Genomic DNA, 72,089 nt, shown 5'->3' on the forward strand with positions numbered 1-72,089 from the left:
GAGAAATTAGGAATAAGGGATGGCATTTTTACAGGAGGTAGGGTGGGAGCAGGTGAAGTCTAGGTAGCTGTGGGAGTCGGTGGGCTTGTAGTAAATGTCTGTGGCTAGTTGGTTGCCAGAGACAGTGATGGGGAGGTGCAGGAAGGGGAGGGACAATGCTGAGGTGGTCCAGGTGAATTCGAGGTCGAGGTGGAAGGTGTTGGTAAAGTTGATGAACTGGCCAACCCCCTCATGGGAGTATGAGGCGGTGCCGATACAGTCATCGATGTAGTGGAGGAACCGGTGGGGGGTGGTGCCGGTGTAATTGCGGAGGATGGACTGTTCCACATATTCGATAAACAGGCAGGCATAGCTGAGTCCCATGCAGGTGCCCATGGCTACCCCTTTGGTTTGGAGGAAGTGGGAAGATTGGAAGGAGAAGTTATTGAGGGTGAGGACCAGTTCAGCCAGGTGGATGAGGGTGTCGGTGGAAGGGTACTGGTTGGGATGGCATGAGAGGAAGAAACGGAGGGCTTGGAGATCTTCATCGTGGCAGATTGATGTGTACAGGGACTGGCTGTTCATAGTAAAGATGGGGCCAGGGAAATGAAAATCTTGGAGGAGGTGAACGGCATGGGTGGTAATCCCATGTTGAAATCCCAGATGACCTTTAAAGTCTCACTGGTCAGCACATTTTTGAATGACAACCCAAGGTCTCATCAGCTGTATAAGGGCTCAAAGCTGATTTCCACCATCTTGAGTTATAGGTATTTGACAGCATGTTCTCATATGTGATGCTCCCTGTCCTGGGTGATAAGAGGTATGTGATGCTCCCTGTCCTGGGTGATAAGGGGGTATGGGTGTGGACAAACTTTCAGAAATCTGACTGCAATTAAAATCAAGCATGTGTTTGCATGATATGGCTTGTGTTGAATACATCTGAATAAATCAAGGGTCCATGTGCAGACATTCTATTACCCTCCTTGTCAGAGTTCCCTATCTCCCATTGTAGTGTGAATAGTGCTAAACTGTAATTTGTACATGATTCAATTCCTGACTGTTCTCACTGCAGAAAGACCTGTTCTTGTTTCTGAAATACTCGATGTAGGATTATTGGAACTGTGACCAATGGATCCATCCCAGCAGGACCTATCATCACAGTGGCTGTGGTACAATGAAATGCAGAGCAATTGAGGAGGCACTGATGCACCAGTAAGTCCACAATCAGCAGCAATCTCCAGCAGCTGCCCAGCAGCCTCTTGTAAATGCCATCTCATTTTATTTTCGGTATCTTGGATTGTCGATTAAAATGATAAAAAAGGACTTTTAAAATAGGGGATTATGAAAGGAATTTTGCATGTCACTGAAACTCATTGTGTCTGATGTTAACACTACCACTTTGTTCCGTCAGTGGGAAAAGTTGTTTGTCGATGACCCAGCACCAGGATTTGTGCCAAGTGATCGAAGAACAGAAAGGTCAGTCAAAAAAGGATCATTTCAGTGAACCCTGGGAATTGGTGTTATTGAACTGTGTTTCCCTTTCCACATAAAAACATTTTTTTTTTGTTTATCTGTCTGCCTGTATGGGTGTTTTGAGATTTTAATTGGGGATTAGAGTTGAATTAACTTTATTGTCACTTTTTAAAAATGGATTCATGGGTTGAGGACGGTGCTGGCTAGGCCAGCATTTATTGTCCAGAGGGCAGTTAAGAGTCAACCACATTGCTGGGGGTCTGAAGTCATATGTATGCAAACCAGGTAAGGATGGCAGTTCCCTTCCCTGAAAGGCATTAGCGAATCAGTTGGGATTTTGCAACAATTGACAATGGATTCATAGTCATCAGATTTTTATTGAATTCAAATTCCACCAAATGCAATGGCAGGATTTGAGCCCAGGTCCCCAGAACACGACCTAGTGATAATACCACTAGGCCATCACCTCACAAGTACAGTGGAAAGTTTACAAGTCTCCACATATGATGCTATCTTAAGTACAAAGGTACCTAGCTACAGATTCTTGAGTAAAAATTCTTAGGAAAAAATATTTAGAGAAGTCAACAAATTAAAAGTCCAGCATTACAGACTTCAATGTACAAAATCATAATAATAAACAAGAAAAATAAAGAAATAGGCATTTCAGATTAACAGTCTATGATAATACAATAAAGAAAAAGAATTTTTTTAAAAAAAAAAGAGAATTTAAGACAAAGTCCATTTCATCCATTTCATGGCTCTGGGCTCAAGGACCCTTCAGGCCCCCAATTAGAATCCCAGGCTGGAAATACCACAATACCAATGAAAATGCTGTTATGGGTTCGGATTGACTAAAACAGCCACAAGGAGACCCAACGCAAACCAATGAAAACAGCCACTGAAGCTGCTGAACGGAGTTGAAAGAGCAATGTGTTGATGTTTAAGTGAATAGGGAGGCAATAGCCTAGTGGTTTAATTATTGTTGGACTGTTAATCCAGAGACCCAGATCATGTTCTGGGAGTCTAGGTTTGAAACCCACCACAGCAGATGTTAGATGTTTAACTCAATAAAGTTTCTGGAATTAAGAATCTAGTGATGACCATGAATCAATTGTTGGAAAAACCCCATCTAGTTCACTAATGTCCTTATATGGAAGGAAATAGCCATCCTTGGCAAGTCTGGCCTACATGTGACTCCAGACCCACAGCATTGTGGTTGACTCTTAACTGCCCTCTGGGCAATTAGGGTTGGGCAACAAATACAAGGCTAGCCAGCAATACCCTCATCCTGTTGATGAATAAAGGGAAAAAAAGCTGTTTGCTTGTGATTAGAATTTACTTATGTGTAATAAACTGTAATCCATGTTGCATACAGGAACTTGATCACTGTTTTTTGTTGAATTGATTCTATCAGACAGGCAAATCAAGGAGAAAAACAGAAATTGTTGGCAGAACTTCAGAAAGGTCATGAGACTTGAAACTTTAACTCTGTTTTGTCTCCACAGATGCTGCCAGACCTACTGAGTTCTTCCAGCAATTTTTCTTTTTATTTCAGATTTACAGCATCCATATTTTAAGTAATTCAGCTTGCTTCATCTAAATCGTTTACTTTTATGGTAAATGCAGGATTTAGTGGGGTTGAGGGTCAGGTCACTTTGCCAACTGGGTGGTAAAACCCCACATGAAGAACTTGCAGCTGTAGCTACTTTCAGAATGTATGGAAGGTCCAGAGTCTATTGGCCTCAAAGCTATTTTCTTATTATGCGTGTGGTACTATGTCACCACAGGTTGACGCTATCATAGAAGTAAGCAAAAGTGAGGACTGCAGATGCTGGAGATCAGAGTGTAGATTAGAGTGGTGCTGGAAAAGTGCCGGTCAGAGTGCCTCGGATGCTGCCTGACCAGCTGTGCTTTTCCAGCACCATCTGTCCAAGTGGAACCTGTGACTTGGGGGGGAATGAAGGATGACCATCATATTCTCATCGTTATAAAGGTGACAGCTGCACTAAATTTTTATTTTCCAAGGATCCACTGGAGACTTGTGTGGTATTTCTCAATCCTCAACCCTCAAATATATCAAGGCTGTTACCGATATAGTTTGTAACATTTAGAGCTTTTCAACTCATTTCCTTGTGGTAAGGTCAGCGTGGCAGGCTGGGGAGGAGACTTTGCCATAACAGCTGGCATCCTTCAAGTACTGGATGCTATAGATTGCACACACATTGCACAATGCCACAATGCAACTGAGCTCATCAATAGAAAACAGTTCTATTGGACCAACGTACAAAGCATCTGTGATCATCAGCTCTATATCATAGAGCCTGTCTTATGATGTCTATATCCTTGAGAACTCTCATGTTCCTGCTTCATTTCAACGCATGATGCCTTACTACATTGGCAACTGGGTGGCAAGGGCTACACTCTGCAACAATGGCTGATGATTCTACTCCACGGTGGCACGGTGGCACCGTGGTTAGCACTGCTGCCTCATAGCACCAGAGACCTGGGTTCAATTCCTGCCTCAGGCGACTGACTGTGTGGAGTTTGCACATTCTCCCCGTGTCTACGTGGGTTTCCTCCGGGTGCTCCGGTTTCCTCCCACAGTCCAAAGATGTGCAGGTCAGGTGAATTGGCCATGCTAAATTGCCCGTAGTGTGAGGTAAGGGGTAGATGTAGGGGTATGGGTGGGTTGCGCTTCGGCGGGGCGGTGTGGACTTGTTGGGCCGAAGGGCCTGTTTCCACACTGTAAGTAATCTAAAACCCTCCAACTGAGGTTGGGCATATATACAATGCAGTCCATTCTTCCATGAGGGCTTTGAGGAGTAAAGATAGATCTCCTAAAGATGAGGTTCTGGTACTCGGATCAGTCCTGTGCCCTGCACTACATACCACAGTGTGCTGTTAAACATCAGCATGCTGCGCTCTGCAAAACTGGAGCTGCGAGGAAGAAATGTGATGGACACTGAAGATCTGGGAGAGCGGCAGCAGTCTTTTGAGGAAGAGGCTATTGAGCAGGATAGAGTGATGCATTTGTGGGTCCAACAGGCCACACAGGACTTAATTGATACCCACTTCCAATAAATCTGAGCAGCTTGCAATGATTATATAGTAATTGTAAATTTGGAGTTATTCAAAAGGCAAGCAACTCCTGTTTGTTCCCCGAAACAGGTGCACCTTTGTTTTTGTTTTTTTCATTATTATCCCTGTTGTTCAATAAAAGTTTACATTTTCAAATGTTTGAAGGCTTTCCAACATGACACAATATTATGCAACATGGGGTATTAGGGAAAACGATAGCAGTCCTTTCGTCAGGATTCTACAAGAGCCCAGTCAGTTCTGCTGTAACGGGGTAGTTGTGTTCTCGTGCAATCCCTTGTTATAAGAAAATTATGTAATAGCAGCACCATTTCAACTAATGGGGCTGGAATTGTGTTATAGCCAATATACACTTTAAAACTTCACATTTCAGAAATAGTATCCCCAATTCGTCAATCGTGTTATAGCGAAGTCGTGTTAATAAAATGCATGTTATAGCAGAACAACCTGTATGTCGCAAAGGATGGGTTCCCTCTGTAGCTGCAGTTGTACCTTCAATTTACAGCTGCAGTTACAAAGACAGTTGATCAGAAAGGTGATGATTTAAAGATTTAAATATTCTACAAATGGGATCTTTAGTTTTATTGAAATGTTCCTCATAGAATCATAACGGTGTGAAAATTAGCCATTCAGCCCATCAGGTCCACACCAATCCTCTAAGACACTCCACCGAGACCCCTTATCCCCATAAACCTGCACTTCCCATGGCTAATCCACCGAGCCTACACATCCTTGGACACCATGGGAAATTTGGCATGGCCAATCCACCTTATATACATTCAATGATTTGGCCTCCACAGTCTTCTACAGCAATGAGTTCCACAGATTCACCACCCTCTGTCTGAAATATTTCTTCCTCATCTCAGTTCTAAAGGGTCGTCCCTTCAATCTGAGGCTGTGCCCTTGGGTCCTGGTCTCTCCTTACTAGTGGAAGCATCTTTACTCCATCCACCCTACCCAGGCCTCTCTGTATTCTCTAAATTTTAATGAGATTCTCCCTTATCTTTCAATCTGAGTATAGACCCAGAGTCCTCAACCGCTTCTCCTATGACAACCCTTTCATCCCCAGGTTCATTCTCGTAAATGTGGAAATGAAAATGGCAATATTCTCAGAGTCCAGCAACATCTGTGGAGGACACTGAAATGTTAGTTCTGTTTCTCTATCTGCAGATATTACCTGGCCTGCTTACTATTCTCAGCAGCGTCTGTTTTATACCTTTCTGCATCTTGTATGTGTCGATGAGATCAGTTCTTATTTTCCTAGACTCTAGAGAGTAGGCACAATTTACCCTGCCCCAAAGGACAATCATCTCATCACAGGCACTAATCTGGTAACTCTTCACTATGCCATTCTAAAGGCAAGTATATTCTTCCATAAATATGGAGACTGAAACTGCATGCAATATTCCAAGTAAGATTTTGCCAACACCCTGCTCAATTGTAGCTAGACATCCTCACTCTCATATTCCAAAAACCTTGCAATAAAGGTCAATGTCTAATTATTTTTTCTAATTGCTTGCTGTGCTTGGTACCATAATGTCTTGTGTTTCTTATGTGAGTAAAGCCTCTTTACACAGATATTTATCCAAGTTTCAAGCCCTTTTATAAAAATTCTTATTTTCTATTCTTCCTGCTACAAAGAATAATTTCACACTTCCCCAGATTATACTCTGCTCTACTTAAGGTTAGAACTTTGTTGGCAGAACAGGAGTCCCAATGTCAGCCCAGAAAGCAGGGGACACATTCTCTTCTTGTGTCTGGGGGATTCGGCTGCCATTTCTTGATCTTCAGACAATGGACGGCTTGGTTCCAGAGCTCCAGATAGGAATTTGTCTCTTGGAGCTGCTTGCCACTCAGAAGGCTGGGAGTTCTTCAGTCTCTGCAGCATCTGCCAGTGTGGTGGCTACTGCCGAGACCACAGCTGTCATCAATGGATGCCAACTATCTCCACAAGTCACGTTCTGCCAATGTCACTGGAGTCGGTCGGACATGCTCCAGCAAGAGATGGGGTTATGTGGCTGAAAAAGTGCTGGGTGATTCTGCAGGGCAGTTCCTGCCAGCAGGCCAAGTAGAGTTATAATTACCCAATCATAAAGGCTCTTCAACAATACCAGATATTATTCCTCATGTGGCAGGGTGGTCAACTGCTGCTGATATGCCAGTAGCAGTGGGAAGAGGCTCTTCAGTGGTTGTTAGTTACCCCCGCTCCCCCCAACCCTGACTCACCCCCCGGGCCCCAGCCCACCAAAGGGCTTTGATTGGCTTCAGGGAAGAAGGCCACCTTCCATCTTCCTCATATTGTATGGCAACTGGAAGACAAAGAGTCCCTCAAATCCTTACCTTCTGTTAGGATTTTACTACGCACTCTGTTACACATGTACCAAGCCTGTCCAAAGTAAATTCAGACTTTGGAGTGCAAACAAAATGTTTCCACTCTCCAAGTACATGTGATTGAATGCTGTATGAGACATAAAATGTCAATCCACGCAGGCCATAAAGGACAGATGTCATAATCTTGGAATTGAACCCAGGTTTGATTAGGGTCTCGTTCGAGCCCAGTAACCGTCTGTTTAAAGTAGGTGGTTTGGGAATCCTGAATGCAAATCGAATTAAGTTACAAGATTCCAAGGGTTTGAACAGGGACTAGTACCGTGTGAGAACCTGGTCAGCATTGACAAGCTGGACTGAAAGCTGTTTCTATGCTGTTTGACTTTCTATGACACTACAAACATTATTATACCAAATTGAGAAAACAAAATTACTAACAATTTCCATCTTATGCTTTTATATCTAAAATTAGCATAAAGTAAAAATTGGTTAACAGGGGATATAATTTTAGATGCTAACATTTAACAGCAATCTGAGGCAAATATAAGTTAACCAGCAAATGATCGTCAATACCCTGCATATTAAATATTAACCTCTGCACCAACCCCATGGTGGCACATTACTCATGACATCTTGCCAGTCTGAAAAAGAACCATTTTTTCCCACTCTTTGTTTCCTGTTAGCCGGCCAATCTCTTCTCTCACTAAAATGTCAGAAATACAGGCAGATAGCTTGGCACAGCCATTTCCTGTTGAATGTAGAACGGTGGCTGGTGACCGTTGGTGGATTTGTGCTGAAAGTTCCAGCTATTTAATTGGACTTGTTCTGTCAGTTTTATGTTATAATCCTGTAACTTGAGAAAGGTTGAAACTATGAGATCACAACTCAAAGGACTCCCATCAGAATTCCCAGATATTCTGGCTGATCCACAGTGTGAATGGCGTAATAGATATTAAAGTTAATGGACAGCGAAGAAGGTTACCTCAGAGTACAACAGGATCTTGATCAGATGGGTCAACGGGCGAAGGGGTGGCAGTTAGAGTTTAATTTAGGTAAATGTGAGGTGCTGCATTTTGGAAAGGCAAATCAGGGCTGGACATATATACCCAATGGTAAGATCTTGGGAAGTGTGGCTGAACAAAGAGACCTTGGAGTGCAGATTCATAGTTCCTTGAAAGTGGAGCCGCAGGATAGTGAAGAAAGCGTTTGGTATGCTTTCCTTCTTTGGTCAGAGCATTGAGTATAGGTGTTGGGAAATCATGTTGTGGCTGTACAGGACATTGATTAGGCAACTTTTTGAATACTTTGTACAATTCTGGTCTCCCTCCTATCAGAAGGATACTATGAAACTTGAAAGGGTCCAGAAAATATTTACAAGGATTATGCCATGGTTTGAGGGTTTGAGTTATCAGGAAAGGCTGAATAGGCCAGTATTTTCCCTGGAGCGTCAGAGGCTGAGGGGTGACCTTATAGAGATTTATACAATCACGAGGGGCAAGGATAGGATAAATAGAGAAGACTTTGGAATGAGGGAGTTTGGAACTAGAGGGCGTGGGTTTAGGGTGAGAAGGTGAATGATTTAAACAAGACATAAGGGACAACTTTTTCACACAGAGGGTGGTGTGTATATGGAATGAGCTGCGAAAAGAAATAGTGGAGCCTGATAAAGTTACAAAATTGAAAAGGCATCTGGATGGGTAGATGAGTCAGAACGGATTAGAGGGATATGGGCCAAATGTTGGCAAATGGGATTAGATTAATTTAGGATATCTGGTCGGCATGGACCAAAGTGTCTGTTTCTGTTCTGTACATTTCTTTGACCCTGTGACTCAAGTATGTATGATAAACCATTAAACTACCACTCCGAATTTTCCTAGGACTTTTCTGCTGGAAAGTTAGAATGTAATTATCATGGTTTTGCCTTCATAAAAATAAAGGACAATTCAATCTTTTGCATTTAAGGCAGTTTTTACTCCACTGCCAATTAGAATTAAAACAAAATGACATAGGAGAATTGACAGCAGAGATATTACTGGTAATTGACTTTGAATGCATTCTCTGATTGCATTTACATGAAGTACTAATTGGGACATCGCTGTGTTTGCTAATCAAGATGTGATATGATATCATCGTCGCCCAAATCTACTAATGCAATAATAACAAGATTAATGCCTCTAATCGTTATTAATGTATAAATCATCCAGCAATTTATGGGCAAGAAGAGATGCATCATGAATTGTGAATTGTCACAAACTGCTGGATGAGTTGAATGGCTGTGCCATTAGCCTCACAAAAAAGTACACTGTTAATGTTGTGAGCATTGTTAATATAATACTGACCAACCTCTCCACTAGACAATTCACAGTTCAACTCTTCGATTTTGCCATTTCAGGAAATTATGGGTCATAATTACTAAACAATGATCAACCACATGGAAAAATGAACAGTGTCAGTCAGGGTTATTATAAACCCAATACTAATTAGTTTTTCCCCCTCTGTGAGATTTTCTTGATGTTCATTAACCTTTCTCTTCTGAAAATTGGCATGACTGCTGCTTCTTTTTCCATGGTATAAAATGTGGAAGCATTTGAAGATATATTGAGTCACTAAGGAATGGTAACAGAATATTTCAAGTTTGGAGATTTCAAATTTATATTAAGTGTGGACATGAATACCTTGAGAAAGCTCTTACTCTCAACAGTGTGGAAACACTAGCTTCTGAGAAATTTTCCCTTCCTACACCCCCTTACCAGAAAGCTGTGATTTATGCTGGAATACAGTTTCAATGCTCCCATTACATCTTCCAAATATTAAGAAGTTAAGAAATGGGGTCCTCAGGTGAATGGAGGAACATCTGAGTGTTAACAAGACTTTTGCAACACACAATAATTACCATATGGTTTCATGAATTACGTTCAAAGGGTTGAGTCATCTACTTTTGCTCTTTGTTCATATGTTTGCAAGAGCAGTTGCTATAAAGGCTTACTAGACTATTCCCACTGATGCAGTTTCCAACACAACTGCATTGTATACGGAAAACTAAGGAACTTCAGGATTCCACTCCCGATTACTCATTCTTGAGTGCGTATGATAATTTGCATTGGTCATTGTTAGGGCAAAAGTGGGTACTGCAGTTGCTGGAGATTAGAGTCAAGATTAGAGTGGTGCTGGAAAAGCACAGCAGGTCAGGCAGCATCTGAGGAGCAGGAAAATCGATGTTTCGGGCAAATGACTGATGAAGGGCTTTTGCCCGAAACATTGATTTTCCTGCTCCTCGGATGCTGCCTGACCTGCTGTGCCTTTCCAGCACCACTCTAATCCTGACTCTAATCTCCAGCATCTGCAGTACCCACTTTCGCCATTGTTTTGGGTAAATCAACTTATTCATATGTTTCTACAGAGAAGCTCAAGTACATTATTGAACGAAAAATTGTTTGTGAGCAAAGCTCTGCTTTAAGTTGTTTTACTTCTGAGGAATAATGCTTTAACTAGGAGGTATTTAATTTAAAGCACCCTTTTCCAAATCATTGGAGTTTTATATTTATCAATTGATGCAGCAAATGTTGGATGCAGCAAATGAAAGATCCTCTGTAAGAGATTAGTTCAGCTCACATTGTATTGATGAATGGGATATAGCTGTTTTGAAAATTACAGATCACATTTCTTCAAGAAACATTATTCATCTACATTCTATTAGCTTTCTACAGTACTATCCAAAAATGATAAAATCCATTAGTTATTGTTATCTTGTTTTTATAGTAACCTTTACTGATTGTTTCTCTGCTATTACTTAAACCATTCAACGTGGATGAATTTTAAATGATCCTGACTTTTTTTTCCAGTCAATACCTTTGATTCCCTGTCAACTGTGAGCTTGAATTTTGTACAATTACTAAACGTACTCAATTGTTCCAAAAAATGTAACCTATTTTTCTAATGAACCTGTTCAGAGATGTTATTTATATATCTCTGGTATAGGTGGTACTTGAACCCAGGCCTCCGGGTAGGTGCTCCGTCCCTCTGGCACAAGAGGCCCTTTTGCTAGTTGGTCTCCGGATGTATTTCCCATCAGGAGTGGTGACGGGAGATGTGAGAGAAGAGGGAAGTGGTGAGAGCTAACAAAGGAAGTGTTGTGACAGACTCCCCGACATAACAGTGGGTGAAATGAGCCACTGACATAAGAATGCAGGGCCTCTGGGTTCTGGAATGGTGTGATTACCTTCTAAGCTTCAGTCCTATCCCAGCAGATGAGAGAGGTCGGTGATGTTGACCGAGTACTAGGTTTCTGAGAGCTGTAGAAAGTGATAGCGAATTCTGTGGATCTGGAATAGGCTGATTGTCCTCCACCTCTTTGAGGGGAATTCATTCACTGCTTTTCCCTGGGAAGGCTGTACAGCAACTTCTGAATGTTTATGTTCTGACTGGGTTTGGTGACAAAGTTATAATTTCTCCTTTAAAGTTGATCTTGACTGGGTAGCATGGCCTCAAGGACTCCAGGAGCTGTTCTGAAGGTGGGCCACTGGAGCCGAAATGTTAACTGTGCTTTCTCATCACAGATGCTGTCAGACTGGCCGAGTTTCTCCAGGAATTTCCATTCTTTAGTGTCTATGTCAGTTACATCTGATAATTCGATAGTCTATGAGGAATGTCAGAACAAGTTCAGCATCTCAGCATAGGTACTCCTGATTCCTCCCATCAATCACAGTGGTCCATCAGGTTATACACTGACATAGTGTGCTATGGAGACTTTGCAAAGACGTCGTGATAAGGAGCTGTGAGGTATATAACCGTATCTAAATGTATGTACAGAGGCAAAGTGCAAATGCTACATTGGAGAAATGAAATTCTAGCATGTCTCCACCATCACAGCACTCATCCCTAAATAAAGCCACCCCTGAACATTATATGCCCTTGCATAATTACAGTTCAGTGTGAGAAGGTATTAGCTCCAAAGCATTGCTTTCTTGTTTCCGGTATGAAATGTGATTGAGAAATGGCAAACTCAGATAAGATTTTTAAGTTAGTATCTGAATAAATTTACATATCTGACATAACAAGAAGGCTATTAGTGCAAACTATATAATGGCCATGCTGCTATATAATTTTCCATTAACTTCTTGGAAAAAGAATGACCAGCCAATGAATTGCAATTTGATGTCTAATGGGTGAAACTGCAGTATCAGGGGATGCATGATTAATGCAATCCTCCCAAACAGGGCCACAAATTGAAAGAATCATAGTCCATCCTCCAGTGCCCCTTGTTTGTGAACCTTTATTACTATCATGTTAAGAAGAATTGTATGACATGAATACATCAAGGTATGGAGTGTAGACCCTGGACCATCTGTCATTGGACACTAATCTATGAACTGAAGAGCTAATCTTGTGGTATGATGTGAGGTTAAATAATTTCTGTGCACTCTAAACATGCAGCAAACGGCAAGCTCAGAAATCATTGGTTTAGGAAAGGGAGAAAGCATTTCAAGATATATTTGCTGACATGTTCAAAGCAGCAATGAAGGGAAGATGACAAGTAGCAGGGCCAAAGCAACTCAGTGTTGACAACTAAGTGCATTGTGCAGAAAATAATGGAGCATGTAATGTCACTACAGCACAGTAATAGACCCCCAATCAGTCCATGCTGACCATAATCCCAAACTATACCCGTCTCACCTGCCTGTGCTTGGCCCATATCCTTCCAAACATTTCTTATTCATGTACCTATCTAAATATATTTTAAACATTGTAACTGTACCTGCATTGACCTCTTCCTCAAGACGTTCACTCCACACAAGAATCACTCTGTGTAAAAAAATGCCTCTCATGTCTTTTTTAAGGCTTTCTCCTCTCACCTTAAAAGTGTGCCCCATCATCTGGAAATCCTCCACCCGAGGGAAAAGACACCTGCCATTCACCTTATCTATACCCCTCATTATTTTATAAACCTCTATAGGGTCACCTCTAACCTCCTACACTCTAATGAAAATGGTCCCAGCCGACCCAGCCTTTCCTTATAACTCAAACCCTCCATTCCCAGCAGCATACTGGTAAAACCCTTCTGAACCCTCTCCAACAACGTCCTTCCTATTACAGGGAGACCAGAATTGGACACTGTATTTCAGAAGAGTCCTCACCAACATTCTGTACAACCTCAACTTAATGTCTCAACTGTACTCAAAGGTCTGCGCAATGAACGCAGAGCCTTCTTAACCACCCTGTCAATATGTGATGTAAACTTCAAAGTAATTATGTACCTGAAGCCCTAGGTTCTTTGTTCTACAACATTGCCCAAGTCCTTACTTTCAATTGCATGAGTTTTGTCTTTGTTTGTTTTACCAAAATGCAATACATTCTTGAATTGATTTGAATGTCTCTGGTTGAAGTGTACACGAGATTGTCCTTCTTAAATGGCAGTATTGCATTGTGTTTGGCAGGAGTTGGTCACTGGCCATGTATTGCATCTGCAGAATTTGTGAATTCACCTGGAACAAAGTGGCACACAGTGGGCAACCTGGCACTATCCTCAGATGATAAAAGGTTTCAGGATATGCTCTCTGTTCCTACATTCCAACAGTGACTACTTAATTTGGTGTAAAGTGCCATGAGGTGTTCCGAGATCATCTAGGAGCCATAGGAAATGGTCATTTTTCAGACAAGATGATGGTTGACAGTGGTTGAATTCATGAAGGTCTAGTGCTAGAACCACAACTTTTGTATATATAAATGATTTAGATGTTGGAATACAGAGTGCAGTTTTAAAATGTCCAATGATACCAAACTTGGTGGTGCAGGAATCAATGAAGATGATACCCAAGAAGGGCACAGCAGAATGGGCAGCTAAATGGCAGATGAAATTTAACATTGAAAAGTATGGGGTGATACAGTTTGGCAGCTGGGATGAGGAGAGGAAAAATATTCTTCGTGTACAGTTCTCAAGAGTGTGCAGCGCCAGAAGCATCTGGGGATTGATGTGCACACATCCTTGAAGGTGGAAAGATAGAGTGATAAACAAAGCGTATGGGATCATGGGCTTCTTAAATAGAAATATTGAGTACACAACCAGGGAAGTTCTGTTGAACCTTTGTGAAGTTTTATTTAATTGCGTGTTGGACTTAGTACTGGTCGCTGCACTTGACTGCTGCAGTTAGTTAAATAGTTACACAGGAAAAGTTAGACTATTAAAAATCTCGTCTAACTCCAGAATACTGTTAAGCTCACATCCTGTAGGGGAGGGGCTGAAGGGCTAAAATTGTTGATAATATTCGAAAGTTGCATGACTTTGAATGAATCCTATGAACAGAAGGCACAATCAAAACGTGCTATCTGTCCTTGCAAGCAGCTTGTTTTCTGTTTCTGCTTTTTTGTGCTGGCTGTTTGTTTTTCTGTATAAGAGAAAGAGAGAGAGAGAGTTTTATTCCAAGCTTTTAGACCTTATCTCAGACTGGGATTGCTAACAGTGCCAGGAACCAACCCAAAGCCTCAGACCAACCGTCGATCGAGGGGTCCCCGATGGGCAGGAGGGCATGAGACTTGCTTTTTTCACCCTTTCTTTTCCAGTGATGATTATCATTATTATTATAACCTAATAAACATCCACATTTAAACAAATTGCTGTTGTTGAGTCTTCTTTTATCCACACTTAACCAAATCCAATTGAGCCGCTTGGATGCACTCTATGATCCAAAACACACTTCAATCGCAGTCACACACGCCCCCTCCCCACAACTATACCTCCCCAGACTACTTACACCCCTGGACCTCTGACTCGACATCCACTTTTCCCGTCAGTATCCAACATACCCCGTACCACCATCACGACTCAACACAGACCCTTGTTTTCCCAGGACTCAAAGCCTCTCTCTTCCCCGGACCCCGAGACCCCACTTTCTGCCTGTCGCCCAAACTTCCCTCTCACCCTGGACCTTGCCAATCCCCTCTCACTTGACACACCCCCACCCCACCTCCCCGCCTTTGACACAACAATTCCCCTGGGATCCAACAACATCCCCTCTCCCCCAAGGACCCAAAATTCTCCTTTCGGCTTTGGACCTGAAACCCCCCCTCACCCACCAGCTCGTGGCACGTACTTCCACCTTTAACAAGTCCCTTCTATTCCACCACCAGACCAGGCAATAACACTGCTGCCCACTGGCCTCATAACCAAAGACCTCTCCCACCCCAGTTATGCTCTCTTCCACCCACTGCCATCGTCCAGAAGATACAAAGGTTTGAAAGCACATACCAACAAATTCACAAACAGCTTCTTCCCTGCTGTTATCAGAGTTATGAAAGACCCTCACATATATCAGTGTGGATCTTCTTCTGCACCTTCTCTGTAGCTGTAACATTATATTCTGCATTCTGTTCTATTACCCTGATGTATTTATGTAAGGTATGATTTGTCTGGATAGCACACAAAACAATACTTTTCACTATATCTCAGTACGTGACAATGATAAATCAAATCAAATCAAATCAACATCCTGTCTCATCCAAAACACCCCATCACCCACATTGCCCCTTATCACCTTGTGCCCGGGCACATTACCTACTTAGGACCCTACCAACCTGGCGACTCTACAACCTGGCACCTTACAATCCTGGCATACTAACCTGCCACTTATCTAATGTACTTTATCTTTTCAAATGCCAGGACATTTAAATCACAGAATACACAACAAGAAAGGGGCCCCAACTATCCTGCAATAAGAGGGACCTAGCAAAACTATCTACATTTCTGAAGGAACCCAGAGAAAGGAAAAACTCTCATATGAGGTGGTGGAAACAGAAATTAAAAGTTATTTCAAAATGAAATTTGGTAGTATTTGAGTGAAATAAGCCTACATGGATACAGGGACAGGCTGAGGGAATGAAACTTAAAGCATTGCTTCACTGAGAATCGGCACTGACTTGAATAAATTTAATATCCTGCTTCTGTGTTATTGACTCTATGGAGGTGTTGGGAAGATTCAATAATTCTGTTCAAAATTAGGAGGGGTCTTGCTAAATTAAATAAGAAGAAACTCTGTCCATTCATAGCAATAATTAATAAATATGCTGGGAGATGATGAGATTTGTTCTTGCACAGAATTGTTATTATTTGAAATGCATTGCCTAAAGGTTGGAGGATGTACATTCATTCAGAAGGAAGTTGGATGTGTGCTTGTGAAGAAAATATTAGCACGGCTAAAGGGAAAGAGCAAAAGAGGCGGGTTAATTGGACAATTCTTATAGAATCCAATTGCCAAATTATCTCGTATTGTGCTGTACAGTTCTTATGAACAGTATAAGGTAACCGATTCATGGTGCAAAACTCTGCAAATAAATTTCAGCCTGCCCCATATGCCCCTCTAGTTTATGCCAAGCCTCCTTTCAACACTTTCCAGTTCTTTCATGTGTGGTTGAGCAGGGTGCTCATTTTAATTCAGGTTGTGCGACAGAGTGCTTTGTCACAGATTCAAACATGAAAAATTTTAGTGAATGATGACAATTTATTTATTCTGTTGCACAATTAAATACATTTAAAATGTTTTACAAATAAAAGTAATTTTTTTCTGAAAAAGCCCCCAGAGAAAATTCCGGAAAAAGTTAAAAACTGAATTAGCAAAAAAAAGCAATAAATGAAAAATAACATTATCACACGGAAAAATATCCTGTAACTCTTAAGGAAAAGCTATTGTAATATGAGAAGTCTTTATACTTCTAAAAACAAAGAGAAAAAAGATCATAGTTTCTACAAATACTAAATTAAAGCATGAACTTTGCTTAAGGATTTTTGCATGGAATCTAGGGGCTTCAGAAACAGTGCTCATGACTGCTGCACACTTTCTCAATCCCCCCAAGTGCTTACACACAGCATGACACTGTATGTGCCGTAGAAGCTCAGAAGGCTCCAGGCTACTGCCCAAGATAATTCATTGAGGAACCACTGTAGCATGACCGAGACATTGGAGTGCGATATCACGTGCCAGAAAATTTAATTTGACATTTGCTCCAAATTAGAGGAAAAAATAGGCACAACAGTGTTATGTCTTGTGATTCGAAAAAGAATCACACTTTTGGATTAAAATGGAGAGCTACATTGAATTGTACTTATCAGATCACACCATGTGCTGCAGGCATTGGTTCATACAAATACAGTAGTGCGGTCATGAGTGATGTGGCATCCTGGATACTTATTAAAACATACACATAATAACATAATTTCAAACTCTTTCAAAGAATATAAGAATATAACAGGCAGAAAGCATGTCATAGATGTTGAGAGGATGCAAATTGAATAGTTTCATTGGTGTCAGGGAGAGGAAGATACCTGACTAGTATTAAGGTCTAGACTAACAGAAATTTAAATAAAATCTATATGAAATTTAAGAAAGAATGGAGAACATTTGGACCACAGTAAAAATTTAATTGGATTTAAGCTCCACTGTCGTTACTTGAGCACATGATGCATGTTGATATTTTAGTGTTTTATTCAGATTGCTGAACTGCTACAAATGTTGGCTTTTGGATAAGATGCTAAACCAAGGTCCATTTTCTCTCCTCAAGTGGATGTAAAAGGTCTCACAGCACCATCAGAGTTCAAGGAAATGAATTTGCCCAGTGACTTGTTCATGTTTCCACCTCAGATAACATGCGTCATACAGTTTATCTCGTTGCTGTTTGTGGAAACTGCTGCTTTTCTTGCCTTACACTATACTTCAAATATACTTAATTCACCATGAAACATTTTTGCCTCTACTGAGGGCTTCAAGGATTGTTGAGAAATGGAATCTCTATGCTTCTTCAAAGTGTTTTCTATTGTTAATTGCAAAGTAAGTGTCAACCCCCATCATCCCTGTGCCATGACTATAAAAAAACCCATTCTGCTAATGTCAAGAGTAGAAAGGAAGCCTGGAGTATATAGTGTACTCTAGATATTAAAGAAGCTGAGAGAGTGAAATAGAGCAACCATGATGCATTTCTTCTGTGCTACTTCTGAGATTTCAGCCTAAAGTCATCAACAAATTTAGAGGGGTTACCCAAGCAAGCAAGATAAAAGCTAATCTTGAACTGTTCTATGTAATTCAATGGAACTTACCTCAGCTATACATTCTGCAGTTGCAGGGGATTAATACACAGTGATGTCTTGGTAGCAGGGTTATTGTTTAGTGGATTCTCTTCAATGTGATGCCTGTTTGTTTTGCAGGCAGTGTTTAGGTGGAGTGTTTGTGCAGTCACCATCCGACTGGATCATACAGTGGCAGATATAAAGTCCAGAACCTTTAGAATTTAGGTGACTTGAAATGCAATTATCTTCTTCTATTTTCTCTTGATGTGAGCTGAATTCTTAAGGAATCCGAGAAGTCATATTCAGGATGCTAACACATGGTTTTGCTCAAGGTGCACTCTAGCATTCAATGGAGAGATTCAACTGAGCAAATACAACAGTGGATTGTCACAGATAAACTGAGTCTAGCGTACTAGCTAGCATCAAACCTTCAGGCCCAAGAAACAAAATGTTCTTTCAAAAATAAATACACTCATTAATGCTACTTTGAACAATGCAAGCAGGCAAATTTAGAATATCCAACAGATTTCTCAAAATACACAACACAATGTATTGAATTTTAACCTTCAAATCACCGGTTAGGGAAATACAAGTCATTGCCATCAGCAGAGCTTCAAGACTTACTATCCATGCTGATGTGTTTCCTTTTCCTATTCGAAAAAAGCTGAATACATATTCCAGAGCATTTTCAATTATTCATGTTTTAAACATTTTTCAATCCCTGTCGTGTTCACATGAATGCAGCAAAAATAAAAGACCTTCTTTCAAGAAAAGCCATCTTCTGAATTGCAGTTCTTTTTTTTTCCACTTACTGTATTTTTCTGTGCACTCTGTAAATTATTCTAATAGTGTATCCATAGTGCTGTAACTAAAATACATTTTGTTTCAATATAGTAGTGAGCAATTTCTTCCTTTCCTCTGCTGAAGGTGCTGATGTCTTGTGGAAGTGCAGTTCTTTGGATTCTACGAGCATTTCAGTATCCAATATGCCCTCGTGGTTGGTGGGTATTTGATTATATTTGAACCTGAATGCCTCGACAATTACCTTCTTGGAACACAACCAAGCAGGGGAGTCTATATAACAGGCATCAAAGTTGGGCCCAATCCATATCTGACATTGATTCCTGCTTACACCAATGGAGTGAAAATCCATTCCAATATTTCATTCACAAACCAAGGGATGAGACCAATTATAGTAACCTGTCTGGCACACCTTTAGGTCAATAAGTGGGATCAATATGTGGGATTTTCTGGGTGCTCTGCTTTGGCTAATCAGCTAAGCTATTAGGGCACTGCAAAATATTTTTCAATGGTTTTGAATATTTTGATCCCCACAGAGATAAATGTTGCACATCAGCATCAAGTCATGCATTGCCATCAACCCAGAGCCCTTTGAATGAAATGTGAACAGTTGACATTGCAGTTGTCACCTTGATTTAAGTGGTCTTCATTTCAGATTTAAAATGGAGTATTGCAATAGCAAACTTGGCTTTGAACACTTGCAAACATTACTTAGGATAAGGGGGCAGCAAATTTAAAACAGGGTTGTGGAGAAACTACTTCTCCCGAAAGGTTGTGAATTCGTGGGATTCGCTACCCCCAAAGTGTGGTGTATGCTGGGACAGTGAGTAAACTTAGGGAAGAGATAGACATTTTTAATTGGTAATGGGTTGAAGGGAAATGGGGAGAAGGCAGGAAAATGGTGGTGATCAAATGGCACAGCAGTTGAATGGCCCAATTCTGCTCCTATATCTTATGAACTTATGTGCTGAGGACTGAGGCAATTCATAATAGTCAAGTACCTATCAGGGTGAGTGCCCTTGGACATCATGGAACTTGGCTGAGATGAGGGGTTTTTTTTGCTAATAGAGGAGTAACACTGCATGTTGGCAGTCTGATACAAAAACCTGGTTTTTCAGTCAGCTGTAGTTTAGTGGGAGCACTCGTGCCTTGCATCAGAAAGTTATGGTTCCAGGCCCACACCCAAAATTTGAATACAGAATCTAGGCTGCCATTGCAGTGTGTAATGAGGGGCTGTTGTATTGCCCAAAGTGATGACCTTTGGATGAGCTGTAAAACTGAAGCTTTACCTGCTCTCTCATGTTGTTGTATAAAAGATCCTATGTAACTATTTTGAAGAATAGCAGGTGAATTCTCTCAATTCGGTTTGAAGGAACTTGCTGTGCATAAATTTGCTGCAATGTTTCTGACCTTACATCAATGACAACACTCCAAAAGTACTTCATTGATTATGAAGTGATTTGGGGTGTCATGAAAAGTGTTACTTAAATGAGAGTACTTTATTTCTTTTGCTAATGTTACATTTTAAATCGTGAGCAATAAAGTATTACACCAGGTTATATATTTACGATTTTAGTATAACCACTAGTGAATGCCATGTTTTAATATTATCAGTCCAAATTAAACATAACCTTATTTTGGTTTTGGCAGTACAATCTAACAGAACACATGTAAAGTTACATTTTATACAATACAGATTTATGTGCAACAACAGCACCAGCACAGTACGTGAGTTGTCTGCTCATTTTCCTGATTAAATTCTCCTCATCTCAGCAAACTCAGACAAATCAGAGGAGACACTGCTCAGGTCAGCCTTGTCAAAGTCACTTATCCACCCTAGCAGCTGAAGAAGGGGATGTATTTAAATAATTTCCTATATTACTGCTGAAATTATTGGTCTAACAGTTATAAGTACATACAGCACCAAAAACGCATTTGAATGCATGTCCAATTTAATTAGACCAGAGTCCAGTAAGCTCTTTTGCTTCAGACCCTTGTGCATATTAACAATGTATGGCTATTTCAGGTTGCCTACCCTTTCACCTCTATCTGAAGCACATTGACTTGATTGACACTGGCATGGATGCGGTTGTAGATTTTCTTACCCAGCCCATGGGTCAATGTTTGCATCCAGAATAAATCAGTTTGAATCTGATGCTTTTGGACTTTAATCAAACATGATGTTTCAGCTCGATGACTCCAGGGTGTAGATGGCTTTTTCAGAGTAGACCAAAGGACAAAGACCTGTGACTGTCACTGTTGCCAAGTGAGCTCTTAATGCCTCCAGCATTTTAAGAAACTTGTTCTCAAATAAGGCTGCATGTGCCCCCTTGCACAGAGGTTAAAAGTGTGAAATTCTAAGTAATCTAGCTTCACAGATCCCACCTCATTGTTGATGTGTGGCAGAATAAAGTATAGTCCACACCCCACACAAAGATCATTTTTGAATGTTTTAGCAATTAAACCTGGTCACTCAATTGAAGCTTTATTACTTGAGTTGTCAATAACAATTTCCTCCCACCGTTTGTTTTTCCCCTAATCACATGGCTTCCAGCACCTTAGCTCTCCATAAACTAGCTTTCCTCAAGTTGAATTCACGAAGGTGCTGGGAAACAGGACCCTAGTTGGGGGTGGGATGTTTGTGAAATACAGTTCACAGGTCGGAAGTTTGACTGGGGTGCCTCTGAATTGGTAGGTTCCCAGTCCAATGGGTGGGGTCAGGAAGCTGGAGTGCCAATTAGAATCATCGAATTCCCACAGGATGGAAATAGGCCATTCGCCCCAACAAACCTGCACCGACCCCCCGAAGGGTGTTCCACAGGGATATGTGCTGGGTCCACTTTCGTTTGTCACTTATACAAATGATCTAGATAAGAATATGGAAGGCATGGTTAGTAAGTTTGTGGATGATGAAGAAGGTTATTCGACATTACAAAGAGATCAACTAGGTCAATGGGCTGAGGAGTGGCAGATGGAGTTTAATTTGGATAAATAAGGGTTATTGATAAAACAAACAAGAGCAATAGTTATATAATTAAAAGTTAGGTCTTGGGTAGTGTTGTAGAACAGAGGGTGCTAGGGATGCAGGTACATAATTCTTTGAAGTTTGCATTACGTTAAGAAAAGGTTTAGCATGCTTGCCATCACTGCTCAGACAGTTGAGTATTGAAGTTGGAATGCCACGTTAAGGTTGTGCAGAACATTTGTGAGGCCTCTTCTGGAGTACATTGTTCAGTTCTGGTCACTCTGTTATCAGAAGGATATTGTTAAGTTGATGAGGGTTCAGTAAAAGTTTACCAGGATGTTGCCGAGAATGGAGGGTTTATGTTATAAGAAGAGGCTAGAAAGGTCGGCACTTTTTTTTTAACTGGAAGGTAGGAGATTGAGAGGTTTATAAAATCATGAGGGATATAGATAAAGTAAATGACAGGTGTCTTTTGCCTGAGGTGGGCGATTTCAAGACTAGTGTGCATATTTTTAATGTGAGAAGAGAAAGATTTGAGAAAGTCATGAGGGGCAATTTCTCTTCACACAGATCGGTTCATGTGTGGAATCAAACTTCCAGAGGAAGTAATGGATGCAACTGTAGTCACAAGGTTTAAAAGACATTTATTTAAGTACAAATAAGAAATGTTTAGAGGGATACGGGCCAAGCACAGGCAGGTAGGATTAGTTTAGATTGGGATTATGGTTGACGTGGACTGGTTGGATTGAAGAGTCTGCTTCTGCACTGTGTGACTCTATGAGTCTATGAAGGTGGAAGCTGAGCTGATTGCAGATCTGGGTGCTATTGGAAAGCATTGATGCCTTCTCCATTACACCGTGCCAGGTAGGGACTGTAGTTTGAAAATTGAGATTTTATGCTCCCATTTAGGTCAAGAGGAACAAAAGTGTTTCTTACAGGTTTCACAGGGGAGGTTTATACCTCCCTTCTCTGGGTTAACCCCTTGCCATGATTGGTTGATTGCCCCTTGTGGATCCAGCCAGCTTAAGGTGTGATTCTTATTGAATTTATGGTAAACATACTCATCTCCACCTTCCTCAAGCTCCCTGCATTTTTGTGTGCACTAACCGCCATGCCCCATTTAAAACTAAGGCCAATTCGTAATTGGGAGACCACATCAAAATATTGTTTTGTGGTGGAAATCTGAAATGGAAAGCAAAAATGTCAGACATACTCAGCGGGTCAGGCAGTATCTTTGCAGAGAGAAACAATATAATAAGAGAATAGCCCATGCAATGATTGGAATGAGGCCTAGGTGAATCTCATTGACTATGAGATCTTCGATTGGGTTTGTTAACCTGCAACCAATCACGGAGCCCTGGCTGACAGATATAAACAGGAGATTCACCTTGTGTCTTTCACTGTGTCACACACACAACATGGGTGCTGCGCAAAAATAAGCACTACCACAGTTAGGTAGGAGTGTGGGGGTTGAAAAAAAAACAGGTGTGTCAGAGGTTCTGTTCACTCTGAGAACTGACTCTGAGGAAAAAAACAATAAATAGGAGATTGACCTTGTGTCTTTCACTGTGTCTCAACCTGCACACATACAACATGGGTGCTAGGGAAAAAAATAAGAACTACCGCAATTAGGCGGTAGTGTGGGGGTTTTAAAAGAAAAGTAAAAAAAAACCAGGAGATTCAGAGAGTCTCTTCATTCTTGAGACTGACTCTGAGTCAGAGTCCATGTACTGTATACATATGAATAAAAAGTGACTTGGTGTTGGGAAATCTGCCTTACTGAATTATTTTCACCATGAGAGAGCAAGGTAGGAATTTAGGCCTGCATCCATTCTAATTAGTTTTACTGTTGAAAACATATGAGCCACAGTAGAATTTCTACCTGGATAATTTCAATGAATTAACTTCAGTATTTCATCAATGACTATGATCTTTTAATCATTACAGTCTCATAGACGCTGTTTTGAGATCTGCGTCAGAATTATTGATATGGAATGTGAGTTCCTCTGGGATTTCAGTTAAGGCCTGTCCAAATTCCTATCACCCACTGCAAAATGTTCAATAGTTTGTTTGGGAGCACTGACATGAGATCTGCATCAAGGATTTATGTCAGTCAATGTCACTCTCTCATCTTTAGGTTGACTCCACAGTAAGTGGATCAGAGGTTGCATCCTAAACAATAGGTTCCACCTCACCTTTTTAAATTGCAATCTTTTGGCTGTAAGTTTGCACAAGTACGGAAAGTCTGTAAGTTGACTGCTGCCAGAGGTGAATCGAGAGAGTGGTACTGGAGAAGCGCAGCAGGTCAGGCAACATCCGAGGAGTAGAAGAATCGATGTTTCGGGCATAAGCCCTTCATCAGGAATGTGGCTTGTGGGCAAGGGGGGGTGGGGTGGGGAGGGGGGTGTGGGAGGGGGGGCGGTGGTTAGGAGGAAGGTAGCTGGGAATGTGATAGGTAGATGAAGGTGGGGGTGAAGATGATAGGTCGGAGAGGAGGGTGGAGTGGATAGATGGGAAAGGCCATCTTGACAGGTCAAGAGGGCGCTGCCAAGTCGGAGGGTTGGGACTTGGATAATGTTTGGGGAGGGGAAATGAAGAAACTGGTGAAATCCACATTGATCCCATGTCATTGCAGGGTCGAAGGTGTAAGGTGAGGCGTTCTTCCTCCAGGCGCCGGGTGGTAAGGGTTTGGCGATAGAGAGGGCCTAGGACCTGCATGTCCTTGGTGGTGTGGGAAGGGGAGTTGATGTGACACAGTATTAGTCTGCACAGTTCCTGGGAAGAAGAAAGCACACTTATTGTTTCAAGGAGCTTCCTTTCTAAGTGCTTTAAGCTGTTATCTTTCTTCATTCAACACAGAGATCTCCTGGGAGAGGAGATATTTGATGCCAGCTTTATAAAGAATTCAAAGGTAATTAGATTTTGTAGGCTTCTATTTTAGAAACCTTAGCTTGAAGTAGGGAGCCAGCACTAGTCTCACAACAAAATACAGGCTGTTCACATTCCCACACCCACAAACAAGCCATCGATTCACACACATAGCACAGTAGCACCTTTTTCAATGCTGATCTGTTCAAACTGCATACACAACCATATTATTGATTATACAAGTTTTACATTGAGTAATAAAATGTCAGAACACTTTCAAAAACAAAATAATATGTGTACTTGCGGATTCCAGCTGATTATTGAAAAGGACTACTGGGGTTGAAAATTTGCAGAAATTACTTCCAATTTGTTTTTTCAAATCTCATATTTATTTTGAGACAGGTCCCACCAGTTTTTATTTTATGCTTCATAAAAAAGTGAAATGGTTTAAATCACTCACCTTCCACTCAAGGCTGAATAAATTAATCCTACGAGTAATTGGACATTATAAAGTAGAAAGATCCCAGATTTCAGCCCAGGACTATGCTGTTTGTAAATCTGCCAGCCTGTCTGTTTGGATGCTCAATTACGTACAGACCCATGTCTCTCATTGTCGGTGTTAGGCTCCTTTTTAAATCAAATTGTTGGCTAATTAATGCAGATGTACTGGTTGCATGGATAATGAATGGTGTTAGTTTTCCTCTCATAGAATGCTGCTTAAAGGTGAGGAATTCTTCCTTTGTCAGAACTCAATGTTGTCCAAAGCTGTTGTCGGTTGGTCTTAAATTAGTTTTCCAAATATCTGTCAGCAGGAAAAAACAGAAATTGTTGGAGAAACTCAGCAGATTTGGCAGCATCTATGGAGAGAAAGTAGAGTTAATGTTTCAGGTCCAACAACCCTTCTTCAGAGACATCACCTACCACTTGTCCTGTAAAATTGAATTACAACATTTCAAAAATACAATGCAGTTCGAGCATCGGATGCCAAATCCATACTGCCATCAGTGATTCCAACTTAAAAACGTTCAATTGTACCACCTTATATCAAGTGCCCTGTCTTTATATCAGTCTAGATTAAAATCATCTCCTCCCCTAAGGATATATTTTGCAGCTGCTTTTCTGAGAAACTGTTACTTATGTATAGATGGTCAAAAACCAAGCCCTTCTAGTCTCCTAGTCTTTCAAGTGTTCTAGCCAGTCTGTATTGATCAGGGCTGGCTTGTGTCCCAACTCAAATGTGTAGGTAAGCGATTATAAAATGTGTTTTTCATTTAATTAAGACAATCATACAAATGTATTTAATCTTAAAAGTACTTACATTGAAATAAAAAATAATGTTAGCTCTGTTTCCTTACTGGTTAAGGCTCTATCAACAGATCTGCAGCTGTCCACGTTCACAGAAACTGATGTTGCTTAAAAGTGAGGACGTTTCCCTTTGACCAAATTTTCAATTATCAAAATCCATTGCCTGGTTGATCCCCAGTTAACTTTACAAATATCTGTTCCCAGGGTGTTAATGTCTTTTATACACAGCCATCTCTGTTACCATGGTGAGAGTTTACCACCACTGCAGTGTTTTGCTTGATGCAGCAAGGCTTATGTTATCTCCCATAATAGAAGAAGCTGGTGTGAATAATGGAGCATTGAAGAATCCAACAGACATTTATCAAAATTAACTATTCCACTCAAAACTACATTTATCAGGCACATAAGTGTCTGGGCGAATGTTAAGATGTTATGTTAAAATGGAAGTATTTGCTTCCCGTATAATGTCATGCTTCAAGTGATTCAAGGTTAAGATGGAGCACTATATTTTTATATCCTCAGGTCGTAAAGAGAATAACCTCGATTATCCAGCATTCGATTAACCAAATTTCAGATTGTCTGAATGAGATCGCAACGTCCCAATGCTTGGCTAACTATTTTACCCAGCATTCAATTAACTGAATGAAATACTCACCGCCCGTGTCCTTCAGATAATCAAGGATCCTCTGTAATATGGTGCAATAATGATACCATGAAATAACTCTTAAAAGCATACTGATGCACTAACCAAATTTTAGATGTAGATTTGCTCGCTGAGCTGGAAGGCTCTTTTCCAGATGTTTCGTTACCCTACTAGGTAACATCTTCAGTGGGCCTCAGGCGAAGCAGCTCTGCGAGCAAATCTACATCCAAAACCTCAACCTGAGCTATAAATCTTCTCAAAACTCGCTATACTAACCAAATTACAACACAGGAGGGTAACTATGCTTATTGAACAAAATGCCAACAATTAGTCAATGATTTTAGAAAAAAGAAAGCAAATTAACAGAAGGAAAAAGAATCCCTGATGCTGGACCTGTTTCTGCAATTAGTTTTCAACAGCTTCATAAATATGGTAGGGGAGATGTTCACTCCTGCTTTGGAACTATTCTGCCCAGAGAACAGTTTGGGAGAATGGGGACTCTCAGCTTGTGATTATCAGTCCAAGAAGAGATGTATAAATTCTCAATAATTTCTCCTAGCCTTCATTCTCAGGTTACTAGGGGACAGATAAAGTGCTTCCTTTTCTTCTATTCAGATCTTGCATTCTGACAAAGGAGATTTCTAGTTAGATTCAAATCTGAATAATTTTAGACATCAATACCCTGAAAGTAGTGGGCATTTAGTTTCATGGTAAAATTCTTTATTTGGAGTTAGAAGATGAGACATTCAAGCCCACCCTGCCAAAAAGAGCCGTGGCTCTGGTTTATAGGTACTGGACTGATATCCAACAGGGCACTTATACCCAAACAGAGTAATCCCTGGCTCATATCTGACAGAACACTTACACCCGAACAGGGTAAGCCCTGGCTTAGTGATAGTCACTCTCCTGTGGAGTCAGGACAAACAGCTCTAACATTGGCTTTGATTATCGGATTGGCTTTGCATGGGAATACATGCATTTGTTTGGAATTAGTGGTACCCCATCCTTTGTTAAATGGGTGAGTGGGGTTCTTTAAACTTGATTATATTTCCTGTAAGAAACGGTACTCTTCCCAAGTAGGTGGCTCGAGTCATATGTATCAGCTTTGAGTTTGGATCTACCCTGGTGTAGAACTCAGCTGGCCTTCAAAGCAGATATTACTGAGAATTTCTAGTATTTAATATGGTGTTAATAATGTGTACATTATTTAAATTAGGCAAGGTTGGATTGATGTGCAGTACTAGCCCTAGAAAAATGTTCTGCATTTCACAAACATAATTCTCTGGATAGTATTAATAAATAAAATTTACTAGTAATCTATTTCTCAGTCTATTTCCTGCAATTTAGTTTCCAGCCAAAGACATAAATTATGTTTAAGGTTTATTTACACAATCCTGCATGGTTGCAATGTTGCAGTTTATAGTCCAGTTTATTTAACATTTTAAGAAACCTGTATTTCTATTTTGAAATCAAATTTGTAGTATTTTAATACCATTAAAAGTTGAATTAAATAGCAATGTTTCATAGATTTGCAAGATGAATTGCAAAATATCAAGAGATTTTCTCAGATTGATTGGAATAACAAAGGACGTTATGACCAGCAAGTTTCAGTGGGAATTTATAATGATTTCAGAAAATAGATGAAAGTAAAATGAACAACAAGAAATGGAGATGCAATATCACCCAATTTGTTTGACACACTGTTCTGAATGACTTAAGAATTGGGTTTGCGACCAATAGGAAATTAATGAGGTTTGCTACAGGTACACTATATGATTGGCAATATGGCAAAAAGTACTTTGCTTATTCAATAGTGGAGGTGAACAACATAAAAAATTAGACAACTCAAGGGAGCCAATAGTGAATTAAAAATAAGTTTGGCAGTAAAAGTCATCAGTTAGAATAGCTCCTTATAATTCATCAAAATTAATTAGGAGTCCAGGTTAGAAATGACCAAAGGAAACTCATTTTACTGCAGTAATAGTCAATTGCAGGCCTCTGCACTACTAATTCAGTTGGTGTTCCAGGTTTAGGTCCAAGAAAAGGTGCAGACAATATTAAACTCATACCATAAGACTGGTACCGTGTCTACCATTCACCGTGTATGTGATCCTATTTAATTGCTGTGCTTTTCTCCAGAGCTCCTATCAGCTGATTCTCTGAAAGCAGAACATGATTCTATACTCTTTATTTTCCCTTTTGAACCAGAGTGGAATTTTCTGGTAATTCCTCCAGGGATTTGCTCCATTTTGTGTAACAGAAAAGATGTTGCACATGTTACCTTGTTAGTCCCTTTATCTCTTGAAATAAGATATTCGGGGGAAAAAATAATATGTTAAGAGAGAACACGAACACTGGTAGGCAGCAAGAAATTGAGAATCAAACATCATACTAAATAATGAACAAGTTCAGGGTTTGGGGAGTCAAGGGGAGGAGTGAAAAAATTCATGTCAATGCAAACAAAAATTAATTGTAAATAAATATGAAAGTATATTGTATGGTGCTTGTAGAAAACAATAAATACTTGATTTATATATTGAAAAATCCCCCATTTGTTTTGGACTTAGACTAGGATTAGATTTAGGATTTTTATTTTCTATGTTGTTCAAATTTAGTTTTGTTGATATTCTGATGTTAAGGTTATTTTTGAAAGAGTTTGAAAGGTAAACTCTCTCGAATTGCAGCCACAAAAAAGTAGGCTTCTGCGCTGGAACTGATTTTATCTTGAATTACCAATAACAGACTTCAGTGTGAGACTGTAATTCTGAAAAAAAACATTTTGTTGGAGTTTTTTGTCTTACACTCATTAGGGCATGTGCAAAAAAATAGAAAGGGAAGGCAACAGTTATATTGCATGAGAGGAGAGTGCAGCTTGTTTGGCAAGTAACTCCACGTTAAATATTGCTTGTCCTTTCCTTTAGTGTTTCTCACAAATTATCCTGATGAGGACAAAACAAACAGATATGACAACATTTTTCTTTTTTTAGCAATATTCCAGTAGTTCAGTCCTTCCAAACGTCTAACTATAAAACTTTACTTTTGAGTATCCAAGATGCTCTTCATTTTATTTATCACCTCTATATGTAAAGTCAATGCTATTCACAATCTGAAGGTTAATATTGAACAGACAACTGGATTGAATCTTACTTTTTCTTGACAAAGTGCAATTTGCTTCGAGTTTTAGGGTGTGCTTTTTTTTGTCATGCGGTAAATTTTCTCACTGTTATCTTACCAAACTCACTTCATTAACTACCTACCCGAATCCTTTGGCATCCCTCTCATCTGATTCCAGCCCCTTCTTACCATCTGTCGCTCCCAGAACATCTCACCAGATATCTGCCAAAAGCATGGCAACAACACCTTCACTGTACCAGGGCAAGCATTGGCAATTGGTTTTACCCCTCATCAGCAATGTCATGACACAGTACCCACAAAGCCAAGCTTCTGAATGTCTGCCACGTCAACAAGTCACCGGGTTCCCATGCCAACGTGTCTGTCTCAGGCTGACTGCAATTCTCCAGTGAGACTCAAAGCAAGCTGGAAATACAACCCACCAAATGACATTGGGGGACATTACAGCCTTCAGGACTCAAGATTGAATTTAACAATTCAAGAGCATAAACACCTATTTCCATTTCTATTACACCCCTCCAAACCCTAGGTCCTGTCATGTGTTGCTTAGAACATGACAAGGAAAAAGTGAGGACTGCAAATGCTGGAGATCAGAGTTGAGAGTGTGCTGCTAGAAAAGCACAGCAGGTCAGGTAGCATCTGAGGAGCAGGAGAATCGATGTTTCAGGCATAAGCCCTTTATGCCCAAAATGTTGATTCTCATGCTTCTCAGATGCTGCCTGACGGTGCTTTTCCAGCATCGCACTCTTGACTTAGAACATGACAAACCCATTTCCAACTACTCATAGTCCACGTTACCACCTTATTTAGCTCTTTTTCTTCTGTGGCTTACTATCAGTAATCCCTTTGGCTGCCTACTCCTTTCTCACTCTCTCTCTCTCTCTCAACTCCCTCTCCACATATCTGCTCACTGCTTTCAAGCACACCCTCGGCCTCCACACCAGTATAAATGTCACCTCTTCCTAGGTATGATCTGCTCTGAAGCAGAGTCACTCGACTCAAAACGTTAACTTTGCTTTCTCTTCACAGATGCTGCCAGCTTCCTCAGCAAATTCTGTTTTGCTTGAATCATAAAGCCACACTGCTCATCTCACATATACAACCCCACTCTCTCAGGTTAGTTGCTGTTTAACCACTAGGTCACACAGTTTAACTGTCATTAGCTAAATCCCATCTAAACACCTTCACAACATCACAGCTACTCTGTCCCCACTTGCATCTTGATATTGTCACATATAGGAAAGCAGTAGGACAATTCCAAACATGAGCTATTATTTACAGCCCCCAAAAGGGGCAGTAATAAAACCCAGCAGAGGCTTTAGTTTGCCCCCATGATGCAAAGCAAACATTGGCATGGTGACCAACGACTATTGAACATTCCATGATGGTCTGCTGCATCCAGCTCCTATCTACTGGAGTCAGGTGTCAATCTCTGCCTGGTAGCACCCGATGCAGCTAGGCTCTCTCAAACACAAAGAAGGCTTCCTCTTCCCCAGTTCCTCCTGCTCCTCTGAAGCGTGCTCCTGGTCCCCCAGTTCCTCAGCATATATCACATCACCTCAATTCCTCCTCAAATTGTGCAGTGCACAGCCACCAGGTTGATGCAAGTTGATTCACTACCCAGGCTACACTGGAAGCCAACCACCTAGACTGGTCCCAGCAGTGAAACCATTCTTCAGGTCTATTGTCTGCTCTATCATGGCTATGGTCATCACAGGTTTTAGTGAGTGTAAAAATAAAAAGGTAGGGCAGATAAATCAATGGCTGGGGAGATGGTGTAATGTGGATTCAGACTTTTGGATCATTGGGATCTCTTCTGGGTCAGAAAAGACCTGTTCAAAAGGATGGGTTTAACCTGAACTGAAAAAGTACCAATATCCTGGTGGGAGATTTACTAGTTCTATTTCAGGAGCCTTTAAACAAGTAGAGAGGAGGCTTGACAGGATTCCTAAGTAGCAGTTAAAATGGAAAGGCAGTTGATGATGGTTCTGAATCAAAAAAGAGCAAGTTCATCAGAAAGTCAGAACAAGGTAACTCTAAAGAATTAAACTGCATTTATCTCAAGGTAAGGGGTCTTAAGGTAAGGCTGATGAACTCAGGACATGCATGGGAACATAAGACTGAGACGTCAGAGTTATTACAAAAATTTGGCTGAGGGAAGGATAGGATTGGCAGTTCAATGTTCTGGATTTTAGAAACTATAGGAAGAATAGAAAGAGACGCAAGAGAGCAGGGGGTAACATTTTAATTAAAGAAAACATTACTACTATAATTAGAGAAGATATTTCAGAGGGATCATCCAGTGAAGAATTTAGATTACTTACAGTGTGGAAACAGGCCCTTCGGCCCAACAAGTCCACACCGCCCCGCCGAAGCGCAACCCACCCGTACCCCTACATCTACCCCTTCCCTAACACTACAGGCAATTTAGCATGGCCAATTCACCTTGACCTGCACATCTTTGGACTGTGGGAGGAAACCGGAGCACACCCACGCAGACATGGGGAGAATGTGCAAACTCCACACAGTCAGTTGCCTGAGGCGGGAATTGAACCTGGGTCTCTGGCGCTGTGAGGCAGCAGTGCTAACCACTGTGCCACCGTGCTGCCCAATTTAGAAATGAGAAAGGGATAATCACCTTGATGGGATTATACTTGGGGCCCTCAATAGTTAGAGACAAATTGAGGTACAAATATGTAGAGACTTCTCCGATAAATGTAAGAGTAATAGTGTTGTAATCGCAGGATTTTGCAATTTTTTCAAACACTGACTGGGACTGCTATACTGTTAAGGGTTTCAATGGTGAAGAATTTGTTAAATGGGTTCAAGCTAATTTTCTTTATCAATATGTAAATGAACCTGTACTGGAGAAAATGCAAAACCTAACCTTCTCTTGGGAAATAAAGCAGAGCCAGTGACTGAAGTGTTAGTCGGGGACCACTTTGGAACTAGTGATCATAATTCTATTAATTTTAAAGTAGTTACGGAAAAAGATATGCCTTCCTTAAAAGTTAAAGTTCTTAATTGGAGTAAGGCAAATTTGAATGCTATGACACAGGAACTTTCAGAAGTTGACTGGAGTACAGGTCAGATAGAGACAGGTAAAGGGACAATTAATAAGTGGGAGGCTTTCAAAAATGTGATAATGAGAGTTCAGAGGCATTATGTTTCTGTTAGAGTGAAGGGTAAGGCTGGTAAGAGGAGGGAACAATGAATAAATACAAATATTGAGGTTCTGGTCAAGAATAACAGAGTAACAACTGGGATCACATATATCTTCTCAAGAGTATAAAAGGTGTAGGGGCATCCTTAAGAGGGAAATTAGGAGGGCAAAAAGGGAATATGAGATAGCCTTGATAGATAAGGGGAAAGAGAATCTAAAGAGATTCGAGAAGTGCATTAAGAACAAAAGAACAACTGGGATGGGATAGAACCTCAGGAGATGGCCAAGATATTGCACATCAGTTTTTACTGTGGAGAAAGAAATGGAAGCTAGAGAACTCAGGGAAATAAATATTGATGTTTGAAAACACTTCACATAACAGAAGAGGGAGAACCAGAAGTCTTAGAAAACATAACGGTGGATAAATCTCTGGGACCTGATCAAGTGTATCCCAGGACATTGTGGGAAATTAGGAAAGAAGTTGCTGGGCCCCTAGCAAGGATACTTATAGCATCTATAACCTTAAGCAAGGTGCCAGAGGTCTGAAGGGTGGCTAATGTTGTGCCTTTATTCAAGAAAGGCTGTAAGGAGAAGCCTAGGAACTTTAGATCTGTGAGTCTGACATTGGTGGTGCATAAGTTGTTGGAGGTGATTCTGAAAGATAGAATTTACATGCATTTGGAGAGGCAAGGACTAATTAAGGATAGTTAGCATGGCTTTGTGTGAGGGGCGTTATGTCTCACAAATTTGATTGAGTTTTTTGAGAAAGTAACCAATTGATAAGGAAAGAGCAGTAGATGTTCCTTACATGGAGTTTAGTAAAGCCTTAGACAAAGTTCCACATGGCAGATTAATTAGTAAGGCTAGACGACATGGAATTCAGGGAGAGCTTGCCAATTGGATACAAAATTGACTGTAAGATAGGAGGCAGAAAACGATGCTGGAGGGTTATTTTCAGATTGGAGGCCTGTGAACAGCAGTGTTCCATAGGGACCAGTCCTGGTAATATTCTACCCATCTATTTTTCAGTTCCATAATCCATTTGTGGATTGTGGATCACTAAATATGTCCCTTCATGTGAAGGAAGGTATCACTTTTCTGGCTATGCACCACAAACGCTATAGCTTTTGAAATTAAACATGAAATTATTTGCAATTTTTTGCCTAATTTAGTTCAGACGCAAAGACTTTTCATTAAAGATGATTTTTTTTTCTCGTGGCATAGTATTTAACACATTGACTGAATCATCAGAAAAATGTGTTTCTTTTATCTTTTGGATGTAAATTGTTATAATTCACCACCATCTGTAACTAATTTCATAAAACTGATTGGTTTATCATCCAACCTTGAACAACATTCATTTGTCAGTATAAGCTAGATATTAGGTTTTTTCAGCTTGAGTGTATCATACACAATTAAACTACATACAAGTTAGGAGAACATGAGATCTGAGCACATGATTGTGTTTTGAATATTTATCTGTAGAGATGAAAGAAGTATCCATATTTACTTAAAATTTGCATTGACCAGCACTTAGAAAACTGAGTGAGGTAATCAGATAATTGTAATAAAAACAGAAAATGATGGAATTACTCAGCAGGTTGGATAGCATCACTGGATTGAAACACAGTTAACAAGCCAAAGTTCTTCTGTTTTCAATCATATTTTAAAATGATAGCCAATGGATGAACTAGAAGTTGGAAAAGACTCTTCTCAAAGCTTTTTCAGTGTTGAAACATAACTGTGAAGGAAACCCATTGGGCATTGAAATGATTTGTTCCTCACTTACTCTCCTTATCTCTGAACTATCTTGCAGCCATGCAACCTTCTAAGACCTTTCTGATTGTTCATTTCTGACCTCACGCACGTTACCAATTTCCATCACTTTGTCATTAATAATCCTGTCCCTAAACTCTGAAATTCCCCTCATAACTCCTCTGTTATTCATTTCCCTTCACTTTTAAGAATCTCCTTCAAACTTGCATCTTTGATCAGGCTTTAGGTCGCCTGCCCTTATATCATCTTATCTACTTCAGTACCAAAGTTTGAATTCTGCTGATGAAGCTAATTGGATCATTTCACTGTGATAAATCCTCTACAGAAATAACAGATTTTGTAGCTACTTTCAAAACTTCATCTTGTTTTGTGAAGTCCACACATTTTTCTGGGTAGTTAGGAAACCGTGGTTTTAAACTGTTACTCTTAAACTTAAATTGCAAATGGGCCAAAAATAATAGTTGTTCACTTATATTTCATATGGAAATGAGAGAAATTTCTCAAATGTTCAAAGTATTTGCTGAGTTTATCCAGGGACATTTTAAAGTCTTTGCATGAATTCACAAACTATAAGTTCTCGCGTACAATCCCAAGAGTGTTTCTTTTGCTGCTGTCTTTATCCATTCTTCAGAAGAGAAATTGAAAACTATTCACCAACAAATCTGCAAAGGACAATTCTTTTGTACATGAGATGGTGTGAAGTACCAATACCACAATGAATGTGGTGAATTAGGTACATTATCACCCTGTTCAGTACAATAAGTTGTTGGCAAATGAGAGGTCAAGAGTTAGCATAAGCTACCTATGAGCATCTCAATGAAGATTTGAATTGAATTGATGCACTACCAGTGCTGGATCAAGACTGATAGAACCCAATGCAGTGATAGATTCTGAATGGGGTTCCACTTTAGTCTGGTCTTTTCACGTAAGGTGCACAGCTACAAAGGATTCTCTTTCAGCTGAAAATGTGAGAGTGGATGAAGGTAGGACTCCATTCTCTAAACTTTTTGATTAGGTTTGGTAGATGTACAAAGAGCCAATGAAATTCACCAGATGTCTCTGAGTACTTTGTAGACAACTTTACACATCACTGTAGTGTCACTTCATGTTGTACCAAAGTGTTGAAAGCTCATATTTAGATTAGGCCTCGACAGTTTAGAGCAGAAATCACTCTGCAGGAAGTTTTGATGCTCCACATTTTTCTTAATTTACCATTCTAATTGCCAATGTCAAGGAAACAACATTATGCTGATTAGATGTCTTAAATTAATCTAATCCCATTTGCCAGCAATTGGCCTATGTCCCTCTATATCTTGCCTATTCATACACCCAGCCTTTTGGATGGGTGTATGAATAGGAAGGGTTTAGAGCGATATTTGCCAAATGCTGGCAAATTGGACTAGATTAATACAGGATACCTAGTCGGCATGAACAAGTTGGACTGAAGGTTCTGTTTCCGTGCTGTACATCTCTACAGCTTTTTGAGTCTATGGCTCTTTAGCTCTATGACTTTAGCATCAAGTTTGACAATGTGATTTCACTTTTCTGAAGCTCTGTTGAGAATTCTCAATAAACCCTGTTAGTTCCAAATGCTCATTTATAGCAGTCTTTAAGATCCTTTTTTTCCCTTTTACAGAGGTTGGACTCATCTGTCTGTAGTTTCTCAAGTTTATGTTTAATCCATTTCCTAGAAGCCTTTTAATTCCTCTGACATTGAGCAATTGAAATACATATCAGGGCATCATTCAAATCCTTTTGTGATTTCTTTCCACAGCCTAAAATAAATTAATGCAGTCTTTTTTTATCTTGGGCATCTTTAATATACTGAATTCTTATGAGCTGCCGCAATCTATCTGATCTTAGTCCAACACTAAACAGGGGTCAGATCTAATTTACTTCCAGTTAAAAATAGATGTAAAGTATTGCTTCAATTCTTCCTAGATGCCATTGTCATCATTAATAACTCCAAGTTACACATCAGTGAACTTGTTTATCTAGACTTTGACTCCTAGCATAGAAAATGCATTGTCTTGAACATTATCTACTATATTTTCGAAATTAAATTAATTTTAGAAGTTTTTTTTAGCACCAATGGTGATGTTTATTTGGACCTGTTTCAATCAGTGGGCTAACAGTCCAAGTATTATTCCTAACACAGCTTTTGAAGATCCAATTGCTGAACCAACGAGTCATGCCCTATAACTCTAGGTGTCTTATAGCCAGGTGTCGGTGATGAAAGGCTTATGCCTGAAATGTCGACTCTCCTGCTCCTCAGATGCTGCCTGACCTGCTTTTCTTTTCCAGCACCACCCCTTTCAATGCCAGATGTTAGTGCCTCTTTAGCTCAGTACTGAGGACAGTTGCAAAACGAAGGAATCATCACTGCTGCCAAGTTAATGAACAATTACCTACATGATGGGCATAACCCAGCATGCTGGGTATTTGGACCTTTTTCAGTTCAGGAATTGCATGCAAAGCAATGTGTCTGCAGTCAATGGCATCATGAGATTATCCTTATACACCACGGAGGCTGAACCACTGCACATCCTTTAGAAGGGCAGACAGGATAAAACTTTACTTTTGAGTCGAGAATCTCAGTGACCTCCACTATACTCCCAGCGTAGAGAGATCTCAAAATTTTGCTTATATATGCAGCAACAACTTGGAAGGAACCCGATACTTTATAGTTAAAAACATACAAGGCACTCTCTGATCTTAGATTTCCATTCTTGCTCGACTGGATGCATACATTGTCCCCAGTCTTACCAATTTAAAGAAGCATTGAGTGGTCCTGTCATGTCAGCAACTTTATAGTTGTCTTTCTTCAGAAACCTTAACTCCTATTGAATAATTTCAGTTGTCGCCAGTTGTCAGTAATCTATATCCTCTTTGTCCTTGCTCAGCATTGCAACCATGCATTATTGTATTGTTGTAACTAGGAGAATTTGTCATGATTTGGAAAAAAAAAGCTACACTTTCTTTACCTTTATGTTCTTTCCAGCAAGATTTCAATTGACTGCCACATCCATTCATTAGGCCGCTCCAATTCCAGACACAAGATTCAAAGATGATCTGACTTTTTTCAGATTGGTAATGAGCATCACATAACAAATGTTAAACAAAGCAATGGGGAACACCTGATCATCATTGAGTAGGTCCATGGGATCCATTATATCCATCTGAAACAGCAGATGGGACATGCATCTAATATACCTTGTGAAAGGTGATGCCTCTGATAGTGTAGCACTCCCTCAGTAATGTACCAAATTGTAAATGGGATTTTATGATCAACTTTCTGGAGTGGGACTTGAACCCGATTCAAAAAGCTAAGTGTCAACAAAGCAGCAGACAATTGTCTTACAAACCCTGCCGATATTAGTATTTAATAATGCCTATAGTAATTTGTGGTGCTAATTTTTGAATTGATTTTAACTTTGACATGGTTGTGGAGTCAAAAACCAGAGGACAATTTCAAAATAAAGGGGAAGCCACTTATGACCGAGATGCGGAGATGTTCTTTATTCCAAAGAATTGTGATCATTGGATTTCTCTACCCAACAGGGCTGTGGAAACTCAATCACTAAATACGTGGAGAGATTGACAGATTTCTAAGTACTAATGATATCAAGGGATGTGGGAATAGTGTGTGAGAAAGGCATTAAAGTGAATGGTCAGCCATGATCGTATTGAATGGTGGAGTAGACGCTAAAAGCTGAATGGCTTACTCCTGTTCCTAAATAATCAACTGACTCTTTTCTTAAAATAGAGCACTACCTTTATTTATTGTATGCAGTATATAATAGCTGATTCCAATAGATTATACTCAAGTCGTTTGTCAGTTGTGTAGGAAATATGCACCACTTAAATTATTACTTCAACTACCTGAGATGCTGGCAGAATGAATAACATGGCTGCCTTCGCTAACATACATCACTTTGCATTCAGATTCTAGTTTGCCTAATGGATACCAAGTATCCTGGCCACTTTATATCAAAGAATTGCATGTACAAGAGTAGAGGAACAGAGATGTACTAAATTTGCACAAACCGTTGTGAACCAGTTCTGAGCTTTCATCTGAAGTGTTTTCTGTGGAGAATGTTTAATCCACCTTGCAAAATGTAAACAGAAGGGGTCAAAATAGTAGCTGTGAATGCAACTAAACACTCAAGTGTTTTTATTTCATGTACTGAACTTGACCTGGTTCCAGAAATTTAATATTCTGTTGCCTTCAAGATGCTTTACACTAGTTATTTTGTTGAACATGATATTCCCCCAGGCTTTAAATCCTAATGAAATGGTTTTCGTGACTGTAATCCAGATGGCCTACAGATAATGACACAGCTTATAGTTTTTTTTTCCTAAAATGCTTTGACTATTGAGTCATTATCTTAAAACAGTGCTCAGATGGAGTAATATTCACCAAGATCTGGAATGTTTCTAAAAGAAGTTCTTGCATGATCTGTATATTTTTCCTCTCAGCGGCCCCATTATTCCCAAAGGAAGGTTGTGCCTAAAACCTGCTGCCAGACACAAGGGGCTTCTGCTGGTTGGCAGCTGTGCCAAAGAGAAGATTTGGCATGCTGTCAAAACAAAGAGAGCTTTGACATGTTCATATGTTCTTAGCATTTGTTTACCACGTTACTTTCCAGTGTGTGCTTGGAGACATTGGTAGCCATATTGAGATGTTCACTCTACTTATTTTATACTCTGAATAAATCCTGAATGAAATGGCATTAAGGCAGCCCAAATCCAATCACATCTGGTGTGTTATCTTAATATCCTGTCTATATTATATAAGGAAAGCAAGAAAGACATGAATTTTTGTAGAATACATCCCAAACTGTGTCATGACCAACTAAATAATTTTGAGGCCCACTCACTGTTCTAATCTGGGAAACCAGCTGCCAAATTGCATGCAACAAGAACCCACAAGGAACACAAGAACAAATGGCCAGATAATCAGTTCTGGCAATGGTGATTGGTCAGGACACTGGAGGAATCTTCTTTGATCTTAATTAGTATTTTGGAAAAAGGCACATCACTGACTGAGCCTAGGGTATTTTCTGACTCTGAGGATTGATCTGTTTCTGGCCCCAGGGCAGAGGATGACAGGTGGAACAATCTCACGAAACTGAGATTGTACAGATTCTGGCATGTCAATCTAAGCAGTTCACCACTTTCTGTAAAGCTGGACATTTTATTTCTGTATTGTCTAAAATTTTATAACTAAAGAAGCTGTGCCTAGGTACTTTTGTTTCTAAGTCAATGCTGTAATTGGCAATATATAAACTTTTTACTATACTCATTGAGTATATGTGATAATCAATGCTATTCTTTTATTAGATTATCAGTTGATATGATCATTTGAATCAAACTCTGGCGAAATCAATCACAATTTATAATGTAATGTTGTAATTGATTCAGGCACTAAACTGTAGTATCACTTGAAGAAAAGGATGTGAAACCATGAACAGTTTACATCTTAGGTTTTACTTATACTGTGCATGCTAACTGACACCCGTCTCCATTTTGTGTATACAGCCAATCTTCCCATTTCCAAAACCAGGCCTTAGGCATTGTAACTGACAACGTGATATACAATGAAATCTGAATGTGCCCCAGAAATATGTTGCAAATGAAAATTTATGGGCAATAATTCACTTGAGCTTATAGGATAGTGGTTAAAGAAAAGCAGTATTTTCCAAATGTTGTGGTGCTGACTTGTGCTATTAAATGTGATTCCTTTACCACATGGGCTGCAGTTGTTCAAGAAAGACAGCTTACGGTCACTGTAATAAGGGGAATTCAGAATGGGAAATGAATACTGGCTTTGCAAAGGTTGCCCACATTTAAGAATGAATCGACAATATTGTCTCATGTGCTCAAATAAATTAAAATTTTAATTTTAATGTTTTTCAAAACTTCATTACATCACAAAGTACTTTATAGTCAGTTAACTACCTGTTGGCATCTAGAAGATGCGGCAGCAGTTTTCACAGAATAAAGTCCTACAAACAATAACGTGTGAGATCCTCTACTTTTCAGTCTTTGATGACAGACAGAAATTGACAAAGACACTAGGTAGTTCCTGTTTTATTTTGGCAATGTGCCATGGGATTCATCAGCTTCAGGTTATTTTTATGTCAAAAATATACTTTATTCATTAAAAATCATCTGAAAGTGCATATAAAGGTTCTACATCAGTTCTGCACAGAAACAGAACATTGGGATTTTGACATTTCTCAGTTATTCTACAGTTACAAAAACAAAGGCATTTTCTACTTACACAGGAGACTATTAATGTTTATTTTGAGTCAATGAGAGAGTCTGAGAACTGAATGGATGCTCCTTATACTTTGGCTGGCAGATCTTAGACAGTGGACTTGGTGGCAGGTTTAGTGTGTCCCTCAGCATTTAGTCCCGGATTTTGGAATGTGCCAGTCTGCAACTCTTTGCATTGGAAGGCCAACAAGTTTCAAGCAGACAAAACAGAGTCCATTATTGAGTTGAAAGTCCTCCAGGCACGGTTGATGGTTGTCTCAGTGTGTGTCCCAAGGAACAGAGTCAGAGTCCTGTGTCACAGAGCAGCTCAGGATGAACCTTGACAAAAGCCACTGCAGTTCTCTCCACACTTCCTTTGCAAAGGCACATTTCAGAAGGAGGTGTGTGACAGTCTGTTTGCCAATGGAGCCTCTTCAAGGGCAGCATGTGGTGTTGTGCAGAGACTGGGACATGCATGAAGGTTCTGACAAGCAAGTACCCTTCTCATCACCAGCCAAGCTACATCTTGGTGCTTGTTGGAAAGTGCTGGCAATGAGGCATTCTGCCAAATGAGTTTGACTGTGCTCAGGGAACCTCTCAACAAGATTCACCCTTTCCTTTTCTGGTCTCGAGGATGCTACATGCTGACCATTTCCCAGTGGAATAGTAGTCAAATGTGTTTATCTTGACAAATGTTTGCACGAAGTACAAGTGATATAAAATGGTCCAACTACTTGGAGCCTTGCGTGGCACTGAGACTAGGCCCATCCTTCACAACACTGGGAACAGGGAGAACCTCAGTATGTAGTGATACTTGGTGTTTGTGTACCGAGGGTCTATGCACAGTTAAATGCAGCTGCACACAAAGATGGCCATCAGGGTGAGGGTGGCATTGGGAACGATTCTACTCCCTGTCCCCAGAGTTTTGTATGTGGTGTTCTTGCAGACATGGTCCATTTTGATCTCCATATGAAGTAGAAGATGTATCAGGTGATTGCTTATGAGTTTGAGTGGTTCCGAGCAGAGAACGGCAATGTCATCCATGTACAGGGGAGCTTTGACCTGCAGGCCTCCACTGCCTAATATAGTCACCCCTCTCAGGCTCACATCCTTCCTGATGGACTCAGCAAAAGGCTCTATACAACACACAAACAAGGCAGAAGAGAGTGGGCAGCCCTGCCTGACTCTGGATCTGATCGGGAAGCTTTCTGATTCCCACCCATTGATTGTGATTGTACTAATGATGCTGGTGTAGAGCACTCGGATCCAATTGCAGATTCCCGTCCCAAAGCCCATTTTGGAGAGTGTGTCCCACATGTAGGTGTGCGATATCCTGTCAAAAGCCTTCTCCTGGTCCAGGCTGATGAGGCAGGCGTCCAGCCCCCTATCCTGCAAGTAGGCAATCGTATCCCTGAGGAGTGCGAGACTCTCAGAGATCGTCCTGCCCAGTACAGCACAGGTTTGGTCGGAGTGGATCACCAATCCCAGAGCACTCCTGACCTGGCTGGTAATGATCTCAGACAGGATTCTGTAATCCACATTTAACAGCGAGATTGGTCACCAATTTCTAATTTCCTTCCTCTACCCCTTCTGCCTGTAGATGAGGATGATGCAACCTTTCCTCATGGATTCGCACATGCTCCCTGCCAGAAGCATACTGTCGTATACCTCCAGCAGGTCCTGGCCAATCAAGTCCCACAGAGCTGAACACAACTCAGCCGGTAAGCTGTCACGTCCGGTAGTTTTATTCTTTTCTACTGTGTGTCATACAGACTGACATAGAACAATTTGCTGATCCTCCGAATGTCAGACTGAGATGACATTACCAAGCCATCTCCCTCCTTCAGGCTGTTGAGCATGGAGCTCTCACTGTGCATGTTTTGGAAGAAGAAATGCAAACATATCTCATCTTGCTCCACTGAGTGGACCCTGGACTGGAAGATTATCCTGGAGACCTCCAAGGCTCCTGAAGATCCTCCATGGCATCGACCCCCATCATCTGCAGCAGGAGTAGGTTCTGCATGCTTTTCTGGACAATTTTATCCACCTCTTTCTCTCGCCTTCTGAACACCTTTGAGGATAAAGAACCTCCTGATATTCCCCTTGACTGTTTACCGCCAGTCCAGTGGAGACTCAAAAGAGGGGCTTCACGGTTCTCAAACCTGTGTAGTCCCTTTTGAGCGCCTCAATATTTTCTGGGGTCAGGAGTTTCACATTCAACTTCCACATTTTTCCTGTAGCTGACAGTCCACCAGCAGGAGGCAGTGGTCCGAGAAGAAAGCCTTAACATCGATGGATCTGGCCAAGAGCGCTCTCAACACAAACAGGATTCTTCAGGCTCGGTTCAAAGGGCAAACACAGCCCTTGTTTAATATCCAATCCCAAAAAGGACTTCCAACAATGCAGCACTCCTTAAGTGCTCTGCAGTATTGTAGTGTTAACCTAGATTTTGGGTTTTCAATCCGCAAAAATCGAACTCTGAGGCAAGGACACTCCAGTTGAGCTGTGGCTAATTGAGGGAGAATGCTGCCAGGCAACTTAGAAACCAGTTTGAAAACACATCATTGTGAAGTTTGTATTCCTCCTGTGCTGGCATAGGTTTGCCGACGTGTCTGAACGCCTCAATGTTTATTTACTCCATTTTTTTTCACAAATTATATTAAAATGCAACTAGCGACTTGCAATTGAAAATAATCTTTTAAATCCATTCTAATGGACAAAAAGGAAAGTGTTTTTTTTATTTCGGTCTCAGAGTCTCCGAGGAAAAGGAATTTGGAATATAATTGAATAAATAAATACCGAGCTAAAAGACCACTGAGGGATTTGCTGAACCATCTGAAGGATGCTGGTGAATGGCTTTAAGGAACCAGCAGGACACAGAGCTTGCATGACTGCAGCACAGAAATTAATAAGAACAGTGTAGATAAAAGCTTACAGCCCTGTGGAGGTCACACTCAGTTTGAGTCAAGATGAGCTGATCTGAGAATCTCCAGGGTTTAGCTGGAGCACTGTCTCAGTCAGTTCATGTGCCAGCAGGTATTAAATATACTGCTCAATGGAGCATGATACGTTTTGAATTCCTATTGAATTAGCAAGAGAATCCATCAGGCGTGCATGAACAGTTAGATGCTGACTTCCTGCTCCTGAGTGCCACATTTCTATTTCGGGAGCTTTTATTCAATTTAACCCCTGCCTTCTACCGATTGGTGTGAAAAATGACAACAGTTGTGAATTGAGATAAATGAGTCTGATGTGATATTTGGAGCAACAGCAAAATTGGAGTGACAGCCCGTAACAGGAAGAACAAGTTGATGAGAGGAGTGATCGTGTTAATGTTACACTGTGAATAATGCTTGTGAAAATAAATGAGGCCCATTGTGCACACACTATGCTCAGCGGTAGAATGGGGAAGTTTAAATAAAGATTCTTGAGCTGCTGGCAAGTCCCACATTTTTTGCCAATAATGCTGACCACCCTTGATAGTGTAGGATTTCCTCTTGAGGTCTAGGTGTTGAAGACTCTCCTGAACCGGGTAACACCACATACCTTTAGCAAACTAAAGATAAAATTTGCACGTTGCACAAGATGGGGTGCGTGAAGTCATTGAGGGCAGTGCTGTAACTAGGTGCAGTCGAAATTTGTGATTGCCTGACAAAGGCTCAAAATGGACAAGCACCTGGACCAATTATGGAAGCAGAGAGTGGAACAGCATGGCAGGAGGCTGTTCAGCCCATCATGCTGTGTGCCTCATTAGCAGAATCACTGGTTAACCCTGTCAACCTGAAGTTGGCTGGGGCAAAGCTGGGAACAGCTCACATTTGCTGGCTCTATCTTAGCTTCGTCTCTGGAGCTGCCAACTCTGCTTGGGTTATTGTTAGAGTTCTCGTCACATGACCTCCCAGCTCTAACAATCTCACCTCACCCCCCACCCCTCCCCCACCGCCACCGTTCGTTGCCCAATATGTTGTTCTTCAGGAGGCCCTATCCTCCAAGGACAATCCAATCTACTTGACAGAATGATTCTTGGCCCTACAGTCAACATTTTCGAGATCTGTGGAAGTTGAGCGACAATTCCCGAGAGGGTTTGGGACAACCTGGAGGGTTGGCAACTCTACTTTTCTCCATGCCCACCCATCTACCTGGTGACACTGCCTAGTCATAGTCATAGAGCCATAGAGATGTACAACATGGAAACAGACCCTTCGGTCCAACTCGTCCATGCCGACAAGATATCCCAACCCAATCTAGTCCCACCTGCCAGCACCCGGCCCATATCCCTCCAAACCCTTCCTATTCATATGCCCATCCAAATGCCTGTTAAATGTTGCAATTGTACCAGCCTCCACCACTTCCTATGGCAGCTCATTCCATAAACGTACCACCCTCTGTGTGAAAAAGTTGCCCCTTAGGTCTCTTTTATATCTTTCCCCTCTCACCCTAAACCTATGCCCTCTAGTTCTGGACTTCCTGACCCTAGGGAAAAGACTTTGTCTATTTATCCTATCCAGGCCCATCATAATTTTGAAAACCTCGTCACCCGTCAACCTCCGACGCTCCAGGGGAAACAGCCCCCGCCTGTTTGGCCTCTCCCTGTAGCTCAAATCCTCCGACCCTGGCAAGAACTCCAGCTCCTTTAGCAACAGCATGTCCCTGATCGCTCAGGTGTAATATTCATACAAACAGATAGTCAGACCCCAGCTCCAGTTTGTTAGCAATTAGCCTCACCAGAAAGGGTCCAGGCTGAATCTGAGAGAATCCCATCGATGCAGAGCTGGAGGAGAGAAGGTCTCGTTGCACCAACTAATGTGGGGGAAGGAAGGAAATAAGGGGTTCCCCTCATATTGGTCCTGGCACTGGACCCACTGCTCTGAGCTTTTCAACTGTTGATGATAGAGCATTTCTCTTCAGTTATGTTGATATACTCTCACCCACTTGGAACAAGGCAGAGACGAAGAGCAATGGGTGAGTGAATAATTGCAGCGACAGTTCACATCATCAGATCAGAAGTCAGTCAGTACTGTGCAACACAGAAATTTGCAACAGATAGCGAACAATGTGGCCAGTGAGACAGAAAAGCTGCCAACTGGCACCATGGCTACCTGATTGGAGGGACACAGTGTCAAGAGTGGTGGAAGCTGGTTCTGAACAGGTCATAGTCTCAGAGGAAATCAGTCTCAGATGGCCCCTGATTTGGGATTCTAGGTGGTCCTGGTCTCCAGGACCCAGTCCCAAGGTAAGCCATTTTCAGGGACCCATATACACAGGCAGAACTCGAGCTCCTACAGCAGTCGTATCTCCCCATCACTCAGGCATAACGTTAATATAAACAGGTAGCCAGACCCCAGCCCCAGGCAGAAGCTCTCTCAGAGCTGTTTGGATTTTTGGGGATCCTAGTCTCAAGAAACGTTTGTCTTGGAACAGCCTCTTTCTCAGTGGGAGTTGAATCCCGATAAAACAAAGTTCAGGGGAATTCCTTTTTGACACCCTGCCTCCCCCCCCCCCCCCACCCACCTAATGACCACCCCCACCCTGCTCCCACAAGGTTATCAAAAGTAACCAAGGAGGCTGCCTTGTCTCTGATTAGCATAACAAGACATTTACTTTTTATACAAGGTGGTCATGACCCCTGCTTGAATCAGGTCAGGAGGTTGGTATTTTGTTGTATATTCTATACCTGGGACTGTTCAGACTCCCTGAAGTACTCTGCTTGAACTCATGATTCTGTTACGCAGGAGCCCTCTATTTCCATCTAGATCTTTACTTATAGTCACTTCACACAAGGACTTCTCCCTTCCAGGTCTCTCTATCCATACATGTGACTCTGACATTATCAGGACAACATGCTTCTGATGTGAACCCCCATTACTCTACATCTCTTTGATATTGCCACATTTACATTCTATACATCTCCCCACTCCCCCAAATGTCTCACTTTTAAGAGTGTTTGTCCTTGTGGTACTTTGACCAATCTATTTGAGCTTATATGACCATAAGAGACCGTAAGTCATAGGAGCAGAATTAAGTCGTTTGGTCCATTGAGACTGCTCCCCCACTGGACCATGGCTGATATGTTTCTCAACCCTCATTCTCCTACCTTCTCCCTGTAATCTTTGACCCCCTTACTAATTAAGAACTTATCTCTCCTGTCTTAAATACACTCAGTGACTTGTCCTCCACAGCCCTTTGTAGCAATGAGTTCCACTGATTAACCACCTTCTGGCTGGAGAAATTCCTCCTCGCTTCAGTTCTAAAAGGTCATCTCTTCACTCTGAGGCTGTGCCCCATAGTCATAGTCTGTCTTACCGTTCCTACCATGTCTATTCTATCCAGGCCACTCAATATTATGTAAGTTTCAAAGAGATCCTCCTCATTCTTCTAGACTTCATCGAGTACAGACTCAGAATCCTCCACCGTGCCTTCATTCCTGTGGTCATTGTTGTAAACCTCCCCTGGACACTCTCCCCCACCACCATCAACAGCTGCCTCCCCACCCACCCCCACCCCCCACCAGGCCATCACATACTTCCTTAGATGTAGGGCCCAAAACTGCTCACAATATTCCAAATGCGGTCTGACCAGTGGTGCATGCAACCTCGGCAGTACACCTCTGCTCTTGTATTCTAGCCCACTCAAAATAAATGCTAACATTGCATTTGCTTTTCTTACTGCCACCTGAACCTGCATTTTAACTTCAAGAGAATCCTGAACTAGGACTCCCAAGTCCCTTTGTGCCTCAGATTTCTGAAGCCTTTTCTACGTCTGAGGTTGAGGATCTTTCGTACTCTCCCTTCCATGAGTGTGAGTGTTCTTCTCCTGGGAGGTTCTACAGGTTTATTCTTTTTCTTTTCCTTCTGAATCATTGACCATGTTCCTCTTTTGTGGATCCATGTATCAATACATTGTCCATGTTGCATATTACATTGTTGATGCCTTTTAATGTTGGACATTATTCTCGGAAAAGGTTCTGAACCAAGCACAGTCCAAGACTTAAGCAGATCTGTACCTGATGAGTCTTATCATCCAATTGTCGAATTCTGACCCTGGTGAGGTTTCTCAATCACCTGCAAGGTGTTGACGCCTGGGAGGTAGACATGCTTCTGCTGAGGCCTGGAGCTGTTCCTGCATCGTCTGTTACTGTTTCTGTCCTGCTGCTCGTGGCTTCAGGTCTTGTTCACTGCTCTATGGCCTTTCCGGGATGTTTTCCAGCTTTTTTTAGCTTTCCCAACGTCTTGGTGAGTTTTCAATTTTTTCCAGGTTTCTCTTCTAGTCTTTTTTAACCTCAAGGTTCTCGTCAACTGCTGGCTTTGTTGATTTTTTTTTTTCCCTTTTCAACTGTTGTGCAATCATTTGTATTGTGATGATACTATTGCTTTAAGAGGTGGTATTTTGTCCTTTTTTTAATGAAGAAACATTGGAACAGGTGTACTGAGCAATCCACTCAAATCAATAAAGTAAACAGCCTGTGAGACCTTTTTTTTTAAAATGTATGAACAATAGAAGCAGCCTGCATGGGTGGCATAAAGTTTCCACAGAACCAGGATTTTTTTAGTTCAAGCTTTCTGCAGTTGCTGGATGTGGAAGTTCTTATTCCTCTCCTTGTTACAACTAAAACCTGGGGTTCTCTTCCTGCTGCTAGAAATGCCTGAGCAACAATCTATTTTACTGAATTTGCCTTTGCCATGGGTGTGTTTAAGGGAGTTTACTATACTGGAACAGTTATTTTGTCATAGTTTATATATATTATTTTGTTAAGCATTTTTTGTCTGTATTTTAACTGTTGTGTAAAAATAAGGTGTATTATGCTTAAAGTCGAGTAGTTTGACCAATCAAATTGCATGTGGAACATACTCCCTCACATCTACCCTTAAAATAAGAAAACGTTAGGGTCTGGATATTTTCTTATTTTGAGGGGGTTTGATCTGGTCCCTAACAGTATTCTAGAATGTCAGTGTTGCCAATGTATATTAGATTAGATAGATTAGATTAGATTCCCTACAGTGTGGAAACAGGCCTTTCCATCCACACTGACCCTCCAAAGCGTAACCCACCCAGACCCATTTCCCTCCAACTAATGCACATTACACCATGGGCAATTTAGCATGGCCAATTCACCTGACCTGCACATCTTTGGACTGTGGGAGGAAACCGGAGCACCTGGAGGAAACCCACACAGACACATGGAGAACATGCAAACTCCAAGATTAGATTCCCTACAGTGTGGAAACAGGCCCTTCGGTCCAACAAGTCCACACTGACCCTCCGAAGAGTAACCCACCCAGACCCATTTCCCTCCAACTAGTGCACCTTACACTATGGGCAATTTAGCATGGCCAATTCACCTGATCTGCACATTTTTGGACAGTGGGAGGAAACTGGAGCACCCAGAGGAAATCCTCGCAGACACAGGGAGAACATGCAAACTCCACACAGACAGTCGCCCGAGGCAAGAATCGAACCTGGGACCCTGGTGCTGTGAAGCAGCAATGCTAATTTATGCAAGAACTCTTTATTCACAGCTAGGTCTTTACATATGTTCACTTCACTCAACATTAGAATGTTTTGCTCCCTTTCAAATATCTCCCCCATTCCCTGTGAGTCTCGAAATATCACTACATTATCATGTCTGATGTTAACCAAATTACTTTAAAGTTGTGACCCAGGAGAGGGCCCAATTTCACCAGCCACTGGGGATGAGGAGAGACCAGGGTTATTTGTTTATTAGAACCTGACTCCAAGATAACAAAGAAGGTGGTTTTGTGTGCATGTGTCTGTCTGTGAAGGGGACGGGCGTGTTACAGAGCATGTAGCATACTATAGAACATGGTTTCCATTGTTATCTATAAAAGGCAAACTGTTTTATTTTATTTGTTGTAAAAATTGAAGTTAAACAGCCTATCTTCACAATACCAGCTCCTCCACAAACAGCATCTTTGTGATCAGCAACATTAGCTTTCTTTGGGAGAAGTCTGTGTTCCTGTGCTTCAGTCAGTGCTACATAACAAGTTTGAGTGTGCGCACTACAAAAGTGCATTTGCACAAAATTTCTATTCCTTCACCTTCTTCAAATGCAAACAGCAAAATTGTCATGGAATAAATTAGGATATAATAATGTTCAAAAATAAAGTGTGAACAATGGATGCTGATTCATTCAGTCTTTATATATACCAGACTATTTGAAAGTTGGGCAGAGGAGAATGACCTCTTACTTGCATTCTGCTGTGAAAAATGTTTTTGCTTAGCAGCATGTAAAAGCCACCAATTAAAATTATTTAGCCGCAGGCAATTTTTTTAAACTTTAATTTGTCACTAGGACTGATGGCCAAAAGAATGCCCCTGTTAAATGCCCCGTTTACACAATTAACCAGTATAACTGATGATTGTGCTGCTGTAAACCTACAGCAAGGCTGTTCCCTGGGATGTCAGCTCTCATTATGCACTGCGCCGTGGGTCCCTGTGGAATCTTGTTTAACAGACTGCACATGAGAGAATTGAGCCCACAGCTCTGAAGATTTCAGTCTCTTCAGCCTGACATCATACATTGCGCTCAGTGCTTCATTATTTGAACGCAAAGCACTTGAAAGGAGATTTTTGTGCAGCTGCTTTTTTTTATATTTGTGCAGCAGAACTTTAATGTTTACTTTGTTCTGAACTGTGGGATGTTGTTCTGTGAAGAGCAGCTCAGTTATTACCAGAGAGGCTGCAGGTTTTTTTGTGCTGCTCTTTGTGACTAGAATAAATACCATATGTGGAAAACTCAAGGTGCAAGAAACAACTTGTAATTACTACTTCTAAAGACAAATAGCCTATTCTCAATTGATGATCTTAGAATGAGATCTATCATTGCAAAGGTTCATTCGATGATTGATTTTGTGCCAAAAGCTCCATGTTGAGATCAGAACAATTTGTAACAGAAAGTTACTGAAACATTATAAATAATTAACCTATCGCTCATTTGGCACTCTACTTCACTGGACATCCTTGCTCTGCAGAACGGAGTACAGTTCATAGTGTTACAGTCACCAGGTGCATGTGTTTTCAATGACTCTCACTGCTCTCTAAGTCTTATATGGGATCTGCCAAATCAATTAATTGAGTTGGACAATAACAGCTAAAAGTGTGAAGATACCTCGTCTGCAATTTCAATAACTGTGGGAGTGCTTTGATCACACTGTTTTAATATGGCATGAACATATATATTTAGAATATTGATTTTAATTAACTCCCATTCACGCATTTCTGCTGTTTTAATTATGCGATCTGTTGTGTTTAACACTCAAAATGGGTATACTGATGCACACCAAACTGCCTCTAAAAGATGTTTTCTGTTTTTCCTTCCTTGGGTTTTTCCGATAGTGAATCGGGGCTCCACACTCACCTTTAATTTGACCATCTTTTGTTTAGACTTGGGTGGTTTTCTTTGCAGACAGGTACCCTTTCCACTGTTAAGCCTTCCTGTTATCCTGACCGGAGACCAACAACTGTGTACACTGACTTGTGCCAGGGGCTGGGTTTAATAAGTGTTTTCTCTCAAAGTACAAGATCAGTGAAACAAAAGAAATTATGCAGCTAGTGGGCGAAAGATACTACAATAAGAGAGAGAAGACATTTGTGAAAAACTGTTTGCACACATATATTCCAGGAAAGACTATTGTCAAAAGCCTTTGTTCCGTAGCACTGTTGAAACTGGCTACAGAAGTCAAAAGTTGCCCAAAATGTATAACTTTGTTGAAGCAGTGGTGCTATGATTGTCAGTTAACTTTCAAAGTCAAATTAGAGTGGTGCTGGAAAAGCACAGCTGGTTAGGCAGCATCTGAGGAACAGGAAAATCGACATTTCGGGCAAAAGCCCTTCATTAGCAATGAGTGGTTTTTGCCTGAATCATCGATTTTCCTGCTCCTCGGATGCTGCCTGACCTGCTGTGCTTTTCCAGCACCACTCTAGTCTTGACTCTGATCTCCAGCATCTGCAACCTCTCACTTTCGCCTAGTTAACTTTAAAAGCCCAGATACATTGACAGTGTTGAATTAGAATATTCCAAAATGGTCACTATCGGTTTGCCCTTTGGCCAAAATAATCACTTCTGAGGATAAAATATTCAATATAAACATGGCTTAACAATATTTATAGTATAAAGCAGACAACTTGAACGTATAGATGGTATAGCATTTCCTGCGAGTGCAACTCATGTGTGTGCACAGACAAATGTTCATGATTGAATACGTACAATCTAACAATATTGGATAGAAAAAAAATATTTTTTCGTTTTGCTTTTCCTGTTTTAATGCAATTCCACTAAATCCCATCTCTAATGTATCAATATGTATATTCTCTAACCTATCAATATGTATATTGATAAATTTGGTAGCCTTCTAATGGACAGCACAGAATTTCTAATTTTCTGTTGCAGTAACGTATCTTGGATGGAATAGATTTGTTCAAATGATTATGTTTATTACTCCTGACAATGTGATGACAGTTTATCTGCCCTTGAATTTATTTGCCTTAATATGGAATGAGAGGACTGTGGAATTATATGTGCAGCACGGTTTTTCTCAGTTACAAACAAAACTATAAAGTAAATAAAGTATTTGTGGATATAAGATTCAAAACTGCACACAAGGAAATTCTGCAGCTATTCTCTGACAAGGAATGTAAAGTCAAATGTACTACTGCACTTTAGTAAATTACTCTGCATGGAGGGATTCATTGTGGCTAACTGAACATGATGTTTAATTATCAAGAAATGATATTTGCTTTTTAAATTCTTTGTCTCATATTTTAACAACGGTTCTCTGTTTAACAAAAGCATTGGAGAAAAAAAAACTTAGAAAAGAACCAAGATAGTACTAAGATTTAGGTGATATTCTTTAGTCAGCTGCAGAACGGAACCAAAGAACGATTACAGTATAGAATGAGATCTTTTGGCCCACTGTGTCGGTGTCTGTTCTCAGTAATAGTGACTCAAAAAGAGCACCCCTTTCTTTTCCCTGAAGCTCTGCAAACCTCATGTTTTCATGTAAAACCTCACTTGGCAAAACCTCAGCCTTCAGGTAATTCTCTTCTGGAAACCTCAATTGAATCAGCGTCCGTCAGAGTATCAGGCAGTGCACTCCAGATCCTAACCAGCCAGAGTAAAATGATTTCTCCTCATGCTGGCATTGCCTTTTGTTACCAATTTTGTTGAATTGGGGTTGTCTGATTCTTGACCCTTCCACCAAAGGGAAACATTTCTCCCTATCTAATCTGTTGAGACACCCCATGATTATTGACCAAATCTTCTCTCAACCTTCTCCTCTCCAACTCAGCAATCTTTTCATCTCCTTAGAATCCCGGCAATTGAAGGTATCCATTGGCAGAATGGGATAGAATCATGCTTCGAATACCAATGGGTCTCTTGTATTTATCAGCATTAGCCAAGGGGCCACGTAGGTTGTTTGACTGCAAAAGTTTGATAACTAATTGCAGTTCCGTCTTCAGTGGGGTATACTGGGGAGGTGGTGAAGGGAAATAGTTTGTTGCATATAAATGGAAATTTGCTCACCTGCTGAGTTTCCTACTGAACTAAAATGAGCTGAGTTAGATTAATCAGCAATATTCAGATCTTCCTAATTCCGACTCTGCGGTTTCATGTTACTCCATGATTAAACAGATGGTCCAGCAAATGTATGTGAGCTCATTCTGCCCACTACCTGCACAGACCAACAATAGAAAGAGATTAAATTACTTTGCTTTTCTGTGATATTGAAAGGGCCTATTACATGTGTGGTACATTTGTTTAAATAACAGAATTCCAGAAATGCAGAAATTATTAGACATATTAAAAAAAACGAGAGTTGGCCGTTTGATCATTTGAGATAAGATCAGTAAGATCGTTTCATTTAGGCTTCTCTCAATATTCCCAAATCCATTGATCCCCATACATGTTTAAAATCTATTGATCCCTGACTTGAATATACTAATTGACTGGACATTGACACCTCTCTGTATTAGAGAATTCTGAAATGTCACTACACTTTGAGTGAAAAGATTCATCATCTCACATTGCTGACTCCTTGATTAGAAATTCCCCTCAATCTAGATTTTCCAGTTAGGACCATCCTTCCAGCTTCCACACTGAGAAATCTCTGAAGAAATTTGTTTCAATGATTCTCCTTTTTCTAAACATGGAGTATGTTAGCCTCATTTCCCCAAGCTCGTCAAATTAATTAGCTCACTCCTACAGATTAAGCTGCAATTCTGTCCACATGATCAGCATGTTGATATTATTCTGTAGCTACAACTTTATCCCTCATTATCAAACAATTGGCCATTTGCTCCAACATCTATGAAATGTTTAATCACGCCTCCTCTATATAGTTTTGCTCCTAAATCATTGATGGATACCATCAGCAGTACCTAGTACTAAATCCTAACCCATATAAGCACCCATTGACCCCAGTGACATCCCATAAACACACCTTATAGACCTTATAGAAGCTCATAATATCATAAGGGGCGTGGATAGGGTGAACAGCCAAAGTCTTTTCCCTGGGTAGGGTATATCCAAAATTAGAGAGAATAGGATTAAGGTGAGATGAGAAAGATGTAAAAGGAACCTAAAGCATAACTTTTTCATGGAAAGAGTGGTGCGTGTATGGAATGAACTGTCAGAGGAAGTTCTGGAGACTCGTACAACATTTACAAGGCATCTGGATGGGTATAGGAATAGGAAGAGATAGGGGCCAACGCAGGCAAATGGGACTAGTTCAGTTTAGGAAAGTTGGTCGGCATGGATGAGTTGGGTCTGTTTCTGTGTTGTATGACTCTATGACTCTACAACATTACACGGAATTTACAGATTAGATTTAGCCCTTTATGCCATCATATTTAGTTCAGTGCTTATAATCCACATGAGCTTCCTCTAAATTTCCTTTATCTAATCAACGTATTCTATTTCCTTCTCACCCATTCATTAATCTAGCTGACCTTTAAATACATCTATAGCTTCTCTCACAAATGTCTCACAGTGAAAATCTGCATTGGAAAGAGTAGAAACATAATCTAAATTTATGCAGTGCGGTAAATAGTTCTCAGCAAGACATTGTGAACAAAAAGGGTAACAAAGATGTGCAGATTAGGTGGATTGGCCATGCTAAATTGCCCATTGCATCCAGGGATGTGCAGGCTAGGTGAGTTAGCCATGGGAAATACAGTCATAGAGTCATAGAAATGTACTGCACAGAAAGATACCCTTTGGTCCAATTTGTCCATGCCAATCAGATATCCCAACCCAACCTAGTTCCATCTGCCAGCACCTGGTCTATATCCCTCCAAACCCTTCTTGTTCATACACCCATCCAGATGCCTTTTAAACATTGCAATTGTACCAGCCTCCACCAGCTCATTCCATTCACGTTCCACCCTCTGAGTGAAAAAGTTGCCTTTTGGGTCTCTTTTATTTCCTTCCCCTCTCACCCTAAACCTATGTCCTCTAGTTCAGGACTCCCCCACTCCAGGGAAAAGACTTTGTCTATTTATCCTATCCATGCCCCTCATGATTTTATAAACCTCTAAGGTCACCCCTAAGCCTCTGACGCTCCAGGGAAAACAGCCCCAGCCTAATCAACCTCTCCCTGTAGATCAAATCCTCCAACCATGGCAACATCCTTGTAAATCTTTTCTGAACCCTTTCAAGTTTTGCAACATCTTTCCGATAGAAAGGAGACCAGAATTGCATGCAATATTCCAGCAGTGGCCTAACCAATGTCCTCCCCACTCCTGTGCTCATTACTCTGACCAATAAAGGAAAGCATACCAAATGCCTTCTTCACTATCCTATTTACCTGCGACTCCACTTTCATGGAGCTATGAACCTGCACTCCAAGGTCTCTTTGTTCAGCAACACTCCCTAGGACCTTACCATTAAGTGTATAAGTCCTGCTAAGATTTGCTTTCCCAAAATACAGCACCTCACATTGATCTAAATTAAACTCCATCTGCCACTCTCAGCCCATTGGCCCCTCTGACCAAGATCCCATTGTAATTTGAGGTAACCTTCTTCGTTGTCCACTACACTTCCAATTTTGGAGTCATCAGCAAATTTACTAACTATACCTCTCATGCTCACATCTAAATAATTTATATAAGTGATGGAAAGTAGTGTACCCAGCACCGATCCTTGTGGCACTCCACTGGTCACAGGGCTCCAGTCTGAAAAACAACTTTCCACCACCACACTCTGTCTTCTACCTTTGAGCCAGTTCTGTATCCAAATGGCTAGTTCTCCCTGTATTCCATGAGAATGAATGTTTGCTGAATATAATGTGCTTGGTCCATTTAATCTCAATTACCAGTTACTTCTAGAACCTTGCTTACCAGTCTTCCATGGGGAACTGGTCGAACACTGAAGTGTTTAAGGGATAATGTAGTGTTTAAGGGATAGGATTGGGAAGTGGGTCTGGGTAGAATGCTCTTCAGAAGGTTGGCGTGGACTTGATGGGTCAAATGCCCTGCTTCCACACTTTAGGTATTCTATGATTGTAAGAGCAACATAATTTTCAATGTTGACTGTAAATGTGAATCTCTCAGACCGCGCTGAGTTGGTATCATCCGGCTTTACAACAGACCGGGTAAACTAATCTACAGGTAAATATGGTCCTGCGTCATCGGACCATTTTTCTGCCCAATTTATTGAGCATATTATCAATAAATTTTCCAATTCATTTGTTGCAACACTTGCTTTCCTAAGAAGTGTTTTAGTAATAGTGATTAAAAAATTACCTTCTGTATTGAATTTGAAAGTTTTATATAATAATTACACAACTGTCAGCATTCATTTAATTCTGCTGCTCATCGTTTTTCTAAAACTAACAATGCCAGACATTCAGTTTAATCATTAGCATTTAATTAGGGCTGATTTTGTGCCAATTGTGTGATAGCAGCTGAGAATGTTTCATCCTGCTCCATGTCTCCTCGTTTAACAATACTGAGGTTTCTTCAATTATATGTGGGACACCTTTGTCATCCGCCACTGAATGGTAAAGGGGAGCAATTATTGTCTGTTTAAGCTTCTTTGTTCTTCCAGTTTCACAGTAGAAACGCAAGATAGATTATTTTGACTGACTGTTTAAAGGTCAAAATCAGACGGACTTCATTGAATAAAATTAATAGTCAGTGCAAGCCATTACTTTATGCAGGAATAGCTCATTTTTCAAAGGTCACAGTAAACTAATACATGTATAAGTTCTCATATCCATACTATTTTGAGCTGTATATTTATGACATGACAATTGATTGGTTGCAGACATCACAGTAGAGATCATTTTTTAAAAAAATCTAATTGCTTAAAGTTTCATTTATATCAGACAAACCCATGAAAGGTGGTAAAAGAGAAAATATTTGAAAATACTGCCTCTTTAGTTTAATGAGAGGATGCTGCAAGCTGAGAAAATGTCAATTTGTGAATGACAAGGGGAAAATCTGCAGCCTCATCCTCATGTGTGTAAAGGCCATTTTGTCAGAAAGAACAGACTAATCATGTAGAACTATTATCCATAAAATGTGATTTTCCTCATTATTAATGGAATAAATTATTGGCTGCACAAGCTAAGCTGCCAAACCAAAGTAGCTAGACTACACTATAATGAGTCCCCATGGTTTCTGTTCACTTGCATGTGCACACATGTGGGCACCTATAACTCACTTTGTGCAGTGATGCTCATTGCATGCTTTGTTCCAAATTTTGATGTTTGAATGGTTTAGTTGACAACAGCCTCCAGTTTGTTTTCAGGAGTCATTCCTTTCAGATAATTCATTGGGTCAGCTAATATCATTTTGGCCTTTTTCTTGCTAGTTGTTGTAAGGGTTTCTCAATTTGCTGAATATAACATGCTGGGTCCATTTAATCTCAAGTACCAGTTACTTCTAGAATGGGAGCTGAACATTTGCTTCATCCTAAGCTGGGGCTGAATTGTTGCCCCAGTCTTGGAGAAATAAGAGTTGGAGCAGTTTACAGATGGTAAGATGCCCTGGAATGGGAAGCCAGACTTTAGGACTTTCACGGAAGCATTAATTGCTCTGTGGACAGGTTTCTTGTTCAAGTAGGGGTGTTGGGCTCTCAAAGTTGGAGAGCCAGTCAGTAGACTTCTTCCTTGAGTGGAGCAGTAGGTTGCAGTAGAGAGTTAAGGCAGACACTTCAGTGGGTCTGAGTGACATGAGCTACAATGAGATTTGTGGCAGAGTTATGTGAGACACCTATCTCGATGTGAAGATTGTATTGTTGCATCTTGTACGCATCTGCTGTGTTGGCAGATGAGCTCCTGGCAGCAAGTTGGCAATTAAAGAGGATTATGGCTTATTAAATACCTTATTAATGCCACAAATCACCTCAATAATATTTAACTTCTGACCTTACCAAATGTACCAAACAAGCTGGACATTGAGAGTTCACAATGTGGAGTTCAGAGTGACTTCAACCCACCCCTGGCTGTGAGGAGTCTCTGTGTTGATCAGCGCCAAACTATATCTCAGGGCACCGTCCATGGGGATCAGCATCACGTTTTCTTTATTCGCAGAGTTTGGCATCGGCATTTGCCAACCCCTCAGAACTGTCATGGCATCTCTTCCATCCAATTTCAGGCCAGTTAGGCTGCACAGGCCTGCACTGCAGGGTGTACCAGCAACCAAAATTAAGCTTCTGCAAGGACACTTTGGGTACAGGGGCAGGTACCCGGCTCATGGATTAGATCAGGCTGCATCTCAGAATGCTTGCTTGCGGTCTAGGCTTTGGCACCCTTAGCGCCCACTGGCTTGTTCGCGATATCCATGCCATGCCTGTAAGCACATTGGTGCTTCAGTCAGAGCCTAGTGCTATCAATCCTACTGTTAGTACTGAAAATGACATGCTCTTTAGTGCTGGCAGGCCACTTGTCACGCTTGTGGGTAGGGATGTGTGTGGCTTGGGAGAGATGGAGAGCTGCTGCCTTGATGTACAGCACACTGAGAAGTCAGTTAACACCTACAGCATGTAGTAGTTGCCTGAGCAGCAAACACACTGCACCTTTTTTCGGCCAAATAGCCATCTCATTGCGGGTAGGGGAGTGCTCAGTTCATTCAAGGAGAGGGGCTGCTGCCTGCCAGGCCATCCCAATACTGTCAGTCACAAGCACAGTCTGCACACAGTCCTGGAGCTTAGTCACAGTCAGTTGTCAGCTCAGGTCAGGAGATCTGTCCAACAACAGGCCGGTAATCAGCAGTGTTCCACAGGGATTGGTTCTAGGTCCTCTTTTGTTTCTCATTTATATAAAGGGCAGCACGGTGGCTCAGTGGTTAGCACTGCAGCCTCACAGCACCAGGGACCTAGGTTCAATTCCAGCCTCGGGTGACTGTCTGTGTGGAGTTTGTACGTTCTCCCCGTGTCTGTGTGGGCTTTCTCCCACAGTCCAAAGGATGTGCAAGTTAGGTGAATTGGCCATGGTAAATTGCCGATAGTGTTAGTTGCATTAGTCAGAGGGGAATGGGTCTGGGTGGGTTACACTTCGCAAGGGTTGGTGTGGACTTGTTGGGCCGAAGGGCCTGTTTCTACACTTTAGGGAATCTAATCTAATCATAAATGATTTGGATGAGAATATAGAAGGCCTGGTTCATAAATTTGCAGATGACACCAAAATTGGTGGCATAGTAGGCAGTGAAGAAAGTTTTCTGAGATTACAAAGGGATCTTGATTAAATGAGCCAACCGGCTAAAAAATGGTAGATGAGGTCCAATCTGGGTAAATTTGCTGTCTTGTATTTTGGTATAACAAACAAGAATAGTACTTATACAATTACTGGTAGGGCCTTTGGTAGCCATAGAGTCATAGAGATGTACAGCACAGAAACTGACTAAGTAGAACTCAGTCCTTTGAGTAAAAGAGTTGGGATGTTATGTTGAGGTGGTATAGGACATTAATGAGGCCTCCTCTGGAATATTGTGTCCAGTTCTGGTTGCCCAGTTATAGGAAGGATATTATCAAGCTGGAGAGGGTTCTGAAGAGACTTACCAATGTGTTGGTGGATATGGGAGGTTTGAGTTATAAAGAATGGCTGGATAGGCTGGGACTTTTTTCACTGGAGTGTAGGAGGTTGAGAGGTGATCTGATAGAAGTTTATAAAATATTGTGTGGTATAGATTGAGTTGATGGTTGTTATCTTTTCCCCGTGATGGAGAACTTCAAGACTAGGGGACGCATTTTTAAGGTGTGAGGAGAGAGATTTAATAAAGACATAAGAGGCAAAGTTTTGAGGGTACACAGAGGGTAGTATGTGTGTAGAATGATCGTCCTGAGGAAGTAGTGGAGGCTGGTACAATTACAATGTTTAACAGACATTTGGATGGATACATGAATAGGAAAGGTTTGGAGGGATATGGGCAAGGAGCAGGCAGCTGGGACTGGTTTAGTTTGGGATTATGTTCAGCCTGGACTAGTTGGACTGAAGGGTCTGTTTCCATGCTGAATGACCCCTATGACTCTAGATGACTCTACAACATTCCAGGGAGTGGGCAGTAATCTGTGCTGTAGGGTCAGCACCAGAAGTCGGAGGAATCATGTATTGTCATTTGGGAAGCTGCAAAGACAGTAGTCTAGGGTCTGGTCTGTCATGTCCACGGGCTGCTCATCAAAGTCAGTCATGGTCTGGGTTAAGTACAGACTCGACGGCCTGCCCATTGATTGCTAAGGAGGGTACAAGTTTCCTGTAGCGGGGGGATAATTGCAAAAAGAGGTGGGGAGTCTCAAGGTGTAAGGGGATAGATGGAACAACATTGGAAGGCTACGAAGAGGGTGTCATACACCACTGTGGGAGGTATGGAAGACAAGGGTAAGCATTATTAATGTGTAAAGTCCAGTCTCAGGGGTCAGGGACAGCTGTTGAAAGCAAAGCTCAATGTGGTGGGTCATCATGGGCTGTTAGGGTAGTGCCAAGTAAAGGAGAACATGGAACTCTGGGATGGGGTCTCCAGGCAAAGTCCAGTGTGAATGTGTGCTCTGCAAACTGCGTCCCTAACACCACTTGCCATTTGTCAGATGCAAATGCAACCAGAAAATGAAAACTGAAAGAAATACAGAGAAACAAAAAAGATAATTGCTGGAAAAACTCAGCAGGTATGGTAGCATCTGTGGAGAGAAAGCAGGACTGAACCTGAAATGTTAACTCTGCTTTCTCTCCACAGATGCTGTCAGACCTGTTGAGTTTTTCTAGCAATTCCTGTTTATTGCAGCTGAAAAAATGACTGGAGCAGTTACTGGGATGATTGGAGTCAGTGTCAGTTCAAAGGGTAAAAGTGTAGGCTCCATTTCTGCTGGACACAAGGACAGTGACGGAGCATATACATGAAGAAGGCATTTACAAACTCCAGCTACCTTTTATTTGCAATCATTGCATCGTCCATTTGCAACAAATGCATGCTGAATCTACTCAGGCTTCAAATGTTGGACCAAAGGAATTTGCATCATGCCATTTGTCCTTGCAAATTGAACATCGGCACCTCAATGAGGCTGTAATTCATTGCAATGACTTACAAAGAGGCCAATGCTGGCAAAGGTGACATATTACTGCGCAACATCCCAGGGCAGTGTGGGAGGTGCAGACCATTACTTCATCATCTGTCTTGTCAGTTTAACACAGTCTGTCCTGAATACGATACGTTTCATGATTGATGTACATCTAGGATGGGAATGGGTGTGTAAGTATAGCAAGTGCTCCCTTTCCCATGTAATATGTTTGTCACTCAACCAGCACTGCATAGTGATTGTTATGAAATCAGCCAGGAGGACCTCATCGAATATGAGTTCCCTAATTGGGACTGTTAATCTGGTCCGATCAGGGAGCCCTGGCTGACAGCTATAAACAATAGTGGGAGAGGTTCTGTTTACTCTGAGAGCTAATCCTGAGGGAGATGGATCAGTGTCAAGGACTCTCCAGATGTAAATAAAGGACAGCTTGGAGATGGGATACTGACCTCTGTGGAGTTGTTTCAGTGGCAATGAAAGAAAAGCATGCTCCTGAAGTTTTTGATTTGGAGTAAGCATTTCTAGCATCATGCTGTTATTTAGGAAGCTTCACACATTCAATCCTACCATTGAAGACTGGGTCTAGTATGTGGCAAGAAATGTGTTATTTTTCTCTGACACTGGAGCAGATAAAAAGCATTGAGCAATTCCCCTGACAGCTTGTGAACCTACAGCTTTTTCAGTTATTAGTAGCCTTACTTTCCCGTAGATAACAGATACTAAAACCTTTCAAGAGTTGACAGACTTAGTTAAGGAATATTATGACCTCAAGCCTCCTCTAATTCTGAATCTGTACAAGGGTTTTTGGCAATGTTAAGATGACTGGCAGAGGCAAGTGACTTTGGTTTAACCCTTAATGAGATGTGGGATACTGTTTGGTATATAGGATTCATGTTGTAACCATGCAAAAGCACCTACTAGCTGAAGCCCAACACCACTTGAATGAAGGCAACTGCGTAGCCTCACTCAGGACATATCGTGAATAGAGGGACTCTAGGTCAGCCCACATCCCTAGCTATGCAATGTCCCAATTGGCAGCACAGAGTCTCAGAAGGAGCAGCATGGTGGCAAGTAGTCAGGAGTGAGTCCTCAACATTGGCTCCACATCCCATGTTGTCCTATGACATTATGTCAAAGAAGGGAAACAAAATTACCTGCAGATGACCACCTACTGGTCTATCAGCTAATGAATCTGTGTTTTTCATGCTGAATATCACTCGGAAGAGGTACTAAGCACAGCAAAGGTGCAGCATGTATTTTGGGAATGGAGTTTCATTGTCCGTCACCAAAGATGGTTTGTTAGCTCTGCTGGCTAAATTTCCAACTGTTTCTGTGGTATCCTGTTCAGGCTGGCTGCGTCCTCAGGGGCAGTCCTGCCAGATTGGGTCTGCAGGTAGTGAGAGAACCAGCAGCAGGGATTGATTGACCTGATCAGTATTGTGCCTGGAGACAAGCTACAGTCTAAACCAAATCCGTGAAAATATTTTAAGAAACATTTAATATAGGACACTTCTGTACTTTGTGGAAACACATTGCATAACATTGTTTTCTTTTCTCTCCCTCTTTCTCCCTTGCTCTCACTCACTCCCTCTCTCTCCTGACAGTCCTTGACCACTCTTACATCTTAAAAAATAAAGTGAAGTTTAAGGGAAAATATGAATGGGAAATCTTTTGATCAATTTGAAAAAACCTTCAATAGATTGAAATTAGTTTTGCTATTTGCCACCTCTTAAAATTCTCGGGTTAATTGTTTTCTCCTATAGACTGTATTCATAATAAATGTCATTCACTTTGGTGGCTAGGAAAAACATTCAGAAATTATAAGGTTAATGACCTGTAGAGTATCTGTTTTTACAGTGCACCCTGCATATGTTTCTCTATTCAGGACTTATCTTTTCAGAGAATGACCTATAATTATCACTCAAATGCAAAATGCAGACCTTGGGTAAAAAGGGCACTTGTGACAGGCTTTTCAGAGCCTTTCTCATTTAGATTAGCTTTTGTCAGCATTATGGTAATAGTTTATTCTTAATATTTTTATCTTCCAAGATTTTTAATTGTGTTTTTTGTTCTTCCTTCACTCCTTACCCTGCCACAAACAGGTGAAGTCATCAAACTCGCCCTGATGGTGACTAAGTTCGAATGGGGGTGATAATCATTTTTGCAGGAAAGATTGAAGTGTTTAGGGAGTACCATGTGGAAATTGCAAACATTATTGATTTTGCTGCTCTGGGGAAATTAACTGGCATCTGGAACCCTCTAGAAATATCCCAAAATCTGAGTTAAAGGTGGAGAATTCAAAGGGTTCCAATTCACTCAAGTTTAATTGTTACCCAGGAATATTGGGAAGATTAAAAACCTGCTCTAAGCCCTGGTTAGCTAACCAGCTGACCCCTCCATCTGAGTCATCATTGACGACTCCCCACCCAACATGATCCCAATAAACCCACCATGAACCAGTATATCCCTCTACACTCCTCTCATTTGACCTACTGGCCACCAGCTCACCTGAATTCCCCATCAACTCCTATCCCTGCATCCAATAAATTATCCCCTAAACCCAATGTCATCCCACCCCTGATCTGACCCGTTGGATTTCACAGCATATGACCTTTCCACACTTGTCCCTGGGGCATGGTTGCCCAGTGGTTAGCACTGCTGCCTCACAGCACCAAGGATCCAGGTTCAATTCCACCCTCGGGCGACTGTCTCTATGGCGTTTGTGCCTTCTCCCTGTGTCTGCATGGATTTCCTCTGGTGCTCCAGTTTCCTCCCACAGTCCAAAGATGTGCAGGTTAGGTAGATTGGTCATGCTGGATGGCCCATAGTGTCCAGGAACGTGCAGGCTAGGTGGATTAGCCATGGGAAATGCAGTGTTACGGGGATAGGGTAGGATAGGGGAATAAATCTGGGAGGGATGCTCTTCAGATGATCAGTGCGGACATGATGGTTTTGAATAGCCTGCTTCCACAATGTAGGGATTCTATAATTCTGCCAGATTTAACAAACTCAATCTAATCTGACATAATCTCTGACTCCAAAAGACTTTTGGACACTCTCTCTAACTAAAATCCCACATCCAACGTACCCCAACCTGACCAAAATCCATGTACCCCCATCTCACCACCTATCTTTAGCACTTTTCTCGTTCTTGACCCCTAACCATAACCCTCCCTTTCCCATGCACCTGGATCTAAATTCAAAATGATTTTCTATTCCATTGTTTCTGCCAATAGAGCAATGAGCATTCTTTCAGCAACTTAAGTCTGAATCCAATTTTCAAATATGTAATAGCATTTGACAGCAACTAGGATGCAGGTCAGCAGGAGAGGCGAAACAAATGATTACCTGCTGTTTCATTCCTGACTGCATTGATCTTGAACAGAAAATCTAATTCTGGTTCAACAATGATATTGCTGTTTGCAACTATATTGGATAAGAATGCATTTAAACTTTTGAATAAATGGTATCCATCATTCTTTTAGACTTGTCCTCACTCACTTAATCACTTTAACCTCCCACACTGGACATTGTTGTTCATGATGGGTGGTTTAAATGCGTTTGGCATGCCTGCCTTCATTGCTCAATCCTTTTGAGTATAGGAGTCATGCTGAGGTTAAACAGGACATCAGCAAGGCCTCTTCTGGAATATTGTGTCCAGTTCTGGTTGCCCAGTTATAGGAAGGATAGTATCAAGCTGGAGAAGGTTCTGAAGAGATTTACCAGGATGTTGCCATGTATGGAAGGTTTGAGTTATAAAGAAAGACTGGATAGGCTGGGACTTTTATCACTGGAGCAGAGGAGGTTGAGAGGCGACCTTACAGAAGTTTAAAAATAAGGAAGGGTAGAGACAGACTTAATGGTAATTGTATTTTCCCGAGAATGAGGGATTTCAAAGCTCGGGGGATCATTTTTAAGGTGAGAGGAGAAAGATTTAAAAAAGACATGACAGGCAAATGTTTTACTCAGAGGGTCATTCGCGTGTGGAATGAACTTCTTGAGGAAGTGGTAGATGTGGGTACAGTTACAATATTTAAAAGACATTTGGATAAATCCATGAAGAGGAAAGCTTTGGAGAAATATGTTTCAGGAGCAGGCAGGTGGGACGAATTTAGTTTGGGAATATGTTCGGCATGGACTGGTTAGACCAAAGGGCCTGTTTCTGTGCTGTATGACTCTATGACCCTAAGATAGAGCACAGCAATGGAGCGCCCTCTAGAGTCCATGTGGAACCAATGTGAACAGAGTAAGTTTATCTCTTTAACTAATTGATTGAAGAAGCGTTAATGAAATGCACAGTGTCTGAATCAGTAAGTGTAAATTAAGATAGTTCATTCACCATAAAATCTGATGCAAAAAGTAAAATGATTAGAGAGAAATAAATATAGTATTAAAATGAGGAAATGTATAATAACCGTTTTTATTGTCTCCAACAATCGTTAGTATGTTCGGGCATGAAAGTTCACATTTGCCAAAGCTAATTTTCACTGCCAGAGAGGTTGTTTGGCAAATAAATTAAGGATAAAGCAGCCTTTTGATTGGCATCTCATCCGCAACTGATAATGTTTACTTTCTCCGCCTCTAATGCCAAGAGCTCTTGGGGTCCAGTGGTAATTAAAATAACTCTGCAGAGGCGGTGTCCCAACATCATGTCACCCTTTATTTACACAAGACTTGACTTTAATACTGCCTCATACAAAGTCAGGTACCAGAGTGTCAGTACCTCTGACACTTGCCATTTCTATTTGTCAGCCAGGGCTTGCTGATTGGACCCGATTAATAGCCCCAACCAAGGAACCCAGGTTTGATAAGGCCCAGGTGGCTGACCTCATTACAGTCATGACAGGAGTGTCCCTGTCTCTGAGCCAGGTGGCTTGAGTTCAAGTCCCACCTACTGTGGAGGTGTAGAATAACATCTCTGAACAGGTCGATTTGAAAATTTCCACTTTGGATGAACCGTAGCAGAAGTGTATGTTATCCACAAGATGCATTATAGTTACTCACCCAGCCTCTTTTGATAGCATCTTCTAAGTTCATAATCTCTACCACCTAAGGCAGCAGATGCACAGGAGCACCTGCAAGCAACATACCATCCTGAGTTGGAAGTTTATCACCATGCCTTCACTATTACTGAAAGAATTATTAGATTAGATTACTTACAGTGTGGAAACAGGCCCTTCGGCCCAACAAATCTACACCGACCCGCCGAAGCACAATCCACCCAGACCCATTCCCCTACATTTACCCCTTCACCTAACACTACGGCAATTTAGCATAACCAATTCACCTGGCCTGCACATTTTTGGACTGTGGGAGGAAGACCGGAGCACCCAGAGGAAACCCACGCAGACACAGGGAGAATGTGCAAACTCCACACAGTCAGTCGCCTGAAGCGGGAATTGAACCCGGGTCTCTGGCGCTTTGAGGCAGCAGTGCTAACCACTGTGCCACCGTGTTATTGGGTCAAAACCCTTCCCAACAGTACTGCCTGTATGCTCTCCCAAGCCATGGACTTCACCAGTTCACCCACCTTCCAGTTTCCTGTTGCCTGATCACACAGTAGCACTAAACCATAAAACCAAGTTGACCCAGACAGCCAAAAGAATGGGCGTGCTACCCTAACCCACCATGCTCACATCTGATGGATGAGCTATAAAAAGTGTGTCACACAATAAAAAGGGCATTTTGACTGAAGTAGGTCAGTTTTTACATTTAACAGTGAGTATACTCTATACCTGTGATGCAAATACTGGAATTTCACATCGACCAATTTATTTGAATAGGGAGGCAGAAAGTTGGATGTCATTTCATGCAGTTGTCAGTGGAGAGACCATCTCAGCTGCCAATTTCCATATCATCACATTTTCATGCATTCAAACTCACCTGAAGCAGCTGCCTAATTTATGCATAATATTGTGAGTGCCATTAGCCTAGCCATTATTTTAAAATAAACTCTGCACCCTTATATTTTGCTGCCATTGGTGACTTGCTGTTTCCACTCTGAGACAGCAAACTACACATTGAATGTCCACTTTAGAGACTGAACCACACAATCCAAGGCCATCTATAATAAAAATAAAGGACTGCAAATGCTAGAATCCGAAATACAAAGAGTAAAAGCTGGAGAAATTCAGCAACATTGGTGGAGAAAGAAATAGAATTAATGTCTTGATTCCAATATGACACCTTTTTTGCAAACTAAGGGAATTTCTCAAGTGAGAGGTGCTACTTAGGATACCTGCCATGCCCTGAGCCACGCTTTTCCAATACAACTGAAGCATTATCACCTACCAGGCAATGTGGAAAATCGTTGAAAAGCATGGCACTAGAGCTCAGCAGGCCAGGCAGCATCTGAGGAGCAGGAAAATCGATGTTTTGAGCATAAGCTCTTCATCAGGAATGTGGAAAATTACCAAGTTCTGCCTGTTAAACAAGAGATGGGACAAATCTGATCTGAGCAATTACCCGCCCCCACTTCCTCCCACCAACCCCCACACCGATATGTCTACTGTTGATCATCAGTAAAGTGATGGAAGGGGTCAGCAACAGTGTTATTAAGCAGCACTGGGGGTTACCATTCACCAGAATTGCACTGGTCATATAAATACAGCAAGAATCCTGCAGTGAGTAATTCACTTCTTAACTCCCCAAAGTTTGTCCAATATCCACAAAGCACAAATAATCCCTATTTGCCTGATTGAGTACATCTCCAACAACACTCTAGAAGCTTGACTCCTTCAAAGACAAGGAAGCCCATTTGATTGACACTATATCCACGAGTATTTACTCCTTCCACCACCAACTCGAAGGAGCAATATTACATACCGTCTGCAGAAATTCACGATGACACCTTAGCATCTTCCAAAACCATGAACATTTTCTTCTAGAAGGACAAGGGCGCAGACACATGGGAACACCTCCACCTGCATATTCCCTTTCAAGCCACTCACTATCCTGACTTGGAAATACATCACTATTCCTTCACTGTTGTGGGGTCAAACTCCCTTCCAAACAATTTTGGACTGCAGTGGTTCAAGAAGGCAGCTCAACACAACCTTCTCAAGGGCAATTACTATTGGCATAGCCCACATCCCTGAATGAATGAAAACCTCAGAGTGGGACTTTCAGTTGAGACCTCTTCTGCCTTCTCAATTGATCTTTAAAGATTCCACAATGTTATTTTGAAGAGGAGAATGGATGTTGTCCCTAATTTCCAAGTCAATATTGATTCTTTAACCAATGTTGCTGAAGTGATTATCAGGTCATTAACATACTGCTGTTTGGGAGAACTTACTGTGCGCAAATTAACATTTGCGACACTACATTTCCGATTATAGCAATAGCTGTACTTCAAACATTCTTCATTGTCCATAAAGTAATTCTTATCAAAAGTAGCTTTAGATAAATACCAATCTTTTTACCTTATTGAAGGAAATCTGTCACCAAAATGCCTGAAGCATTTAATAAGCTTTTTTCTTTAGCAATTTAGCTAAAATAGTATACAATGTGGGGATTAATGGAGGTCTCCACTTCTGAAAAGAGAAATGTCTGTATCATTACCTAATGGACATGTTTCCAGTTGCCTGATCACACAGTGACACTGGACCGTATTACCAAGGTGACCCATACAGGTAAAAAGGCACAAAACAGAGGGCAAAATAACGTTAAGTGCTCTCTGTGAGAGACTATAATGGAGAGACAGGGCTTGCCTGTCACAGTGCAACAAAACAAAATTGATGTGGGCAGAAACAAGAAATTCAGCTTGAATACAGAAAATCAAAATTTACATCTTCTGAATATGGAGCATGTTCAAAGTCAACAGAGAGGTGATTATTGAAAAATTGCGGAGCAGCTCATCCTTATAAGCTCCAAATATATCATTAAAAATACAAGCACAATCACCTTCAATCTATCAGAGTCTATTAGATGGACACTGTTATCAAGATTATTTTTGATTAAGGCTAGGCTAGGAAGGAATGAAAGATAGCACGGATAGTAATAATGAATCATAAAATCAGGTGGTGAGTAATTGCCCAGTATTAATATGCACAGAGACACAGGACTCAAGCACCGAATGAAAATAAAGAGGGCAGTAGCTACAGAAGTCCAGATGTCACTAATGTCACACACACCACCCAACATTAAATAATCAAGAAACTCGAGTCCACACTGTGCCTCTGAAGAGCATCTCAAACAGACCCACCTCATTCCTGTAACCCTGCACTTCCCATGGTTAACTCACCCAGCCTGCACATCTCTGGACACCATGGACAATTTAACATGGCTAATCCACCTAACCTACACATCTTTGGACTGTGGGAAGAAACCGGAGCACCCGGAGGAAACTCAAGCAGACATGTGCAAACTCCACACAAATAGTCGCTTAAGTTGTAATCAAACCCTAGTCCCTGGTGCTGTGAGGGAGTAGTGCTAACCACTCAGCCACCATGCCACCCAAGCCTACTTGCTTTTGATTTTAAAGTAAACTACTTATAAGAAAATAAAGCAATTTCTTTGGCAAGGATTTCATCTTGCCTAACATTAGTTTAATTCTGGCCCAATCTGCTTTGACATCCTTAATTTTTCAAAGGTTTTACTGAAAGCAAAATGAAGGTTGGGACATGCACATAGGAAGAAGGTAGGAGAAGCTGGAAGGTTCATTTTCAAATGTTTCATCACCATTCTAGGTAACATCTTCAGTGAGCCTCCGGATGAAGCACTGGTGGTGTAGCCCGCTTTCTATTTATATGATTGGGTTTCCTTGGGTTGCTGATTTAATTTCCTTTGGTGGCATCATTTTCTATGGTGATGTCATTTCTTGTTCTTTTTCTCAGGGGTTGGTAAATGGAACCCAAGTCAATGTGTTTGTTGATAGAGTTCCAGTTGGAATGCCATGCTTCTAAGGAATTCTCATGCGTGTCTCTGTTTGGCTTGCCCTAGAATGGATGTGATGCCCCAGTCAAAGTAGTGTCCTTCCTCATCCATATATAAGGATATTAGTGAGAGTGGGTCATGTCTTTTTGTGGCTAGTTGATGTCCATGTATCCTGTGGCTAGTTTCCTGCCTGTTTGTCCAATGAAGTGTTTGTTATAGTCCTTGCAAGGTATTTTGTAAATGACATTTGCTTTGCTTGTCTGTATAGGGTCTTTCAAGTTCATTAGCTGCTGTTTTAGTGTGTTGGGGGTTTGTAGGCTACCATGATGCCAAGGGGTCTGAGTATTCTGGCAGTCATTTCCAAGATGTCTTTGATGTAGGGGAGAGTGGCTAGAGTTTCTGGACATGTTTTGTCTGCTTGTTTGCGTTTGTTGCTGAGAAATCGGTGGACTATATTCATTGGATATTCATTCTATTTGAATACACTGTATAGGTTATTTTCCTCTGCTCTGCTCAATTCCTATGTGCTGCAGTGTATGGTGGCTCATTGAAATAATGTTCTAATGCAGCTTCATTTGTAGATGTTGGGATGATCGCTTCTGTAATTCAGTATTTGGTCCGTGGGTGTTGTTTTCCTGTAGACGCTGGTTTGAAGTTCCCCATTGGCTGCTTGTTCTACTGTGGCCCATAGGAATGGCAGTTTGTTGTTGTTTTCTTCCTCTTTCATGAATTCTATGCCATTAAGGGTATCATTGATGATCTTGAAGGTTTCCTCTAATTTGTTTCATTTAGTGATGACAAACATGTCATTCACGTAGCGCACCCAAAGTTTGGCATCATGATAGCCCAGAAACCTACCAACACACTAAAACAGCAGCTAATGAATTTGAAAGACTCTATACAGGCAACAAACAAAACTAATGTCACTTACAAAATACCTTGCAATAACTGTAACAAGCACCACATTGGACAACCAGGCAGAAAACTAGCCACCAGGATATATGAACATCAACTAGCCACAAAAGGACATGGCCCACTCTTGCTAGTATCCTTACATACAGCTGAGGAAAGATACCACTTCGACTGGGACAACACATCCATCCTATGACAAGCCAAACAGAGACACACACAAGAATTCCTAAAAGCATGGCATTCCAACTGGAACTCTATTAACAAACACATTGACTTGGATCCCATTTACCAAATCGTGAGAAAAAGAACAGGAAATGACATCACCATAGGAAATGATGCCACCACAGGAAATGACATCACCAACCCAAGGAAACCCAAACATATAAATAGAAAGCGGGTTACACCACCAGTGCTTCATCTGGAGGCTCACTGAAGTTGTTACCCAGTGTGGTGATGAAACATCTGAAAATGAACCTTCCAGCTCAGTGAGCAAACCTACATCTAGAACCTCAACCTGAGCTACAAATCTTCTCAAAACTTGTAGGAGATGGTACATTGTAAATAAATTATAGAAACTTCCAAATGAAGTTTTTTTTAAAAAAGCCTTCTGCAAAAATATTATTAGCTTTTAAGGGAATGCAAGAGAATTTGCCCTTCAAACTTTTTTTGTCTTAGACATAAAATTAAAGATTTTTACAGAGATTAAAATGGTAAAATGTAGTAGGAGTGTGCTAACATTGTTTAGATGCCAAAGTTAGATCAACTGAAGGAAGGGTAGAATATATATATACAACATTAAATACAGGAACAGCCAAAGGTTTGATATTTCCAGTAATGAGTTTACTCTGTGTCAATGATGCAAGCACTGAAAATTTGTATCGACCAGCACAATAGGAAGGCAGAGAGTGCGATGCTGTTTTGTACAGCTTTCAGTCG

This window comes from Chiloscyllium punctatum, chromosome 32 (genome assembly GCF_047496795.1).
Source record: "Chiloscyllium punctatum isolate Juve2018m chromosome 32, sChiPun1.3, whole genome shotgun sequence".
Classification (NCBI taxonomy): domain Eukaryota; kingdom Metazoa; phylum Chordata; class Chondrichthyes; order Orectolobiformes; family Hemiscylliidae; genus Chiloscyllium; species Chiloscyllium punctatum.